This window comes from Haemorhous mexicanus, chromosome 1, assembly GCF_027477595.1.
Source record: "Haemorhous mexicanus isolate bHaeMex1 chromosome 1, bHaeMex1.pri, whole genome shotgun sequence".
In the NCBI taxonomy this organism is placed as follows: Eukaryota; Metazoa; Chordata; class Aves; order Passeriformes; family Fringillidae; genus Haemorhous; species Haemorhous mexicanus.
In genome coordinates, this window is record NC_082341.1 from 49,235,163 (window position 1) to 49,296,633 (window position 61,471).

Genomic DNA, 61,471 nt, shown 5'->3' on the forward strand with positions numbered 1-61,471 from the left:
AAGAAAATAAAGATAGTGCAGAAGGTAATCTCACCCTTGAGGAGTTGCAGCTGTACTAATCACCAAAGATCAGGAACAGGCCTGCCCTTAACAGGCCACAGCTGTGTCTAATAAGGATGGGTGCTATACAAGAGTGGGTTAGCTGGGTGAGGAAAGAGCTAGAGTTTCTTGGCTATGCTAAGAAGAAGAAGGAGTCAGTGCTGTGAGGAGCTACCCATGAGAAATCACCAAGAAGGCATGGAACTTTTGTATTAAGATAAGAACAACTGGATAAAAATTAGTTTCCTTCATCTTTAAATTTCTTTTCTGATCTCTCTCTCTGTACAGCTAAAGCTGCTTTCCCCCCTCACTTTACCATCATTGATTTTTCTTCTGTTTCAGTTAATATTTCAGTCCTTTCAGCTTGAATTCTGCATTCCTTGCACTACCTAAAATGCTATGATTCATGCTGTCCAAATCTTGGGGCCTTTCTTCCATGCTTCCTCCTCTTCCTAAACTCATTTGATTTACCTCCTGTTTCCTCAGCCATTAGCAATCCCTCCCTCAGCTCTTCTTCCATTCTCTCCTGGCCCCTTCTCCTCTCTGACTACTTGGACCTCTTCCCTCTCTAAGTGTTTTTCATCCCCCTGCTGCAACGTCTACTGTTAGCTGCCCCAGCAGTGACAGAGCTGTTACTTCCAACACGCTTCTCTCCTGCCAGCAGCACAGGACTCTTTTTTTCTACTCCTTCTCTTAGAATGGGTCATGATGACACCTGCCCTCCACTTTGTTCCACTGTCACCTCATTGCTGCAGCTCTTAAACCTAGTCAGTTGATTTTGCATTGCTCCAGGAAAGCAGACATTTTATCATGCCAGATTAGCTTAAATCACACTGGGTGTATACAGAAAGACACTATTCAAGTATGCAAACTAAAAGTAGAAAATTCCCAAAAGATACGTAAGTCCAGAAGGCCAATAAAGCAGCTTAAGATGACCTGAAATCTTACTTATTCCTTCACCTTGGCAGCACAGTGCTCCAAGTTTGGTATGCAGCTGATTAGGAAGATGGATGCAGGCAGCTGACATAATTGTCCCTGCATTTGGCTGGTTTTACAGTTCAGGCTCCACGTCATCAACCAAGGAGCACTCATAGTATCCACACAAAGTTAAATTTGATGCTGCTTAATTAAAAAACTATTTGTCTGTCCTTCCACCAGCACAAACTTCAAATCTCTTTTTGCATATATTCACATCAAAAAGATCTGTTGGTTACACAGTTTCAGTCTGCCCTCTGCTGCAGGCTCAGCAGGCAGCTCTGTGATGCTGCTCATCTTCTGAGATGTAAACAGCACAGGCTGGATCTGTCTTACAACTCAGATATTGTGTGTGTGTATACACAAATGTATATTCAACTCAGAAAAGTTTAAACTAGAAAAAAGTAGGAGTGCCATCAGGTGTTGTTTTGGGGAAGAGTTAAAAACCTTTAGTAGGAAATAGCAGAGAAACAAGATCTGGGTAGGCCCACCCTCAGGCAGACAGCACTGAGTGAACTCCCCAGGTGTAAGGTAGTTGGCACTTATACCTCAGCCTCCCACCTCACACACCACTCCACACTCTTACTGTCACACACTGAAAAACAGGCAGACCAATGGCAAATCTGTTAGATGAAATAACCTGTAAATGTTGTACCAGCCAAAACACAGGGCAGTTATCTACCTCAGGCAGCTTCTCTGTTCCAGTGGAAGCCATCATTAGCAAAACCACACTCTACTAAACACTCTACTCACATGCCACGAGCAAGTCCTCCTGCTGTCTGCTTTGGCACCAGGGTCATAGGTCCATAGAGGATCCCACTGCTGACATTGAAGCCAGAGAGGTCTCCCACTGCTAGCAACATGCCTGAGGTGGGACAGGAGAAGCTGGAGCTCAGTAATGGCAGAGGAAGCCACTTGCCCTCATATTGCCTGTAAAACAGCCCAGTGCTTTCTGCCCGAATCACACAATGCTGCTTGTCCCCAACAATTTCAAAGACATCCTTCCAGTGAGCCTGGGTCAGGCTGTGTCATGGGACAAAGATTACTTGAGATCAAGGGTTACTTCAGGTCAGAGGGCAGAAGCTACTTGATGCCAAAGACTACTTTCTAAGGCAGATTTCCAGAATGAGACTAGTCCAGCCTCTGTCACAAGACAGAAGTTAACTGATGTCACAGGACATGGATTCCTCAAGGAGAAAGGTTACTAGAGCTCATACACTGCATGAGGACAGAATAGAGAGGTTGTGCTGGGTCAAAAGTTCTTCAGAACAAAGATTACTCAAGGTACAAGGTTCTGCAAGGTCACAGGGCCAAAGTTAATTTATTTCAAATGTTACTCCACTGGGACAGAGGTTACATGAGGTCAAACCTTGCGTCCAGTCAAAGGTTAATTGAGGTGACAGATTCCTCAAGGTCAAGGGTTAACTGAGGACACAAGACAGAGGATCCTCAAGATCAAAGGTTAATGGACTTTTAAGTCTAAGGACAGATGTCCCTCAATGGCAAAAGTTCCTCACAGTCACCAGACAAGTTACCCTAGGATAAAGGTTACTTTAGGTCACAGAACAGGTTACTCTAAGTGAAAGGTCATTTGAGGTCAAATATGGCTTTGGTATAAATCTCACCAGTGCCCACAATGACTCCATAGCCAAGTCTCAGCACATTTTTGTCACCTGGATGCTGTCAGCTGTTGCGTGCATGCGTCCCAGGAGCACAGTCGGAGACCAGCTGCGTTGCCAGGCCCATACCCATGTGCATGCTCACCACCTCAGCCTCCAAGGAAAGGGACTGCAGGCAAGCGGCCCACTGGGAATGGCCCTTCCACTGCTCTGCCTTCCCAACAACACACCTCACCTGGGTGGAACAGGCTACATTCACACCAGCAAACACTCCAGCAGCTTACCAGCACCAAGAACAGCACTCCAGCACCCAGGAGTGCTTGAACTTGGAAGTACAAATGCAAATGGGTGTTGCCATGGAGAACTGCTGAATGGATTAAAGGTAGAAGGACTGAAGGGACCAAAAGCACTAATCTGAGGTGAAGGTTTGGTGCTGATTTTACAATGGCAGTTGCCTTTCTTTTCATGCTTCTTCACAACCTGGATAATAAAATTGGTGGCCAGCCTCTCACAAGGATTTATAAACATTAAAAAAAAAAAAAAAAAGGAAGCACAATATAACAACTGAGATAAAGTTGTTAGCACCCGGTACTATTACACTCATTTAGGGGAATTAGATGCAAGATTAAAGTCATAACTTGAGATTAGCAGTAACTCTATGCTTGCCAGTAAATTACCAGAATTCCAAATTTAAATCCAAATCAGAAAAATCTCAACTTGAGTATAAAGTTTTTGACTGTCAGAACACACAAGCATGAGGGAAAGTACTTAGAGCAGAACAATTGAAAAAACTAGTTAATTTTTCTTAATCTAGCAGTACTTAGCTATCATGATGAACAAAAAGTCACTTTTTAAAAAAAAAAAAGAAACATTGACCATTTCAAATATACCTTTTAAAAGTCATGGTAATCCTAAAAAGTCAGCACATTGGGTAATGTTATTCAAAAGCAGCAAGAACCTCAAATCTTTCCCCATAAACAATACAAAAAAAGCAATTTTGAGTTTTGCTCTGCTGTAACAGCTCATCTTTTCAGGCACTGAAACTTTCCAAATAGTTTCTTTTAAACTATACATAGTGAACTAGTGAAAATTCAGGTCGTTTCACACAATAGTATACAACCAAAATTCAACCCACAATTGCTCAGCTTAGTCTATTTTAATGTTCTGCCAGAAAACAGCTTCTAAGATGTAAGTCATTTCAAAACTGAACACATTTTAACAACAAGCAAGCGCATCTCGCACGTAATGCGGGGGGGGGGGGGGGGGGGGGGGGGGGGGGGGGGGGGAAGTGTTTTCCAAATGATTTTCTTGTGATTTTCAGCTACCTGACAATGGGTGACCTTGTTACAGTATGTCAAAGTTCAAATATTGCCTCAAGGTACTTGGAAATAGCAAAGGACTTCAGTCTAATTCAAAATAAATCTCACAAATCAGCTCTAAAAGCACACAAAACAATGGGATGAAAGTAAAAGAATCACCATTAGCTGGCAGTGTCACATTAGTGGTCAGGAAAGAAGACACTTTTTTCATATGGGCTGAAACCATGTTAATAAAGATTGTGGAAAGACCTGCTAGCCTTGCAATAGTTTGGTATTTCACTGATGATCTGCTATTAGCTTGCTTCCTAAAACTTGCTTTTCTTACTAATAGCATTGAAAGCTTTTATGCAAGATGAAATAAATGCTTAGCTTCAAAGTCGCTGAAAGGACAGGGTTATAAACTTCTCCCTCCACACAGCAATTGAAACAAGCATGACATTACAAAGCCTTTAAAACAAAAAAAAAAAAAAAAAAATTAATTGACTTCTTGGGAGTGCCCATGGGGACTGTTTATTTGCTGCTATTAGCTGCCCTAACAAACCATTTTCTTGCAACTCATGCTTTAATGCCCATGATGCTGGGGGTCTCATCTAACCCAGCCTGAACACAAGTTCACAAAAACAAATTAGGAATACAAGTTTCTGAAGGCACAGAACCATTAAATCAATCTTAATCATCTCCTCCTCATATAAACAGAGAAACACTCCATTAGCTTTGGAAATAAACACAACTACCAGGATCTGAACATGGCTGTTATTACCAAGCAGCTGTAGCTGATACGTCTCCGCCACAGCACAAACGTTCTTGGAAGCCCATAACTTGTTTCCATACTTTCCAAAATAACACTTGTCTGAACCCAAAGGAGTTGAGAGAAACACCATGAAATCAGGTTTTCTAACTGATTTTTTTTTTTTAATAAACTATAGAAGAACAAGGTAACATTTCAACCAAAGTCATGACAACTGCATGCTTAAAAGCAGATACATAACATGTCTGGATTTTTCTGTTCTCTTTAGGAAAAAAAAAAGAGAAAAACTGAACATTATGCATAGATTTCTACACATATTCAAATAATAGACTATAGCAAGCAGAAACACAACTGGAAAAAATGTTTTGACAGTAATCCCAAATCTATGAAATTTTAAAAAGGAAATTTCAGTTCTAAGAATCTTTATGCTGGAACAAATGACTTTTTTTATACAGCATTAAAATAAGTTTTATCAATTGAGGCAGTAGAAACAAACTTACACAATAGCTCAAATGCATCTAATTTGTGATCTGAAAAACTTACAGGCCATGGCATACTAAAAATTAGGAATCTAAAATGTTGCATTAGACTTGCACTTGCACATTGACACAGTGAAATTAGTGGAAAACTACTGGTTTTCTTGTTGGAATAAAATCAGGTTCTGATTGCTGTTTCCAAACAGTTATCTTCCTAGCTTTTTCTCATTGTCCTCGCTTACCTCATCATCAGGGAAAAAAACAAAACTGAGAGGTTTCTGTGCCACCCATTCAGCAATGTTTCTGAAGAAATGCAAAGCACCTGTCTTTGTGCAGCAATTTCCTCTACAGTGTTGGATTCCCTTACTCCATCATGTTCCCCACATCACTGAGTTTCGACAGATTAACAAATTTGTTTAGAATTAGGTACTCAATAAGTTCTATAAGGGGTGCTCATTTCTATCTTTTGATCCACACTTTCTGCAGGGGTTAGTGAGTATTAAAGACAAGGAGTCTTCACACAGTAATTAGGATGATCACACAGCAAGAGGAACTTGAGACAGAAAGAAAGGAGCTCATATGAATACAAATGCTCCTCTCTTTATGAGGAAGAATATTCATGATCCAGTGAGGTTTCCACCCAGATGCTACAATAACTGGCATCTCTAAACACCCTACACTAAAATATACCTCGATATCTTAATCAGGCACTTTAATAGAAAAACAAAGGAGTAACTTTTTGTATCACAGGTACTGTTTTAGTTATTCTGTAAGGCCAGAACATGTTCTATGAAGCATTCAGAAAATTAACTGTCCCACAGAACCAACCATCAAGGGCTAAATGAAAGGAGAGTCCCTCATTAGACAAGCCTGTTAGAAAAAGAAAAGGCTGAAAAATGGTTAGCAAATATTTGGTAGAAGCCATTAACCCCAAACTTAGATTCTTCACTATCTTATGTAAAATGCAGTGCAAGGTTACTTATCGCTTGAGATGATGGATCCAAAAGTAAACATTCAATGTGCTTTAATTCACAAGATTTTCTTCCCCACCCCCCCCGCCCTCCAAAAAAAAAAGTTTTCCACTGATAACAAGCTCCCTGAGGGAATACATCTATTTTTTCAAGGGAAAAAAAGCAATCATTTAAAAAGCAAACTGCAAAGCTCCAGCAATCAATAGTTGCCCTATTTTGAGCGATAACACATTTTTCACCACCATTTCTTTGGAAAACACAAGTTAGAACAACTAATCACTGGTCCGGTAAGAGGACTCTGACTTCCCTTCTTTTATACAGTATCCTGCAGATGACAGTAACCATTCTTAAAAAATGGTAATAAATGTATTTCAGTCCAGTACACTTCAAAGTTATAGGAAAACTCTACCTGTAAGACTTATCTACCAACACTTAAAGGGTTAATTATAGATTCTGTCACAAAAATACAGAATCATAGAAAAGAGGTGGAAATTCACTTGTAAGGCTAAACCCTTGAGAACTTCTTTGTTATGAAAGTCAAGGGACAAATGAAACAATCTACAGACACACAAAACACATTTTAATGGTAATGAGAATGCCAAGTGTTTAAACCGTTCTTAAGTAATTTATTTCTTTTTACTGATGATTTACAAGGCCTCGATTATTAGACAAAATAGCATATTTTAACTAAACTAAAAAAAATACAAACCAATAGAGTATAGAAGGAAATGCTATATGGTTCTGTAGAATATATCACACCCAGTGCAGACACTGCTTTGTTTTTCTCATCTGAACCTATTTGTTACTGAAGAGGATTTTTGCAAACAAATATTTTGATCAAACCAAAATGTACTGTACTGCTTCCAACCACTGAATTAGGCTCGAATTCTGGCATTAGTCTATGGTCTAAACCACTGCAGTAGATCTTTCAAAGTGTTTAGTGTCATAAAAACTGATCTAGACATTTTGGAGCAGTCAACAAGAAACAGGAGAAACAGTTCAGTATGGTACACTAATGGAAGCTAGAAGTTTTAGTACACTTATTGCCAATTTCTCCCAAATTTTAACAAGCAGAGCTTCTTTGCAGAGACATTATTGCTGATAATAAGGCTGTTGAGGAAAAGGGTATCCAGGTTGTTGAGGTGGTGGATATGGCGGCTGTCCAGGAGCTTGGTACACAGGTGAGGGTGCATATGGCAGATTATACTGACCATACATGTATGGATTATAGCCCATTGGCATTGGCATCTGGCAATACCTGTGGGGGGGGGGAAGAGCATACCTGAGTTGAAAAACATTGGTGATGGTAATTTGCAAAAACAACTCATTAATAGATACAAGCACACATGCAATCTCCATAAATGCTTTCCTTTCATTTTGCTTCGAATGCAGCAGGGAATGTGGTAACTTTCCAGGAGCGAACATGAAAACTATTACAGTGTGTGGAACAGAAATGCAGACAGAACGTGGAGTAAAGGCAACTTGCTGGAACTAGAACTGATCTAAATTAATTCTCAAATGTTTAATAACGTTGTGCATATTTCAACATTTGCTGAGCCTGCTACCAAAGGAGAGGACAGCTGCCTTCAATTCCTTGTGATGACACCAGGAAGATGGAAAAAAGCATCAGAAGAAAGCACTACTCAACTGGAATTCTCTCTGTATTTTTCAGTATCTTGGTATCATACTAAAGACTTGAAAAATGAGATATGCCAACAGTTTTGAGATAACCACCACCAAATGATTATGCAAGTGTTGGCAATAATCAACAAACCATGGTTAAGGAAATGCAGCCCTATTTTCCTTCTCCTTTAAAGAAGATGAACTGTAAACACTTAAAACGTACATTCCCACAAAAAGTACAAGCAAATGATTCCTACAAGAGTTACGTGATTAAAACTAACAAAAAAAGCAAACAAACCTAACTCAAACAAACAAAAAAAGCCCTAACCAATCAAAAAACCAACCAACCAAAAAACTAACAATTAAAATAACCCCTTCCCTCAAACAAACCTTCAACTTCAACAATAACTAATGTTAAAATGTTACACACCAGATAAAGTGCTTTTAAGTAACAGGATAAATAATCAGCTTAAGTGTTCTTGCAACTTACCCTGGGTAACCGGGATAAGTTGGGTAAGGTGGTCCCTGTGCCTGTGAAGGTGCAGTGCTTGCTGCAGGTGCACTGGCTCCTGGAGTAGGAGCTGGAGCAGCAGCAGGAGCTGCAGCTGTTCCAGAGGGTCCTAATGCAGAAGGGGAACTGCTTGCTGCAGAAATCACTGGTGGTGGTGGCCGTGCTGGTGGCTGTGGTTTAGTTCCCTAACAAGAGAAAGTGAATTAAGCTGGAGCTTATTTATCATAGTCTTGGAATCAAAAGCTGTGGTTATATGATTAATTTTTATCTTCATTTTAAATAGACATTTTCTATTTTGTCTATACAGATAATGCAAAGATTCTAAATGGCACTAAGCTTTTAATTTCAAATCTAGAAATTATGAACATGAATAGAACATACTTCTCTGCAAAGCCTTAAGATTTTGCCATCTATTTCACTTCAACACATTTCTGACCACACCAGTATACTAAGGAGTGATATACACAAATTACAGATCAGTTTAGAGTTCTCAAGCACAGACCCAGTATTTTCAACCCACTGATTCTGCAGCATGTATTTACCACCACGGTTCTTGGGGCTGGAGTGGGAGTGGGCGATGCTGCCGGCTTACTTCCCGCTGCTGGCGTGGTCTGATATGTGGGCAGCGGAATGGACGGAGCGCTGGGCTCCCTAGCAATGCTTTGCTGCAAATCTCTATTAAAAACAAAAGAGCAAACATCCAGCTTAGTTTAAGAATGGTTTGTTATACACTTCAGCCAGTTAAGCCAAAAAAATGCAGTAGAGTATGTCCAATATTTAAAACATGATCACTGAGCTAGCTCAAACTAAATCTGGAGTCCAAATCACTTCCACGGAAACCATCCTCTAGCCAACTCTCTGATTAACTGTTACATTTATTTTCTAATAATGTCTTTATGTTCTAACTCAGTACTGGGTATAGATCACAACATTAGCCAAAACAGTAAAAGAGCACAGCAAGACTCAGCAGAATGTTCTATCAACACTAACCCTACAGCCTTAACACTGAACATAAACACAGCAGAGGTGTGAGATATTCAGGCCTCTCCCTTAGCTAGGCAGCCGAACAGCTTCCAAACTACATGAATGTTGGAAGCCAAATAAAGGCAGAAGGGATTGTAACTCAGAATTTGCTTACAAGCACAGAGCCCAAATGAAAAATAACAATTCTACAAAGGATCAAGTTTGGAAAAGTAAAAATTGAGGGTTGAGCAACCCATTTTTAAAATCGCAAGTACACAGAACAACTGCATTTTCACCAAGCAAGATTTTAGTAACAAGTCCTCTTATAAAAGGCTACACATTTTGCTAAAGAACACTATTTAATGGCAAACCTTTTCAACTATGCTTTCCTCTTAAGAGAAGAGCCTAAAAATCACATCTGAAACATACTATGCTAGTTCTGATCTCATATAGGGAACAATGACATCAAACAATCTTCCTCACATGAGGGACAAAATGTGCTTCTCTCCCCAGCATTGTAAGCAATCCACATATCTAAGCAATGATAAAGTATGAGACTAGAGCAGACTGCAAAGCAGAAGTAGAATACCAATGCTTTTCCCCCATCACACTGAAAACATGGAAGCAAATCTTATGATGAAGCATTTAATTTCTGAAACTAAACTGAAAGAAGGAGCAGGGTGTGGAAATCAGAAGTGCTCAAAGGAAAGAATAAAATAAAATAACTAACAAATGCATGCCAAAAAGAATAGAGTGAAATCATAACATGAAACAGATTTGTGTTGAACTGCACATAGGAAAAATAGAACAGACTTCAAAGTAGATTTTTCCATTTATTTCTCCTATCACTTCCCTAGGAGAGATGAGAGTAGGACTAGGATTCAAGTAAAGTGATAGGAAGAATAGGTGTGCTAAGCCTTTTTCATTTCATCATAATAAACATGTCCCCAAAGATAAATTTATGATAAATACTTTAACAATTATGCAATGCTTAAACAAAACACTGAAATCTTACTTGAGCAGTTCATCTCTTTCAGTCTTGCGAGCAAAGATAATGTCACTGCACTTGTTCTGGAACTTCAGCAGGATTTCTGTCAGCTCATTGTAAAACTAGTAAAGAAAAATAAAAACACCATATGCTCAATCAACACTTTCATACTCCATGCTGGCATACCTCTACATTCTGAGCCAGCTATTGGTGTTCTACTATTACAGTACCCAGAACCTGTCGTCCCAGTAAGGTTTGCTTTTACATTCTATTTTACTTTTCAAAACCAAAATTTGTCAGCTGCTGTTGCCCGTCACTATAATAATATAGAATTTTGTGGGGTTTTGTGTGTGTGTGTATAAATATAAAAATACTTTGGGATAACTAAAAAAAATACTAAAATCAGGGCAAAACTAGATCACTTCTGGTGATGAACTATTTATTTTTGTAAAGGATAAATGTTTATTTTTAATTTTGTTGCTCTCAGTTCCATGCATTTCATTTGTATAGATATCGCAGAGGTTGGGTTTTTTCTGTCTAATGAGCTAGTACATAAGCCATAAGACACAATCCCAGATCAAAAAAAAAAAAAAAAGCTAAATACAGCTCTCATTATTTCTCATGTATGCAGTAACATTATTTAAAACACCAATTTTATAAGGTGATTAAACACCATGGGAGAACAGACAAAAGAATTTCTCAGATAAAATGGCTCATCTGGGTGCTTCAGCATCATTTACTCAGCTGTAATTAACATCTTGTCCTGTTGCTCAGAAAAGCTTACTTTTCAGATAGGAACAAAGAAGCATTTTACAGCTCTTGAAGCAATCAAAATTCAAGAAACTCACTATCCTTGCTTCAGTAGTAAAATCCTCAAAAATGCACTTGTCAGCTACCATGTCTACAAAGTTTATTATGATTTCTGATTCACATCTCATTGTATACATTAAAAAAGTCATTTCAATCCCTTAAGCATTACCATACCTTTGTGCCTTCTTTTAAATTCGCAACAAGTTCCACAAAGTTATCATTTGCTACAGCTAAGTTCTTCAAGACTTCTTCTCTTAAATTAGATTCGTTGTTTGATTGTTTCATCTTTGAAAAATCCTGATGCGCATTCTTGAAAGAAGAGAATAAACAATGTAAATAATGCAAGTTAGTTCCATGTAAGATTCTATATGTTTTGTTTTCTTTCTCCTCTTGGTCATCGCTTCTGTTTTCCCCAATATCTGCTGCTCCTCATCTCCCATCCACACTGGACTTTCATACTTGCCACCTGCCAAGTGCAGTGACTATTATAATGTATATTTCAGACCTGTACATATGTTAACTCACTGGCAGTAGGTATTACCATTTAATTACCTGTTCTGTGGTGGGCTGCCTTTAGTAATTCTCAAGCTCATCCTGCAGACTGACTTTCCAAGGCTACACTAATTAGGCTCTCTCCTGTACTAACTTCCATTGATATTCATAAAATCATACTGAAAGTCAGTATTTTTAAGAAGCATTACTTCAAATTTGTTTGACACTGGCAAACTATTAAAAGGACAGGGAAAAGGAAAACTTTCAGAAGGATCACCTATTTAAATCTCATTTCTTTTAGGAAAATAAACAAACAAATTTAAAAGACTCTTTCAACTGCCAGAAGCCAACAAACTTGAACTCCAAGACATTCAAATATTAAAGTAATACACACCAGGATTTTTTAACTATGTTGTGATAAAAAATATCCAAATATAAAATCCTTGCTAAATATGCTGTATATTAAAAACAAAAAATTCCCCCTATTGGAAAAAGTGTCCATTACTACTCAAGATGCCATGATCTTTTCTCCAAGTACTAAGACCTCCTCTTTTGCCAGATGTTTCAGGTATCCGTCTCTGATAAATTAAGACTGAATTTATAAATAAACTTTGAGAAATGCTATTAAGTTTTACTTCAAAGAGCTCTGCACATACTGGAAGTCAAGCTTATATTGTAAAGAGCAATTAGGAATAAACCAAGCTAGACTTCAGAGACCCAAAATGCCTTCTAGCAGATATTAAGGACACATCTCCTGTTATCCCAGGAAAAATTAAAATGGAGTGAGGGGATAAAACAAAAATGCAAAAACTTTTTAACACACCACTTCAGCTTCTTTCAAGGACAAAACCATCTGCAGAATTGTGCCAAGAAAAGGTCCAGAAGAATTTACACCGGAGCTGTATGGAGAGCCTGCTAAACATTCCCATTTCTTTCTTGTGAACAAAAAGACATCTCTGTATTTTTCAGTGATCGAGGCATAAAGGAGTATCAACTAACATACGACAGAATAAAAAGCAAAAGAGACTAGAAAGCAAACTGAGACTAGACAGGTAGAAGTATCATTGCTCTTAGTTTAGGAGAAAGGAAAACATGCAAAGTGTTGTACCTGAATGTTTTTGAGAAGTTCTTCCTGCTTTTTTAGGGACTCCTGCACTTTCTGTGTGTAACTTCCATAAATTTTGTCCAACTCAGTCACAGAGATAGCCTCCTCATTTATAGCACCATCCTGTGCAAGTGCAGTCAGGAATTTGTTTGTCATGTCAAAATTTACAGATTTCAGGTCATTTTCCAGTTGTTCTCTCTCCTTCTTAACTTCATCCAGACTGGCCAGCAAAGTTCTTAAGACATTAACAACCTAGACAATATAAATGTCCTAAGTAAGACGGTTTTGAGGAACTACTGGGGAAGTATAACCTATTAATAACTTGTTTCCATCTTGCATTCCTCACTGATACTGGCAATATTTCTGCATGCATACTTGTTTAAGAATATGTTTAAGGTGAAAAACCAGAACAAAATACGACCAAACAAAAGATCTTCAAGCATTTCTCTATCTATATTCTTATTCTACAGGTTTGCTTTTGCTGCATTACTGCAAAATGTTTGGGTTTTTTTTAAGTTGATCAGATAACTTCCAATAGGATATTCTAAGATGGCAGCAAAAACCACCGATTTCAAATCATTACTATGAGAAAAATAGTAATATTGCTGGAGATGAGCCATTAACTTCTTGGAAAGCAAATTGGTGTAATTGCCTAATACTTAAAATAAACTTTAAAATACTGAGCCATGTCTTATGTTGTCCCAAGAACCTGAGCACTATATCCCACTTCCCTACATAACAAAAATATTCATTGCTCCTTTTATAATAGTCAACCAGTCTTGCTGTCCATGTTGATTGACTTTGTTCACATTAAATGTAACAAACTATGCTCACGAAGATTTTAAACATGAAGATATATTTCTTTTCCAAATGTTAGTTACCTCATGTATCAACTGAGACAGAAACAAATTAAATTACCAATTCATGTAAGTTTACTTTGTTAAGACAAATAGCAAGCACTTCTATTTAAAATAGAGACAAATTCCACTGTTTTACCTCATTTCCCTGTAGTGTTTTTGCTGGGTTGGCAGAAGGTATGGCTGCATTGAGTTCTGCCTCTGGCTTACACAGAAGTGCAATCGTATCCCGGTGAGTCTGATAGCGCTCCTTCACCTGTCCATCTGCTTGCATAGCTTTATTCAAAATATTATGGTAATTGGCTCCCTCTGGGGGCAGGAGGAAAAAAAGAGAGCTTATATAATTTCAAAATTTGTTCCATCCAATCTTTACCTGAGCACTTTTTGTGCTTTTCAGCAAGCCATCATACATTTTTATAAGCCTGCACAATATGTAAGAATTTTATATAAACTTAGACTTCCAAATTATGTTTTAAAAAGTGCATAAACTAGGCCCCTATATTAATTCTCCCATGAAGCACACAATGGTATATGAATAAACACTGCCTTGAGCTACACTGCAGATTTAAACCTCTGTAACTTTGCAAGACCAAGTCAGTGGTATCAGTCCCTTCTTAACTTCAAAAGATAACACATATTAGGCTTGCAGAAATCGTGATACAGTGATGGTTTTAAGCAGTTTGACCTAACTGCTGGGGAAAAAAAATCCCACCAAACTAAAGAGACAAGACACTGATGGAAAAAAATAAGTTGACAAAGAAAAATACATTAAAGTATTTAAGAGGCAATTGAAACTAGATCCTTAAGAAGGCAGGCATTTTTCATTTAATCTGTTTTCTGAAACTTTAGCATGCACATGTATGAAGCAAAGTGACTCAAAGTCCCCAGGCAGTGCAAAGGAGAGCTGCTTTATTGCAAAAACCAGGCCTTTTTAAGCAATTAGACAGTTATCAGTTTATACACTTTTAAGGCACAACAAGCCCAAGTCAATCAACCCCCATATACCACGATGTGAATACGTGGCAGTCATGCAGCACATCTCTCATGTCTCTCTACCCCTATTCCAGCTGAGTCACTCTCCCAGAGTTCCCTTCTACCTAGCCTAAGTAGCCTGAGCCATGATTTTACAAGGGCAGCAAGACCATTATTTCATAAGACTTTACCTATATGCAACATGCACATACACATCAAGAGTGCAAAAGCAGCAGCAAATTTCGTGCTGTCACATTTTCTTTCAGCTCCAAGTAACAGTGCAGACTGAAATTGGCATATTTTGGCATAACCTGCCTCAAACTGAAATCAGTGTATTTATAGATAATATTAGAGCCCTGAAAACTACTTTCGTTTACACTAGGGACATCTTTAAAACCCAAAGCATGAAACATGGACTTCACCTGCCCTCAGAGGCTTATAGAGTTCATTGGATGGTGTTCTTTGCCAGCGTTCTTTGAATTTTGTTCGCAGGTCATTGTCTGTAGCTTCTTCTTCATCTAATAATCTCAGAGACTGCAAGAGTAAAATGTTACATGCATTATGAACTGTTTTAAACATAAAATAGCTTCAAAATATGCAACTAGCGTAGAAAACAAAAACTGGCTATACATTCTTCTAAAATATAATTTGACAAGTAAAAAACAGGCATGAAAGGGACAAATTACTCAGATTTCTTTAGAATGTTTTCCCAATGCTTCCCCCTCTCCACCCAGATTTTTAAAAAGAAAATATTTGAATGGAAACATGGACATGTGACAGCACAGTTTTTTTATGGGCTGAACACTTAAACAGCATATTTTAAAGTGTTATTAAAGTTACAAGTATTTTAATAATTGTGCACTTTTTCTATTGTCATTTAATGTGAAGCATTCCATGGAGATGTATTTTAAGAAGGTTTTAGTGTAGTGAATTTTGGGCTTACTTCATCTAGAATTTCTTTGTTCCTTTGCAGCAGTTCAGGCAGATCTTTAATCAGCTGATCAACAGTCTGAATTCCCCCCTGCTCAATCACAGACTTAGACTTGTTCAAAATAGACTGAGGAACAGTATCACCAGACATGTCTTCAATAGCAGCAGGAAGATTGAGGGAAGCCAACACACTGAAAAAGTAAACAAGTTAAATAAACAACTTTTATCCTGAAAATAACACTGCTATCTAAACAAACACACAATCACACAGTCAATTATAATGGAAATGGAGTGTAATGTACACCTAGGCTGAAATTTCAAACATACACCTCACTAAAAATACATTTCAAAGCTCTTAAAAAGCTAAAGAAATCCTAGCTTTTTAGCACTTATAAAACATTTTAGGTAGTGACTGGTAGACAAAAGAAACAATTGCTTTAAGTTACATTGCTATCTCTCAGCTTGGTACAACTTTTTTATAATTATTTGTTTTAAAGAACTTTTTTTTAATGACCATTGGGATATGAAAATCCTTGTAGATTAATGGTACTGGTTCTGAGCAAGTATTGGACTCCTAAAAAAAAAGGAAAGATGGCAGAAAAATAAATACTTCTTGTTTTTAATAAGCTTTCAGATTTAACACCTACAGAAAAGTAGTTCTAAGTCCCCCTGTTATGGTTTAAATTTGCCAACCTACCATACAGTAATGAAAAAACACTGCTATAATCTGGATATCTGCAGGCTGCAAGGCACGCAAAGCTTATAAGCCATGTACAGCCTCACTTGAGAAAGAAGTACAAGCTGTGTACAACCTCACTTCTTAACAAGAAGCCATATTTACCCATTCGCCAGATTTGTGGCTTCTCTCATCTGGGCTATTGACCTGTTTACCAGATCTGCCTTCCTCTGGTTATAAACACTCACAGACTGTTGCACTTGCAACGGAACCATCTTCTCAAACAGGTCTGCAATTAGAGTAGTATAAATTACACAAGCTGCATTATAAAACTAAAAGCACAAACACCTTCACAGCTTTTTTGTACATATTGTACTACAGAGACTGACCTAAACAGTTTAAGATACCTTCCTCCTACTCCCCAAATAGTCTTAAAAACAAAAATCTATTTTTAAAGGCTTTATATTTCAGTTTTTAAGGCTGAATTGAGTTTGAAATAATTTAAAGACAATATATTTACACCAATTGTAGGGTTACAAATTAGATCTGCCTTAAGGCTTCATTTCTAATTTCATTTCATTAAAGGAAAAATATAAGAAAGTTAAGAGAATTTTTTTGTAACTCATCTGTAGAGCAAACAAACTAAAATTTTTCAACTTCATAGGAGACCAGCAAAAAGGTTAGTTAATATTGCATAACCTGGTACTGTCCCCTACAGAACTTTTCCTTCTGAAATCAAAAAGATTGGTTTAATATAGAAAATACAATTGCTTAGAAAAATCTTACAAAGATCTTTAAGAGAATTGTACATTTCAGGTAAGAATTTTCAACCTATGCTTTATTACACTTATCATCAAGAACAACAACAAACTGAAGAAGAAAAACAGCAGTTTCAAAAACACAGCTGTACCCTTAACAGAATGCAAAAAGTACATGTTTATTTTTGCATGGCTTTGTTGACGTGTTTCACAAGGTGACAATTACCCTGTGCACTCCACACACTTTGCTTACCAGTGAATTTCTGACTGAGTGGAACAACAACTGGAGTAGACTTCACAAGACTGGCTTTTCCAATGGGCTCCAAATCTTTCAGGTCAGGAACGCGGTCATGGTAGATGAAATCATTGTCTTTCTTGGCAGCTGCAAGTGCACGGTTGATTTTGTCAACCAGATCTTTAACGTTTATATATTCATCGTAGCGAGATGCCACCGTTTTCACCAAATCTGCTGCATGCTAGAAAAAAAATTTAAATACTGTAAAAATAATAAATTTTCTTTCTCCCTTTCATATATTCTTAAGAAAACAGATGAGCATACAAAAAAGAAGTTTCAAGCTCTATCATGCACAAGGTTCATAAATGCATAACGGTAACTTTCAAGATGTCAACATGATCATCTTATGTAAGTCGGTCAAATTTCCTGCATATCACTAGACACACAGTGCACATGGATCTTCACTATCAGCTGAAGCAGCATTTCACATATTTATTTTCCAAAAATAAACTTCCAAGGACTTGAAGGAAGAAGTTCATTTTAGCAATTTTTTTTCTCTACTGCTTTTAAAATATGAGAGGACCTTATTAACTACAACATCTGAGTCCCTCTGGAAATCCTGTATATGGGGAAAAAACTATAAAGACTAAAAAGAGAACTGTTTGTACAATTTCTTAAAATTACTCCGATTTAGAGCAGGATATCAGCAAAAGAACTAGGTCTAGATCAGGTAGAATTTTAACCTTCGGGGGATTTTTAATAACATTACATAGGAAAATTTATCAACAAATCAGTCATATTAGCTGTACTTAGATATGAAGCTTATGTAAACACAAAGATAAAGATTTAATATGTCAAGCAGCATCAAATTGCCCAAAAATCATTAAAACACATCTTCACAAAAGTTAGAGAGGTGCCTTTCATCTTTCCAGCTGATAATAATTCAATTCATGTGATAAGCATGCTCAACAATTTCTGAGTACATTTCATTCTTAGTTATTTGAATTTCAGAACTCCAACCCAGCTTTCCAGGATTAGAAGTGTTTCCATATTTTTCAAGGAAGAAAGTTACTCACCTGTAACCTCCCAATTTCTTCACCAAATTTCTTCTGTTGTTTTGCCAGGATAGACTGATGATATTCTGCATTGGCCTGCATAATGCAGTGCTTTGCAGCCAGAACAGGAAACACCTCCTGGAAATAAAAATACTGACCAGGGGAAAGTCCAACCACAATAACCACCACAGACAACATGGGATGCAGGAAGAAAAAGGAAGAAGAAAAGGAAATTAGAGTCACCCAATTAATGGTTTAGGTAGGTTAAAACATTAGAGATAAATGTCAGAGATCATGTGGCTTTGCATGGATTGAATATTTTTTTTAATCTGCTGTTGCAAAATTGTTGGTGTTCATTATTTTAAATGAACTATGATTTAAACCCAAGCCATGAAGCCACATTTACTTCAAAGATAAGAAATGCATGCATGTAGTAGAAAGGACAGTTGCAAGAACACACCCAAACACCCCCAAACAAAGCCAAGACAGTGTTCTTAAGAAATGGAGGCGGGTGGAAAGATAGGTCTTCTAGGGGTTTTCTGGTTTGATTGGTTTTTAATAAAACAAAGTAATTACACTTAAAACAGCAGCAGGCCTATCAAGAAAGCAACTACAATTATGAAAGAATAAATAAAGAAGACCAGTGACTACTGACATGGAAAGCAACTTAAAAGTCATTTTTAGACTTTATGTAAGTGCACTTATCTTTGCAGGAGTACCAACCAAGACATGAAGAAAACATTATGCTGCAGCGCACAGTACAGACATGCTCTTAGATCAAGGATTTGGCCTTACTGCTTTATTTCTTAAATCAAGGAGCACTGGAAAACCAGAGTGATGTTTTAAAGACCTCAGTATACTAAGACCTGCTTCTTCACATTTCTGCAAATTTGCTGCTCCCGCAGAGATGAAAAAATAACATTAAAAAAAAAGGGTAAATTTGGAAGACAAAGCTGTCTGGAAGGCCTTGCAACCGGAGTTCAACTCATCCAATCAACTTTCACGGCACACTCCTAAACATGTAACTGTTCTCAGAGCTGATGTTAACCAGCAAACCTTATCTTCTTTCCAATAATCTCTTGACAGGTTTCTTTGCAACTGGAACAAGGAGCAGATCTACAGCTTAGATCTGCTGTACACAGCAACAAATGATAAAGCAATGGCTTTATTATATCTCACTACCTGTCAAAAATCATCATGAACATAACACCTATGTGAGAAACATTCAAGGAACATGAGAAAGCTCTTTTTACCTCTTCCAAAACCAACAGATTCAAATCACCAGTCAAGATTAAATTGGAATATTTTACAACTATCAAGATTGCTTTGAGGCAGTGCAAGAGAAGGCAGGCAGAAGACACACACTAACTTCCAGTCATGTTTTTCACTAACAGGTCAGTGAACAGTACCTCTGTATTCATTCTGAACTCAACATGAGAGCAAATTTCACATGGAAACAAAGACTAAGAAGCCAATTAAGCCCAAATAGAAAGTGTTAGTTTGAAAACAGATTTAGTAAGGCATTAAGTTCTAAGAATGTATCCCTAAATAACACCATAACCATTTCAAGTTTACTTTAATGAAATGCATTACAAATAAAAGCACTTCATGTAATAAGATCTTACTTATTTAAAAAAACCCACACTCTTTTGCCCCCTTGATTTTTCACTGTTTTTCAAATTACAGGTTCATTTTCCTTGAAAGCAGCTTGAGAATATACATTTGAAGTGTCTTTCTTTGAGTACATTGTAAACAATAACAGTTACTCACAATAACAACATATCCCACATTATTTCCATGAGTTACTAACCTTGGGCAAAGTATCTTTATATTGACACTGTTTGTAAGCATCACCATAGTAATCTGCAGCTTGATTTGCTAGTTTAGCTATGATACCATCTTTCATTTTATCTGTGGGGAGAAGGAGAAAAGGCAAAGAACCATTAAGATAATCATCAATTTTTACAACTAAACAGGTGATTGTTTAATCTTTAAACAGCAATAATTGCCTTTTAAGTGTACAGCTTTACATTACATCTCAAAGGTGGGATCCCATTCTTCCCTCTTGACATCCAGCAGCAGTTTCCAGAATTTCTACTTCAATTATGACACCCAAGGTTCAGTCACTTATACAAGAAATCTTTTGGCAGCTACAAGCATTTATGCAGGATTAAGAGTGATGCTTTACCTCAAATGGCAAGCTGCCAATAAAAGCCACAACAGTCCCACTCATAACTCTGGCAGCTTGCTCCCAGGCCCTTCCCTTGCCAGCACAAGCACTTGTCCAACCATAGTCAAAGAATTTAGCTGAAATCTAGTTAACAAAATAGGTTTTATTTTCAGCAGGATGTGTACCTAACCCAGTTCCGTGTCAGGACTCTGAAAAACTGCAGTAGGGAAGGGACTGGTCATTTCCATTGCAGTCCACACCACTGTTAGTTTACAGCAAATATAGTAACACCACTCCTAGACATAAATAACCACAGCTCCTCATATCCACTACTTCCTATTAGTGCATTATCTGCAGTGGCATCCCCTGCCTCACATCCTCATCCTGCTCTGGAAGCCAAAGCTGCTAGAATAGGAACATTCTGCAACTCCCTATCACCTTTTATAAAGGAGATATGCACTATTGGTAGTGCAGGCTGGAGATTATATACTTTTACAAAAAAGATAAAGATAAACCTCTGGACTGCACTAGCAATTCAGCCTTCCAAGAAAAGGCAGGCAATCAATGCAAACACTGGCTGTCCAGTCTAAATAGCTGCCTTTAGAAACAAGCATCCAGTGACTCTTAGGTACTGACATACTGATAAGCATGACTGTGGACTATGGGGAGATTAGGAATTCTGCAGAGTATGTTTATCTCCCAAAATTCGACCAAAAGAATTCCCAAGCGGTCTGCTCATACCAGCATATTCACACATCTATCTAAAAGATTTCAAGCTGTGATATACTATATTCAGCTTCTATAAAGTAAACATGTTTAGGGTATGCCAGGAAGATCTTTTCACTGCAGAACAGGATTTAGAGGACAAGCTGGGAGAAAGTAGCTTATGAGATAGATATATTACCTTTCTTCTTTGCTAGAATGTTTCTGTCTGGTGCAGTACAAACCACACAAAAAACCTAAATAGCTTTCCTTTCTAGCCTCACCAAATGTGCAGTAGTTTCATCTTCCTTCCTATGGCTGGACCATTAAGAAAAAAAAAAATACTGGTATACTAACTGCATTTCCATTAACAAAGAAAATGTTAGAGGAGACTCATCTGTCCATGCAGGCAACTCAAAATATATCTTTCACCATTAGAAGCTTTTTTTTTTTTACTCAGGTATCTTTAAAATATTGAAAATATTGCAGCTACAATGTAAGACTTGATTCAGAACAGCAAACATGTTCAGACTTCAAGACAATTAAAGAAAACATTAGGAAAGGCTCAGAATTAAAATAATTGGCTTGCAGTTATGTAATGAAGTTAGATATGACTGACCAATGTGGCTTTTGCCAAACACTTATACCTTCTTTTAACTTCTAAATAAACTCAGTTCTATCAGAAATACCATTGTAGCTGGTAAACTGATAAATGGACTATCTCACATGAGAGAAAGCCCAGAAAATTCCAAGTAAGGTAAATAGCCAATGCAGAAAGAAGCCTAATTTCTGTTTTGAGATCTGACTTTGAAGGATTAGCACTTGAAAAAATAAGTTTTTGAAGGTAATCATGCTGTCAAACATGATTCTTCACAAAATATCTTTCCCCCCAGAGAAAAGAACCTAAATCCAGCAAAATCTACAACCTTCATAATCAGATGATTATTAACCTTACTATCTTTAAAACACTGTCAGACTTGTGGTCTTAGGAGTAAACACAAAAATCTTCAGGTCATGTGCACACCTGGGATTTGGATTAGCCTTGTTTTGTTTTTTTCATGCTTTGGAAAAGAAGAAATTGAGTCAATGACAATCTATTTGTCACGCAAAATGAGGAAAGCACCTCTGTTCCTGAAGGGAACATTTCGGGCATTTGTTGTACTAATTTATTTCAAAGCAACGTCCAAACAGCCATAGACTAAAATACTACTACCAGCATGATAAAGAACAAACATAATTTATCAGCTGGTTGAAGGACAACAGTTTCTTGTTGAGCTTCTCCTAAAAGCAGAAAGGCTACAAGAGTTTTCAGGTATCTTCCCTGTGAAGATAAGAAACACCGCAGCTCAGATAACCCACGTCTTCCTGCAAAGTATTTCAAATCATGTCAGCAGAGAGAGCCATTTATGGGCAATCACATTTGACCTCTATGTCCTTAGTTCTACTTTTAAGTATCTGTAACTTCTAGATGAACAACTTTTTCTGAACAAAGAGAGAAGAGCAGAAGAGTAAGAAATTTTTGTATCAAAGATAGTACCATTCCACAGAAAATTTCTTTGAAGCCTAAGCTCTCTAATAGTCGTATTAAGATAGCTAGACTTAGAATGTGTATTTCATAATCAACCCTTAATATCTAGGGAAATGATTTTTTTTCTACCTGCAGAATTTCCCTTTCCAAGATCAACTGGGTATTCTAAGAGAATTGGTCAAAGAGTTTTTCTGTTAAAAGCAGGAGCAACCACACAGAATTTGTTTCCCTTCAACTCTTAGAAAATCTCATTGGTTTCTAGCACAGTCATTTCTTCCTAAATTCTTGTGAAATCACACCCTAGACAGAGGAGTAGGGGAGTACTTGCAAAGCCCCTTATGCACCATTTTTAGAACTCTCAGTTATTTATGAGAGTCTTTTGTCTTCAAGGGGGAAAGGGAAAAAATATAATCCAGTAATATAATTTGTAAAGATGAAGAACATAAAAAGAAGATAGGAGAACTGCACTGTCAGATGAACCTTAGACAAATTCTTAAGGGACATCTGTATTTTGTGTTTAATGACCTGCAAGTAGCATGGGAAGGATCAGAAAAGGCAAACATAAAAACCTCTGAAACACCCTTGACAGGCTCTTAATAACTTAAAACACTTTTAAGTTTTTGGGGATAAGTTGTAACATGCCCTTAAATACACAAGACAAAAACTAAAATATACCTCTTGTTGCTTTCAAAAAAAAGACTTCTTGGGCTTGAGCCAGCATAATAAGACTGAGAGTCCCAACTGTGTCTGGAGAGATGTCCACTGTAGGTTCTCGATTCAAGGCTGACAAAACTGTGTCTTTAATGTGTTGAAAAGCACCACTAGCAAACTAAGTAAAACAAAATAATATATTATCACCCATTCTTTTCATATACATTTTCCCACTAACAAATATAATACATATATTTTTTTTTTCAAAAAGTTTCTTTGGGGTATGGCCTCCCATTTATTGTTTAGCCACTAAAAACAACTCCTTGTGACTTCTTGATCTTGTAGCCACTTCCCATGAGACCGTTATCATGACAGACTATAAATAATGGTATATTGGTTACACCTAACAGCCTAGGATTTTAACCCATTCCAGAAAGACGTAAGATTGTTACTGTAATACTTGTGAAAACAAAAATTTATACTAGCTAAAATTATTAAATCTTAAGCCGAATGTTTAGTTGCCAACTCACTTGAATGAACGAATATGCAGAACTCTATAGAATTATATCCTCCAAAACTGATAAACAAATATGACACAAGACCAGGTACACAGCCAATCCATTTTTGCAATTAAGAGCAAGAAAATATGTACATATATATTTTTATAAATGTGTATATAGTTTTAAAATTGAGAGATACATGTCTTATGTTTTAACAATACAAATTCTGAATTCGTAAGCAGAAGCAGGGAGCCTCTGTACCTGATAGTGCTTAGCTGCAGCTTTTAGTCCTTCATCGTTATCCAGATTCTGTTCTGCTGCAATCTGGCTTGCCAATGCTCCACAGTTGAACAAAACACAGGTCTTCTCATATCCCAAATGTGCCAGAGCTGCAGGCAAGACAGACAGTTAACCAGAGTGTTAAGAAAATAAACTTCAGTTCTCTAGCATCCTACACATGAGGCCAGCACTACTCTTATCAGTAAAGGTATCAACAGTTTCGAGTAAAAACAAACAAAACCCCAATCTTACTCAACTTTTCAAGATGAAGTCATCCTCAATCTGAAGACTTTACAAAGTTTAATTTAGTACTACCACAAAATATTTCCATGTGAGCAACTACAGAAAGCAACACAAAACATAAAAGCAGTAGCATGAAAATTTATACAAAATAATTTCAAAGTCTTTCTAACTAGAGTGCAGCTTTTTGGCTCTTGAAGCATTACCAAGTGGTCATCTGAAATATGAACTTCCACACATTAATCACTTTGTAATAACTGACCAATTACAAAGACATGCCCTGTTTTCTATCTACTTAAATGTAGGGAAATTTTCACTTTTAAAGGTATTGTTTCAGGCTGAAAATGCTGAAAAATATCTTCTTTATGCATGTACTGAAACAGTTAAGGATTTACTCAATTAAAACTTGATCTCACTAGACAACAGTGTAGACTGTCCAGAAGTGACTCCTGCAGTACTTCATAGGCCCAGAGGATGGAGCCCACACTTCTGAAACTCAAAATACCTGAACAGGAACCATTTTGAATATTAATTGCTTTCAAAAGGTTAGTTGCCCTACACAAGTACTTGAAAAAAAAAATACTGTAGATATAAGTTCCTACCAGTGTCAAAAAGTCTCTAGACAGTCCCTTAGAGAATACAGGAGTGATAACTAGTGAATTTTCAATTTCACAAACCCAGGCACAGTTATCGATAAAACATGAAGGTACTCAACATGTACATTTGTTTAACTTCACTGACATCCTGCCTCCTTAAACAGCTACATATTTATCTAACACCTCTCTGAAGCTCCTATGTTAGTGCTCACTAACCTGCACCAAGTTTTCAGCAAGTAAGGCTAAATCTGAGGTGCCTTTTTTCCCACTTGTTTCCAAGTGAGTTACACTGTCACAGTCACTATTTTACATAGATCATCTCCCTTCTCTAAGTTTATTTTCCAGAATTTTTCTAAGAATAAAGTCTTGAACTCAGACAAAAGTTGTTTAGACTTGAAAAAGACTAAAACTCAAGACAGGACAGAAAACATGGCTTGAAAGTTTCTGAGGTGCAGAATTACTTTATACACTGAACCACACCACAAGTGCGATTTACTATAGCAGTACAGATTTTCCACAGACACATCTCTTTACAGCACTACCTATTAACTTAAGTCAATATATTTCAGATTATGTGTCACACTGTGAACTCAGTCACTTTTCAAGCGGTCACAGTATCTGTCAGCTACCACTGTGATACAGACTTGGGATTCAGGGGAAGGTGGGAAGAAACAGTTCATCATCACAGCAAGAGCCAGAACTCTCAAGTTGCATCCCTGCATCTTGTTGCCACGGATATCTCAGGAGTTTTATCCTGAATTTCTATCTGGAAACTCCTCTTACAAGTCAAGAGAAATTTTGTTTCCTTGATTACTGACTGCTTCACTTTACACTGAGAAACCTCACCACCAATTCTGATCTCCTTTTGTTAATTTCTTTCCACCAAGATCTGCTTTAAAGTTTCAAAATGACCTTTATCCCATTGTTTGTTGACTGAGCATTACTCACATCTCAGTTAAAAACTTCTTTGATATTTGACACAGACTGATGCATAAATTTTTGGCCATCTACCTCAGAGATTATTTAGACTAGCATATAATTAACCCGTAGACAGGAAAGCTTCCTCAAGCTGCAGTAACATCACATTTATTCAAATTGTTATGGTAATCATCAATGTTATGGTTATTGATTTTTTTTCTCACAATTATTACAGATCCCTAGTGATTTACAGACTATGTTTACATCATAACTAAACATTCTGAACTTCACAAAGAAATAGATTTAATTGTCATTAAATATTAGGTCCAAAGAAGAAAGAACAAGCCAAATTCTGAGGAAAAAAAACAAAGCATCTTCAGGAAGGTTTCCAATTATCCAGGACTTCTTAGAAGAGTTGGAACAGAAAGCAAGGATCACCTGAGTATGCATAGGTGTATGGTTACAGATATAGTTTACACATCAGCTGTGTAAACTGCCAGCATGTGTATTCAGAACATAGAAAACTGCAAAGACTTCCAGTAGTTGTTAACAGGGAGCTGTATAAAGCAGGCAAAATCTTTAATAAAAATAAAACCAGAGTAAAGTTCAAACATCTTTTTCAAACTTTGTCTGGAACTTCAAAATTACAATGGTCATCTTGCAATGCTGATCATGTTGAACACTTAGGTATAAATAAAAATACTAAAGAATGATGACACACAACTGAACTGGTCCTCACTAACTCAAAGGATTTAGTCTTACTTCTATATTGGCAAGTGTCCTAAATCCATTTCATGACCCTGAATTTGTGTGCAGGATTGTCTCTCTATGACTAAACAAATCAGACTCCAACTCGTTATGTTCATGAGAAAAAAATACAATCTTTTTCTTCTGAAGTGTTTAAATCTGTATGAAAATACTTCAAAAAGAAGTGATAGAAGAGTAATTTTGGAGTACAGGTAACTAATTATATTCTCTTGAAAACATGGTATCAGGACTAGGTTACTGAAGCCAGCTACCATCACTCTTCTTCTGGAATGGACTCACTCGCTCCTAAGCACCCTTCATCTTACTCATGTAGAACAGGAAGAGCTGCATTTCTCAAAATCTACTGGATCTTAATGTTAACATTAACAATTTTGATTCATTTCAACCAGAGTTGTTCCCAGAAAACATCTGAGAAGCAGACAGGACAACTACTAGCAGACTGCACATCTATTTGTGCCTCTGGAAATCTAATATAAAAATCTCAATTTTGTAAAAATTCTTTGCATGGTGCTTACTTGTTCATTACCAATGTTGAAGTGATTAATTTGTTACCAATATAGTTGAATTCACTTGAAAGCTATGTTGAGAATGCTGGAAAGACATTAATTCGACTACATAAAAATATTCTCAAACTTTAGTATCATTAATACTTGTTTTTTTTAGTACATTCACATACCCAATTTGGCAGATCCTCCAAAAAGCGATCCTTTATCAAAAGCATCTTTCCATGTAAATGTTACACAGATCTGGAAATTGTGAAAAACAAAGATCTTTACCTCTAAAATCAAATATAATCTTAAAATACCCCAAATCTATCTATTTAGCCTTCATATTCTAATTGCATAAAATCTTTCATTTACTTCTTGAAACACTACAAACATTCTGGAAGTTTCAGGAAATCATCAAGAAGTACTCAAAACAAAATTATGCTACATTTTTTCCTTCCTGTTAGTTTGCTCAAAACATTTCAAGTAGACAAATATTGTCAGAATCATTCTTCAGCTCTGTTCATATTCTGAGCAACAGATAAATTTGTTTCTGAACAAGATGCTCCTCTCCCAGTAAGCCTGATGGGTTGCTATAATCACAGTTTAAGGAAACCACCCAACCAGGCAGTTTCCAGTGTGCCAAATTACCTATGTATTTGGATCTATTCTGCAATACCAAAATCCACTCATTATTACAAGTGAATTCAATAGCAGCATTATCGCAAAATGCCCTCAGGAAAGAGAATGGAGGTAGAAACAGTGTGGTTTATTTATACGTCCAGCATATACTTCAGAGGCAATGCAAATACTTCATTGAATCTGCTTTCATGTTCCACAGTTCAATTCCTTATTCACTGATCAAATAATTGTAGGCAACTGGTATCAAATCAGAAAAGATGGCAAATTTCCTCAGTTTAAAGTGCTTGGGGAGAATCACTTCAGAAAGAGCAACAGTACTATACTTGAGAGTGTATTTTCCTCTAGCAGCAGTGCTAGTGCAGGATATTCCGGTCCCCAGATGCACTGCTGTTTCCACTGACTACTTCTCCCTTTAGGTGGAACAGTTTACAGACATGCAGATCTCGCTGTCTAAGTTTTCCAGTTTTCCTTGTCTCAGTGTTTGCAGATTACCATAGCAAAGGATTTACTCACTGAAAACCAATGTGCAGTTCATGGCTGCAAGCAAATGCAGCTACATGCAAAACTCACATAGAAAGAGTTTAACATTACTTATTATCTGTAAGACTGAAAGAAATTAGGAAATTTCTCCTTTTAATCATAATATTACCATATAAGTATGATTTGTTGATAAAGAAATATAAATTCTGCCGTATTTGTAAACACATTGAAAGAAAACCCACACCTTTCTCCAACAAAATACAGGAGCCTACAAATCTATTCCAGTCTCCACCTGAAGAAGTCTTCAATACGGAGAAGTTCAGCTGAATTTCTCTCTAGAGACATGATTCTAAAATAATATGGCAGGAAAAAAAACCCAAACCTTAATGAACACCATACCTATATAAAAACTATGTCATGCAGAGGCAGGAATAAAGTGATAAGCTCTTAAATGGATTATTCTGTTGTGAAGGAAAGATCTCTCCTGATTCAGAAAACAAAGATCATATTCCATCCTCTTCTATAGTTTTTCCCATAGAAATTATGAATTTTAAATCCTTTAGAACATAGCATGAAATAGACTTCTTAGAAAGCAGAGTGTTGAAGAGGAATCAGCACAGCCCAACCTTTTCTGCCCTAGACCAGTGATCACCTAGCCAAAGCCAACATATTTCTCAATCTGTAAAACAAAGTCAATTACGTCCACCAGAGGTGAAGTTTCAGCATAGACTGTATGTGAGCACCGACTAGAAAATAAAGATTAGGAAAATAAGGCTCAGAGAGATTAGCTGTCTTGTTCAATAAAAGTACTCATCAGAGGATTAGGTACAGGCTTGGAAGTCACACATCATAGGTGCCATGATTCAGTAACTGGTTTGGTAGTCTTCTTACCTGATTTTCAGAGAATGGAAACTTTGGTTCAATTGAACACAGCTGATCATAGTATCTACAAAAAGAAAAAAAAATGAAAAGAAACACACAGCTATTAGATAAATGAAATTAATAGTTTTGGTTTATTAAACTGGCATATAAACTAGGGAGAAGGGCACAAAAATCCTACACACAAGTAAGTTAAGAAGCTCCTTTGTAGAAATGGAGAATTTGCAGGATGGACAATTTCTGTCTAAAGAAATTCTTTCATTAGAGGAACAAGTTCAGCAGGAGGTAGTTTTTCACAGATAACATGGGAACCCTGTCTCAGTCAGAAGTAAAACAGTATCATGGACAAAGCTAATCCAGATATCACTACCTGAGGAATAGTGGATTAGAAAAGAGCACCATGCAAAGGAGTCCCTGTATACATACAGGCAGACAATGACTACATTAAGTCATGCTGCAAAAGTAATTTAAGTACAGAATTTAACATAATATTAACATGCTAGACTGTACTCTCCTGATCTTACCATTATAACCTAATTTCAATGTATTTGAAATGGATGCCATTTGCCTTGCACAGGACTAGTTGGAGAGACCAATCACTGATAAAATTCTTTAGTTGTAAACTTAATTTTCATTGGAATATATTCTAGTAGTCACAGTGAATTAAACCCACAATTTCTACATGCCAATATTTCATGTAGTCACAGTGGAAGATGTTTAGGGAAGAATGCCAGAAAGACAATATACTGAATATAGCACAGTCCCTAACCCGATCTACCCAGGCAACAGTAAGGAATTCCAAGTTTTCCTGAGTGGTGACCTACACCCATACCATTTGTTAAACATGACAAGCTAGATGCAGAACGTGAAACCCTAAACTGCTAAGAACATATGTGAAGCCTGTTTCCTATACTCTTCCTGTAGCACTGGCCATACAGCTATATGCTCAACATTATATTGTTAATTGTCAAATCATTTTATAAAGAATTTATATTCCCAATATACAAAACCCCTTGTAGTAATGGTTTTCACAGTCTATGAAACAGGACTAACATTGTTCCCAGCTCCTTTCACTGTTAAATACTGATCACAACAGATACAGGCATGAGATGCATGTACAAGACCTGTGTTGTACAGACAATAAAGATTTGTTTAAAAATTCAAGAAAAATTTTCAAAACTCATATACAATAAAAATAATGTTAGTGTATTCTTCAGTTAATTGTATCTGCCAATGTATATCAGACAACAGGTTTCTGACCTCAAATGAGCCACTGCAATTTAAGACACAATATACCAAGCCATGTAAAAACTATAATAATCGGCAACAGCAACAGGAATTCCACCAACAAATGAATTGAAAGAAATTGCTTGTAAGGCTAAAAAAAGTCTGCAAATATTTACTGTGATGGCAATTTTATCAAGATTAAACAACTTACCAGCTTTGTGAAAGGTATATTTAAAAATAATAACTAGCCCTGAAGATTATTGCAACAATATATTTAGATATACTTCCTCCATTGTCCTGGTCTGGTCTCAACACACTTGCTTTAACATAGTATCACAAAGAAAAGGAGACTTTGTCTCCTCTTGACTCAGTTTAATTTGTTACCCAAAAGCAGCCACTAAAGCCAAGCTGTCCTCCCACATTCCACGATTACAGTCCTCGTCTGCCATGAGGATGGAGTAAAGAAGCAAAGCTTGTCAAATGTCCTTGTAAAGCCTGGTGTGCCCAAGCCTTGGCTCCCTGAAAACAGGCTCTTCTTTGTGTCAACATTACCACAGACAAAATAAGCCGGAGAGGTGTATACTCCTCCTGAAAAGGGCTTTTTTTTGGTTGGTTTCAAACAAGCTCAGAATTTATGTCACTGTTTTCTTTACTATTTTAAGTATGTGATGTTATTTCTTCTTATTAGAGAACTTGAAAATCTACTCAAGATTTAAGAGTTCTTTAAAACTCTGCAGACAAAAAAAAAAAAAAAATCCCAGAACACAACCAGGTAAAGTTTTTTAGTTTTATAAATATAAATGGTATAAATATAACAGCATGCATGAAATTAAACACATAAAAATGGTAAATGAAGATGGCAACCACAGAACAGCACAAAACCATCAGTACAAAACCAGAAAGTAACTACAGGAGGAAAAGCCACAATGGATGCACAACTCAGTTACACACAAAAGATAACAGTAAATACAAAGGTGTAATTTAAAACTAAATTTACAGTAATTTACACTAACAAGATAGGAGAACACAGGGCACAACACAGGAGTGGTGTGTTTGGCTGTGCCAGTGAGGAACTACAACTGCAGCAGTGTAAGGGGGGGGGGCACACGTCAGCAACACAGATCTAGTACTCAAAACACAGCAATCTCTCATCAAAACTGGCATTATACACTCCTAAATGCTAGTAAGAAAAGGTCATCAAATGAGTAGGAAGTCAAGGTTTAAATCAGAATTTAACTAACATTTATGTACTGCATTAAACTCAAATACTGTGCCTCCTCCAAAGAATCATAAAGAAAAATCTCCATCAAAAGAACATCAAAAAGACCAAAGATCTGTCTGTGCTCTTCAAGATAAGAACCAGTCCTGAACTCACAGCTGGAAACAACAACTGCAACTTTCAGCCCTAAGAGAATTTGAGCATTCAAAATAAAGCCATGCATTCCTCCCACCCCCCCTTCTTTTTCCCCAATTTTCTTTTTTAAAAAAAACTGCAGGAGTTGTTAGCAAAATTAAGCCAATTTAACTTGTACCAATATTCCATGTCTCCAGAAAAAGAAAATAAAATCCAGGCTATCTTTAATATTGGAGGAAGCAAGGAACCCTTTCAAGCTATAATTACACTCAGAACTAAAAAAAAAGAAAAACACCACTAAATCAAATCTGCTATGACAGAATTCAAGGGGAAACATCTGTACCAAGCTCACCTACATCACCTTCAGAGCACTCAGATTCTCACAAAACAAAGCAAGCTTGGAAGCACGCTGAAGTCTTTCCCAGTTACCCAGTGAAAAGGGGCACCATCTATCTCAAATGCTTCTCCAAGAGAAGCATTTGCATTCAGCAACTGAACAACAGCACACCACACACTTTCAAGCTTTACTGGTCAATGCTTGTCTAGGAAATGTGGCTGCAACAGGGCTCATTTCTCCCATAAAAGAAAAAAAAAGCTTGTAGTGACTACTTAGCAAAACAAGGCTTCTAGAAATTAGAAAACCATGGGCAAATCCTAGATTAGTTGGCAGAAGACTAAGCCCTCATTCCTTAACAGTTAAATTGTCTACAATGCTCTACTAGGTATTAAGGTCTATAAAAAGCCACAAGGAAGTAAAACTATGCAAATTGTATGCAATGTTCTAATTAGTTCTTCTAACCTTACTTCACCAACAAAGTTTTAAACTCTAACTTCAATGAAATTAAACATTAAGACTGAGTATTGCTCTTAAATACCAACAGGAAAACACTGGAAGTTGGAGAGGCAAGGAGATTTTCAGAGGAAACACAAGGCATTTAGGGACTTGTGTATCTCAGCTGGATACTTCAAACTTCTGGATGTGCAGACAGTTTAAAATAACTGTGCCTTACAGAATCATTAAGAGAATATATGTCAGAATGCTCTTACAGAGTAAAAGCAAAATTATTTTCTAGCAACTGTAAAGAATATAAATGGTCAGACATGGACCAAACACGCATAACTTGTTAGAAATAAGGGAAAATATACATCTGCTTGTTTTATCTTCACTAACTTACAGTTAATTCAGACCTTCATCTTATCTCACTTCCACTATAAAAAGAAAAAATATTCTCAAGCAATACAATTAAAAACGCAGATGTTTTAAGAGAGGAACTTCAGCATGGGAGGGATATCCCTTCATGTTTACATCAGTTCAGAGCTACATCCAACAGCTCCAGTCTACTGCACCAGCATCTGGGGCAGCTAAATTCATCTGCTGATCACCGATCACCAGCAGACAGAACAGACCACTGCACATGGAATTGACTCTCAGCTAGTAATTATGCAATTGCAAGTGCTTTCCCTTGATTATTCAGAGGGAAAACCTGAGGTGAAGTTACATACTATGGATAAATTAATTTAATTGGCTGGCTCTGAAAGAGGGAGGTCCTCCTCATCCTCTTGGCTTTCCAAAACACTACTTTTATTTATTTTTGCACCATCTCTGATGTTTAACTGACCCTCCACTAAACTCATTCAAGTTGCTCAGAATGCCATACATACATTCTGTCTTCCACAAAAGGTGTAAGGATCAGAATTGAAAAGCTGGCTGCCTTCTTTTGCTGCTGCAGAACAACTGTTTGGGTGAAGTGGCACAATGTGGCTGGGACAAACAGGGATTTCAGACTGAGACTAACAAAAAATGTGACTGGCACCATCAGAAAAGGAAGCTCAATTCCAGCATGCTCAATTGAAGCTCAATTCCAAGGGAACATAATATGCTTTTCAATTGGGATAGCAAAGTCCCTCTTTCAGTTAACAGATGCTCACAATTTCCCTGACCTTCAAAGGCATAAACTCAAGTCCCTTCAAAAGCATACACAGCAGTAGAAAGAAATAGAACAGGGAGCTGCAAAGCTACTGTAAAACACAATCAGTGGAGTCAGAGCTTTTACAGCCCAAATACCCAGTGAAGGGTTGATAATCATCAGTAACTTATTTCACAAAACTTGCCTTCTTTTTGGCAAGGCACTTGTTAAGTGGGTTTTGAAGGTCTCCAGAGACAGACTCCACATCCTCCCTGTACAACCTGTTCCCGTACTCTGTCACCTTCAACATAAACAATTTCTTCCTCATGTTGAAGTACAACTTCTTGTGCCTTAACTTATGGCCACTGCTCCTCATCCTGTCATTGGGCACCACTGAGAAGGGACCAGAACTATCCTCTCAAAACTCGCCTTTGAGGTGTTTCTCTGCACCCATTTGATCATTTCCAGTCTTCTCCAGATTAAACAGGCCCAGCTCCTTGTAAGAGAGATATTCCAGACCCCTAATCATCTTTGTGGCCCTTCTCTGGACCCTCTCGAGTAGCTCCTTCTCTTTCTTCTCAACACTGCAATCCCTAAGTACTTTAGAGAGATAGGACAATGGAGCTGTTAGTTGTAATGCAGCCTTATGCACTTCACCAGGCAGAAGGCACAAATGAATCTTTTGCACATCTAACCTACAGTAACTCCAGCACCACAGAAACTCTATTAAACTTTCTGACAACAAACTAACTGTGTTAACCAGAAAAAAAGAAAGGATGTGACTTCACAAATACATTTAGAAGCTGCTAAATATAGAAAACAAAAGGAAATCACGCTGGTAACAAATACAGAAACAAATCCACACACAGAACTGAACAGGAAGTGAAAAGAAAGCTGTAATAGCACAAGGAAACACTGAAGAGAAAGAAACACCAACCCTATATGGAAAACAAAACGGTCTGTCATAGGCCCAAGTTTGAAGAGGGGAAATTTACATTCGAAGAAGCTTCCTACTGTGAGGGAGGTGAGGCACTGGCAGAGGGATTTCCCCAGGGAGGTTGTGGATGCCCCAGCCCTGACACTGTTCAAGGCCAAGCTGGATGTAAGGCCTTGAGCAACCTGGTCTAGGCGGAGGTCTCCCTACCCATGGCGGCTGCGGGGGTTGGGACTGGATGATCTTTAAACTCTCTTTCAAACCCTTAACGTTCTCTGGTTTTACAATTTCCACGTACATCTAAGAGCTACTGGCACGACACTGGGAAGGGAATATTGATGGGGACAAGGCCTTCCCCTCCCTGTGCTGCCATCATGTGACACCCCGCGACACCCGAGCGGCGCGGCGAGGGCCGGGGACGCCGGGATGCTGCAGGACACCCGGGCGCCTGCATCCCACAGGCCGCCGGAGCCGGCCCGGCAGCCCCCACCCACACCTGGCTCCGGCTCCGCCATGCCCAGGGCCCGGCGCTGCCGCCGGGGCCCCGCGGGGAATCAGGGCTCGGGGAGATGGAGGAACCGGGAGATAACGGGGGTGGGGGGGCCCTACCTGAGGAGGGTCTCCAGCGAACTCTCATGCTTGTCGAGCGGGCGCCCGAGCGCGCTCTTACGGAGCCTGCTGAGCTCCTCGGCGGCCCGACAGTGCTCGGCCTGCGCCTCGGCGCCCGGGTAGCTCTGCTGAATGAACTTGCACAGCGGCTTGGCCAGGTCCACCTCCGAGGCCTTCTTTAGCTGCACCGAGATGAAGTTCGTCATGGCCGACGCCGGGCAGGCAGAGCCGCCACCGACACCGCCGCTCCTCGCCGCACCCTCGGGCTCCCCTTCCCGGTCCGGCGGCGCCGCGTTTCCGGGAGCGCCGCGCACGCGCGCGCCCTGCCCTGCCTCCCACGCCGCTCTCCCGGCGCCGCCTCTGGAGCGAAGGGCTCCTGAGGGAAGCCTCTACTGAGGGAAGTGTCCGGCCGCGGTCTACGCCAAGCGAGGGGGCGGGTGGTGACCCGCGAAAGGCGGGCTCATCCGTCATCAAAACTTTATGCTGTTTACACATATTAAGAAACAAAGGCATCAGCATTTACTGGTTCTAAATTGAATAACTTTCTTAATTAATTAGTAATCAAGTTCCTATTTGCTGGTTATATCTGTCGCTTGTGGTGCTAATTAATCTGCAGGCGCAGTTGTTCCCTCAGTTTGAGTCTGGGGTCTGCTGAGTTCTGGCGTCCTCATTCGTGGTGGCTCTTGTCCAGACAGAGCATTTTGCGATTATGTTGTTCTCAAAACAAAAGGTTAGCCAAGCATGCAAGCAGACAGAACGACCGGATTGTTAGGGTTGGAAGGGAGATCATCTAGTCCAGCACTCCTGCCAAGGCAGGGTCACCTAGAGCAGGTGACATAGGAACATGTCCATGTCGGTTTGGAATGTCTCCAGACATTCGCCCTGGGCAGCCTGTTCAGTACTCGGCCACCCTGAGTGTGAAGTTCTTCCTCCTGTTTATGTGAAACTTCTTGTGTTTTAGTTTATGGCAATTGCTCCTCACGCTGTTGCTGGGTGTCGCCGAAAAGAGTTTGGCACCATTTGATGCTCACTATACAATTACTTAATCATACCTGCCCAGCTACAGCTAGTGATTAACAATTTCAAAAAAGGTACAAAATTTAATTCAAACCTGAAGGGACTCAAAACTCGATGGGCTCAGTATCATCCCCTCCTCTAAGACTATTTAAGACTATGAGATGCAGGGTTTGGTAACCCTGGGACAGCTGCCTGAGGGGAGAAGGGCACAGTGCTCCCTCCCCAGATAAACCCTTGGCTGTCAGAGGCCCAGCAAACCAGTGGGAACCCAGGAAGGCAGTGACCTCAAGCATGTGAGATGTGACTGTGGAGCTTGGCTGTGGCAAGGGAAAATCTCACCAACTGGGAACACAAACCTTGACATGGCAGTGACAATAATGGCCTTGAAAAAGTGGTGCAGCAGACAGGCATGTAATGCCTCATAGGGTCCTGTTCTCAACCCACCCTCAGGGTTGCTGTCTTAAATTAAAGTGAAACAGGGCTTCTCTGTAGCAAAAGAAATGTCTCTATTGGCAGCAAAAGGAACAGATTCTGTGTTGTGTAATAATCATGGATCAGCTGTTCACATCACACCTGCTTTCTGCTGACTCAGCCCAGCATGGCTCAGAGGAGTGAAACAGGCACTCAGCCTGCCAGGCTGGCTGGTCTGGGGACCAAAAGGGAATATTCAGCCCTTGTGCTCATCTCCTCCTTTCTTCTGCCCCTTGTTCCAGGTAGCTAAGTCTCCAAGCCTGATATTTTCATAAGCCACCAGGTGATGACACCATAAAAGGAATGGTAAAAGTGCTTTTAAAATTACATATTTGTTCTCATGTTGTAGCAGGCCACGAGTTTTGCTGTAAAGCAGGCAATCACTCCATTCTGAAAGTGTTCTGTACTAAGGTTGAGCTGTCTTTGTCATGAATATCTAAAGTGGTAGTGCATAAGAGGAAAAGGGTCAAGCCTGGGAAATCAGTCTTAACCACTCCTGTCACCACTGGGAGGGGCAGCTTGTCCAGTATTAAACGTTCCTGTATGCAATCCAAAGATGCTGTGGCAACAGCAGCCAGGCCTTCCCAGGGACAGGCATGGGGAAGGAGATTATGGAGTTGTCCTTACTCTGCAGCATCCAGTCACCTTCAGTGACGCCCAAGTGGATGCCCTTGGAGCTCTGCCAGATTGCTGTAGTCACAAAATGTGACTATATGTTATATAGTCTATAGTTTATATTTATAGTCATACAACTCTATGTTAACAGTTTCTAGCACCCCTGGACCAATTAAACCCCCCTGCTCAATGAAAACCAAGTTATAATTTACTTAATTTTACATTAGAAAAAGGTATTTTTACCCTACAGTGAATGCAAAAAGTAGACAGTCATACTCCTATCTGGGTGCATGAGTTCCTCAGTGCTTGTTTTCCCTCAAAGCTTTGTTGCCCACATACACTTGCAAGTATTTTGATCTCTTAGTTTGAGTTAGCCTTGCACTGGCCATACTTTCCTGTTCAGGGAAAACCTCCTCCCCTCATAAGCTCGCATTCTGATACATCTTAAGACATACTCTTAACTTTGGACAGTTACCATTATCAAGACCTTCTGGAGTACAGTTAGCCTACACATCATTCATTACAAGATACTTGACTGCCTATATATGGAAGATGGAAGCCATCAATACCTTCCAGCATAACACTCAAACACAGAAAGGGTGTGAACAGGGAAGGGCAAAAACTGCAGCTATGAGAGCATAGTTCTACTTTAGAGCCCCAGTGACCTTTAGATGGCTGTTGCTTAATGAAGGGAATTACTGGTATTTTGCATTCCCGAACGTCCATCAACATAGCAGAGGAATTTTTCACTTAGAACAAGTTTCCAGAACTTCAAACAAGTGATTTGTTTCTTTTCCACAGATCTCTTAATAAATCAGTACTCCTGAAAGCTTTATTCTGATTATTACAATTACGATGTTATAAGTAGTAATGACTTGTCTCCATGTTACCTATGTCTAGCTAAGTACTATTTCCCAATTTAAAGATGAGGAAGCCACAGTCACTAGTTATCAGTAGAGGGGGCATAATCTACATCCTCTGACTCAGAGTCCTGTGCTTTAAACAACAAACCATACTTTCTTCTTCAACAGATTTATGATAGTATCTAAGGGAACCACTTAAACACTGGTTCCTCTAAAATGTTTAAGGTCATGCAGCATAAACACATTATAACTACATTTAAGCCTTACCGTGGTCACTGATGCATTTCAATTTAGTGTGGTCATTAGATGTCCCCAGCTTTACTCTTTTTCTTAAATAACCATTTTTATTCTGTAGAGTTTGATCATGCTGCTTTACTCAACCACCTTTCAGGAAGTTGTACAGAGTGATGGGATCACCTCTGAGTATCCTTTTCTCCAGGCCAAACAACCCCAGCTCCCTCAGTCATTCCTCACAGGGCTTGTGTTCCAAGCCCTTCAGCAGCCTTGTCGCTCTTCTCTGGACACGCTCCAGCCCCTTCATGTCCTTTCTAAACTTAGGGGCCCAGAACTGGACAAGCACTCAAGGTGTGGCCTCACCAGTGCCAAGTACAGGGGAAGAATGACCTCCCTGCTCCTGCTGGCCACACTATTCCTAATACAGGCCAGGATGCCATTGGCTTTCTTGGCCACCGGGCACACTGCTGGCTCATGTTCAGCCAACTGTTGACCAGTACCCCACGTCTTTTTCCACCTGGGTGCTGTCCAGCTACACCATCCCCAGCCTATAGCACTGCAGGGGGTTATTGTCGCCAAAATGCAGGACTTGGCACTTGGACTTACTTAACTCCATCCCACTGGATTCTGCCCATCCATCCAACCATTCCAGGTCTCTCTGCAGAGCCCTTCTCCCTTCCAACAGATCGACACATGCCCCCAACTTGGTGTCATCTGCAAATTTACTAAGGAAGGACTCAATTCCCTCATCCATGTAATCAGTGAAGATACTGAAGAGAACTGGCCCCAGCACAGACACCTGAGGGACACCACTGGTGACTGGCTGTTGTCATCTTATTCAGGGGTTCCATACTGTTGTCTCCTTATCACAAAAGTTTCATATCTTCTTGGTGCTTTTGCATGGGCAGCTCCTCAGAGCACTAACTCCTTCTTCTTCACAAAGTAGCCAGCTGACTCAAGTTGCCCTCTCAACAAGCCAACCCACTCTTTAATAACACTCTTCTTCTCATTGGTTACAGCTGTGGCCTGTTAAAGTCAGGCCTGCCTAATCTTTGATAATTGGCCCAGCTGCAACTCCTTAGGGGTAAGATTACTTTCTACACTATCTTTATTTTCTTATATTCTATCCCACTACAACTGGCTGCCAGCTGGATACAGCACCCTTCACCACCACTCTCTGGGCCTGGCCATCCAGCCAATTCTTAACCCAGCAAAGCGTGCTCCCGTCCAAGCCTGTGGGCTGTCAGCTTTTCTGGGAGTATGCTGTGGGAGAGTGTCAAAGGCCTTGCTGAAGTCCATCAACAGCCTTTCCTGCATCTACCAGGCAGGTCACTTGGTCATAAAAGGAAATCAGGCTGGTCAAACATGACCTACCCCGCCTAAACCCATGCTGGCTGGGTCTGATACACTGTCCATCCTGTAAGTGCTGTGTGATGGCACTTAATATAAATTGCTCCATTATCTTGCCTGGTACTGAGCTCAGGCTAAGTGGTCTATAATTACTAGGATCCTCCTTTCTACCTTTTTTGCAAATGGGTGTGATATTGGCCAGCTTCCAGTCATCTGGAACCTCACCAGTGAGCCAGGACTCTTGGTAAATGATGGAGACCAGCTTCGCAAGTTCATCAGCCAGCTCCCTCATCACCCTGGGATGGATCCCATCTGGTGCCATAGATTTATGAACATCCAAGTGGCTCAGCAGTTCTCTGACTGCCTCCTTCTGAATTATGGGGGGACCACTCTGCTCCCTGATACCATCAACCAACCCAAGGGGACAGTTTTCCTGAAGACAAGTAGTCTTCCCACTAAAAACTGAGGCAAAAAAGGCATTAAGCACCTCTGCCTTATCATCTGCAGTTACCAAGTTCCCTCCTGCATCTAATAAAGAACAAAGATTGATTTTACTCTTCCTTTTATTGTAATATATCTGTAAAAACATTTTTATTATCCTTTACTGAAGCTGACATTCTAAGTTCAAACTGAGCTTTGCCTTCCCTAATTTTTCTTCTACATGCTCTAGTAACCCCATTAAATATTTCCCAAGAGACCTGACCCTCCTTCCAAAGATGAAATATCCTCTTTTTATTCTTAAGTTCCTCCAGAACCTCCTTGCCCATCCAGGCTGGGCGTTTGCCTTGTTGCCTCGTCTTTTGGCACACCGGGACAGTCTGTTCCTGTGCCCTCAAGAAATCTCTGTTTTGAAGCACTTCCACTTTACCTGAACTCCTTTGCTTTTAAGGACTGCTTCCCAAGGAACTCTTTGAACTAGCCTGTTAAATAGGCCAAAGTCCACCCTCCGAAAGTCCAGTATGAAGGTCTTATTAATGTTCCTCCTGACTTCACCAAATATTGAGAATTCTATAATTTCATTATCACTATGCCCCAAGTCACCTCCAACTACCACATCTCCCACCAGTCCATCTCTATTTACAAACAACAGATCTAACATAGTCCCTCCCCTGGTGGGCTCACTCACCAGCTGCAACAAAAACCTGTCACCCAACTTGCCTTTCAACCACAAGATAAAGACAGTGACTGTCTGATTTTTGCTTGAGGAGACGGTGTTGGCTGAATGGTCTAGAAGGAGAAGAGCATCACATGCTTAGTGCCTCAGAAAATAACATAGTAGATGTTTATAGAAAGATATTTGCCAGACCTGGAAACTGTTGACCTAGGTAAATAATTTTACCTGCTGTGTTGCTCAGCATGAGCTGGTGATGTGCACTTGCAGCACAGAAAGCCAACCTCATCCTGGACTGCATCAAAAGCAGCCTCAAGTCAGCAGGACAAAGGGGGGCATTCTGACCCTCTACTGTTCTTTGGTGAGACCCCACATGGAGTTCTGCATGCATCTCTGAGGCTCCGAAAATAAGAGAGGTATGTACCTGTCCAGAGCAAGTCCAGAGGAGACCACAAAGAGTGCTGGAGCACTTCTCCTATGAAGACAGGCTGAGAGAGTTGGTTTATTCATCCTGGAGAAGAAAATGCTTCACAGAGACCTTAGAGCACTCTTGGTACCTAAAGGGGGCTACAAGAGAGATGGAGAAGGAAATTCAACAAGGTCATACAGTGCCAGTACAAGGGGTAATGACTTTAAACTGATAAAGAGTAGGTTTAGATTAAATATTAGGGAAAAATTCTTTACTCTATGGGTGGTGAGACACTAGAACAGGTTGCTCAGAGAAGCTGTGGATGCCCCATCCCTGGCAGTGTTCAAGGTCAGGTTGAATGCGGCTTTGAGCAGCCTGGTCTTGTGGAACATGTCCCAGCCCATGACAGGGGTCTAGAACTAGATCAGTTTTAAGGTCCCTTCCAACTCAACTGTTCTGTGATTCCATGATTATTGTAGATGAACTAGAGCCAAGCAAACAGGGAATCCAACCAGCATTAGTGCAATATTTTCCATAAATGCTTACAAGAATATTAGCTATTAGGTCAACTACAGCACAGCCTAGAATTTTCCTGAAGTCTCAGCAGGCTTCAGAAATATGCCATAATACTGATCACATAATGATAGAGCCTGTGCTTGTTAATCATATACCACAGAAACATGAACAAACAGGTCTTCACTTTCTCACATCATGGTTTGTAGTAGTGGGTATATTAAGCACCATGGCATTGCTAGAATGTTTTCATATATCCTATTAAAAATGTTATTATTTTTACTGCTTAGACTATTCATATCACTGTAGTTCTAGAAGAACTTGTGTTCTAAAACTAGAGTTCTTGTGGAAGACAATAGCAGCTTCTAGTTCAGTAGGAAACAGCGGAGATGTTAAAAAAGAGATGTTAAAAAAGAGATGTTTCCCAAAACCTGAAGATCAGAATTAGTTCAAGATCTGTGAATACAAATATGTTTTTTTCACAATGTATTGCATAAAACTGCTTTTAATTAGCTATGTTACCATTGTACTGTATGTTAGGGTGCAGTCATGCTCAACCTCCAGATACGCAAGAGACAATGATTATAGAGGTAATTGTCCTGAAAGAAAGCAAACCATAAATGTGCACTGATAGATTTTCTGATACAAGTCAGTTGAGTAGAAGGCCCCAAAATGGCCACTTCTACTCTGAATGAGAGTGTTTGTGAGGATATAAGTTTATACTCTGTTTCCCATCTATTGGTAATGGGACAAGTATGTGTAAGAAGAAGTGGATGTAATACAGAATATCAGTGTAATTTAATCCTGTGCAGATTATACTGATTACAGCCATTTACTGAAACATTGTGTATAAGTTTCTGAAAAATCCAAAGTCATACCTGAGTGTTTAACTTATATTTTGGCATGAAAAATCTGAAATCAACAGATTTAATTGCAAGGTTTATGGTGGGGTGTTAAAAAAAACCTTCCAGGTTGGCTAGGGCTTTGAGGAACTGGTTCTAGTGAACAGTGTCCCTGCTCATGTCAGGGGTCTTGGAACAAGATGATCTTTAAGGTCCCTTCCAACCCTAACCATTCTAGGATTCTATAATTCTGAGTTTGTTGAAATGAAGAAAAGGTTTGCCCTACTTTTGTTCAGTGTTGAACCACTGATATTACTTACTAAATCATTAATTCTATTTTACATATATAAATTATGGATTTTTAAACAATTGTTACCCTTAGGAATGGAAAACAAAGGACCTCCCATATTGCATTGAAAACAGAAAAATCAAACGTCTGCTTTTTGTGATAATGGACTAAATTTTCCCTTACTCTGCACTTATTCTTGCTATGAACCATTCCTTGAGGTGTCATAGGATTTCAGAAGCCCCAACAAGAGATGGGTAGTGTTCTAATGTTATCACATCTTTAATTAAATGTTTGAAGAAGAAATTATTAATGACCTTGAAACAGAAGAGTTTTGCAATATAGCCTTCCCCTAACGATGCTGTGTTTTATTTCTTCTAATTTTAAAATAAGAAATGACTGAACCTAGGTATGTGATTCTTTACTCATTCTGGAAGAGAGAATTTTTATTTTACAAAGTAGTCATACAAGCTTTGATTAAGCTAGCCTCTAAGAGCTGAAAGTCACAGAGTTTTCACTTAAATTCTGTATTAGTAAATAATGCAAACATCCATAGTGAAAAATAGCAAAATAGATGAAAGATACTTGGATAACTTTGAATCTCTTAATTATTGCATCTTAGGGTATATCTAAAGCAACAGCATCTGTTTATTCACTTTAAAACATTGGTTTTTTATTTAAAGCATTGTATTTCATATTTTAGAAAGAATTTTGTTCAACTATGTCATCCATACTTTTTGAACCAAAGGACAGAGTAGCCTTCAAAGAGGCAAAAATTAGTATGTGTTCTTTGTTGGTATTTTACAATATATAATTAATTTTTTATTAGTTTGTCTGCAAATTCAATGCAAGAAAAAACCTTTTCCTGTTTATTACACTACAATTACAAGGCTTGTCTTGAAAACTGCTTGCATAATTTGAAGACTGCTAGGTATACTACATTGAAGATATGGAAGAAATTAAATTTGGTTTAATTTTGGAAGATCCTTTCTACATCCTCACTGATGTAGCAGATACTTCAACTGTATTTTCTATTCTGAAATCACTTATAAAATATTCAAATATAAACAATTTTACTTAGTTTGCAAGATGTCTGGATGGAGGTAGGGAATTAGGTAGTCAGTCATTATGCAGAATAATGCTTGCTAGTACAGAGACATCACTTCTTGCTACATGGAACAAGCAGGACAACAAAAAAGGACAACTCCCAACAGAAGTACGTCTACTTGGAAAATTTCTGAAAAAACAATGCTGAAATTCAGTTCTGTCATTTAACTGATGCCTTATATAGCAAGTGAGAGGTTCACACCACTATGTCATCTTTTCTATTGATAGTGAAGTTTTTATTTTCAGCATCTTAGATGGGGAAGAGCCTGTAAGTTTCTGTTCAATTATCTAGAACTCCTTTACTACCCAAAAGAGTGGGTTTTGAGAAGACAGTAAAATAAACATTTTCCCTCCTATGGGCTGTGTGCTTGTGCTCCAACAGAGACAATCATGTGTGGCGTGGAAAGCATCTGTCCTTTGGCTGGAGGTGTGTGCCTGTACTCCTGTACCTGTGGCAGTGGCTGCCCAAAGAGGCAACTCAGCTCTTCACTCACTGCCAGGTTATTTGCCACCTACTCACTAATCCAGATTTGGAATGTGCTCTTCCCACTCAGTAAAGGGCGTGAGAGGTTTTGAACCAAGGTGAATGGAAAGCCAGACATGCTTTTGAGCACGCTTGTGTGGGCCGATCCTCCGTATATCTGCATTTGTGCATATTGCTGCTGTCACTGTGCACATGGAATCTATCCTGTGAAAGCACCTTACAGTCAGGAGAAGGAATTTGCCATTCTGCTCTGGACAGAGCAGACTCACTCTGCTGGAAGGTACTAGGAGATGACAACAGGGGTCAAGGCCTAATTTTAGGTTCAAGGGGGATGACGAGCAGGTAAGGAAGAAAGCAAGGAGGTGATTTAAAAGCTGCCAATTCAAAGTTTCTCCTTCTAATGTGAGAATTGAATGAATTGTTCCCCAGGAGCATGGTCCAGGATGCACAGCTGTGGTCCTTATTCTCTGGAAACCACACACTCCAGTGCTAAACACTCTGAGACCTTACAAAAAATTGGAAGATCAAACAAAGAATGGAAGACCCTGAGCTCAATGTTGTTCCATGCTCCATACAGGGAAGAGTTTATGACTTTTCCCATTTTAAAACACCTCCTTAACACACATACTGATGGGTTTACAAAGAGGCACCTCCAATAACTTCTGAAAGCTGTGAAGATCTTCACGTCCTGCTGTTAAACCTGTCCATAATATGAGGTTTTTATCTTACACATGCCAAATATAATGAATAGGAGCAAAGTTCCTCTGTTAAATAATGTAACAAATGCCAGTACAGGCAGCTCTTTTGAAAAGTTTGGTTTGATCACAAAAATCTGGGGATAAGGAAACGGCAATAGGATTTGCTGACCACACTGCCAGGGGATTCCTCCAAAAAATGATTTCTTCACACTGTTCAAAGGAGAAGTTAAAGACAAACTTGTATTAGTGCAATCTGAAAAAAAATAAGATGCAAAAACTGTTGTTTAGTCTTCTATTTTATTGTTCTCCTGGCTGTATAAAAATGTATGTGGTGCAAGCAGGCAACAAAATGCAGCATTAACGGTGTGATTTTGAACAAAAATGGAAGGAAAGAATGAGTTGATAATGAAAATTTTTACAATACATGCCTATTTCTAATTTTTTTTCCATCAGGGGAGATGGAAAACTGTGACTCACATTGTTTCTCATTGTTGTAGGACATCCAGAGGACCTCCCATTATCTGACTCAGACACTAAGGAGGAGAGTTTGAGAGAAACTGGATGAGCCAGTTTGTGGTATGACACCGCACTTCAGTCAACACCTTTGCAAAAGTTCCATAAATTAGGGCAGATTTCAGTGCACCATTTGTCATATATAATTCATCCTGGCATAAAGTAGCTGGACAGGGCTTGACTAATGCTAATATGTAAACCTTGCACTAAGGAATATATAATGCAAATTATATTTTAGAAGCTGATGAGTTTATCCCTAATACTTACTTCATGGATTCCCTCTGCAGGTCCAGAAAGTTCTTAGCGTCACAAAATGTCATGGTTTGATGCTGGCACAATGCCAGTGCCCCCATGAAAATACATTCTCCCTGGTGTCTACTGTGAGATGCAATCAGAAATAGAGCAAAGCAGGCTCCAGCTTAGGAATAAAGGAAAAAAAAAACTTTATTAACCTACAATATATAAAAGAAACACACAGAACTCAGGAGAAAACCTTCCAAACATTCCTCCTCCCCCCACCAAATTTCCAATACATCACAGTAAGACAAAACCTTGGATTCTCAATTCAGTTACCACCTCTCAGATCACTAACTCTCAGTCCATCACCACCCTTCAGATTATCAATTCTCAGTTCATCAAGAAGAGAGGAGTCCCTCTTGCACCATGGGCTTTCCCAGGAAACACAGTTGAAACCTCATGTGTTTCCATGTCACGCGTGGCACCGCCTGGAGAACATTTGCCATCGTGACATCTTCCTTCCATGTACAGTGCTCTCACCACTACGCATGGACCAGAGCTGCTTCTAGGGTTTTCCTTTTAAGGGTGCTTTGTCCAGTTCCAAAAAGAACACAGTCTCTCAATTTTGGGACACCTCTCCCCCCCAAATTTCACCCTCTGGGGCCGAGGGGTCTCAAGAACAGAGATCTTCTCCTTCACTGAAGATTGAAGGAGGAGATCTCCTTCAATCTTCACCACCCTCCTCACCCATCATCTTTGTTCATACACTCCTTCACATCACATCACTGCACTTTCTTGGCTCCGAGCCATTGCCTCCCTCTAAATGCAGTCTCTGTGTCACAGGAAAAATGGTTCTGTCCATGGCTATGCAAGAAAAGTCCAGCCAAAGGCCACTCCATCATCTCCTCCCACCTAGGATTCTTTTCAACTTCTCTTGGACATCTTTCACTTGCACAAACTTGCATCACACCTGCCCATTTCCTGCTATTCCATCTCTATCTCTCTCCTCATTCAGCTCCAGGAGGATCAGCATTTGTAAGGTTTCCATCATCCAAGAAAAGGGTTAAAATATCAGGCTCTTCCTGTCCAGAACTCCCACGCTGGCCCTGCTGGGCACCTTCTCGATGCACACCCCCCTTTCTCCTTCTCAGCCAGGCCATGCTATCAAATTTCAAGGTGGCACCAGCACAGGCACAGGCTCTCTCTCACTTGGGGGGTGGGCTGCCCGATATCTCTCAGTGCTCCTCCACCCTTCCATCCTGCAGGGGCCTTCACCTCCCTTCTCTGTCCAGCCCTGGCCTACCTCACTCAGGCCTTGTGGCTTCCCCTCGCTCAGCCAGCCTGCAGCTGGGCAAGGGAGGTCTGACCTCTTTAAACCCAAGAGAGCTTCCCCCTGGGAGTTCACAGCTTTTAACCCTCTGTGTTCTCAGAGGTGTATCCATGTCCTCAGTAGCCACACCAAGTGCCAATATTCAAATCTGAGCACCTATTGGTTTGACCACAGCATCCTAAAAAAACTCACTTCCTCTCAAACCAGGACACATACACAGACTGAAATTTTTGTAATGAGTTCCTTAAGTGGTATTTCCTTCTGTAGAATCCAACATTCAGCTGATTTGAACATGCAATTTTCATTCAGGCTGATGTATAAACTACAGTGTTGCATTCCTTTCAAACTGGTGTGTTGGTAGGTCTAGGTGCTTAGCACTGTTTCCTCTCCTTTCAGATACGGAAGTGGTGACATACACAAATAAAATAATTCAAGGAATATGAGATAGGTTGCTCCTACTTCCAATATTATGTTTAAAAGAATGCTTAATTACTATCCATTCTCTTGCAAGCATTGACAGGTTTATCAGCAGTCACTTTCACAATCAGCTGGCATTACCTCCAACCTACTTAGCTAGGAATTCGACTATGACTAGGCAGAAATGACATTAAATTGCCCTTGGAATCACTGTAGGATAGCAAGTGAATTTCAAAAAGTTAAAATCAAAGGCTAACCACTATTCTACTGGTACAATCCTTTATGCTTCTGTAACTCTGATAACACCAGATGTACATGTGTCTGTCTACTTTCAGGCTTCTGGTTTTGTGTATCCTTTCTGTACCCCTGTGCCTACATGCACTTATAGCATCTGCTTCCTCCACTTTTCACAGGCTTCAAAGAATTTACTTTGGATTGATTAGCAGGATGTGAGTCATCATAGCAGGTCAGTTCATTTTCCCATGGTGTGTTTTGTTCCACCTCATGCATGTCACTTCTTCCATTTTGATCATACCAGTATTACCTGCTTGGCATGGTAATACTTTTATCTGTGCCTGTTTGCAGGGATGAAGCAGCTAAAGAATTTTTGCTCTACCATGCAGATGACTCAATGTGACTTTTCATTCAATGTACCTAGTGTTTATATGCTAATGCTTTAAATGTTACATTTTATTGGCCAGAAATGTATGCAGTGATTCAATGGTAGCTCTCTCCTCCTGTGTAAAACTCATATATAAGGTCTAAATACATGCACATCACATATATATGTTTTACACTCATATGAGTGTAAAACTCATATATAAGGTCTAAATACATGCACATCAAAGTAAATGCCAAAAAACAGCTCAGTAAGAGATGAGAAATTTTACTTGAGATGTATTATTTGTTAAGAGCAAAGATAAAAATTAAAGATGAAAACTTAAGGGTCTCCAGAATTTTTTTTCAGGACTGCTATAGTTGTACCCATTCATGTCCACTCTTGGGCTGTGACCAATTTACTGACCCTATATTTCATCACTTGACAAACAAAAGGTTGCTTCAGCTCATTTCCTCTCATGTGTTCTCCCTTGCTCACATGGAACAATAAACCATATTTGAGAATGGCATATGAACCAGATTATATGCATGGAAATGTAGGAATTAAGAATGGCAATTCTATAGGAAATGGAAAAAAGAATGGAGGACTGTAGGCAATTATTGGAAGCTAAGGTGATGACACAATACTTGTGAAAAAACAGCACGCTTAGGGTGTCCTGAGTAGGATGAGTGTAAAATTTTTAAGGCTTTTGGATGTTCAATGAGGGACGTAAGGAGCATGGTTTTACTTGCCATAATGCCAAATAAATAGCCCTAGATGCATGCAAGGGTCTTTGCAAAGATTTAGGAACACTTTAAGTTAGACAATAATTGAAGCAATTATATACTAATAGACCTATCATAAATATACCAGAGAAGTTATTTGCCAGAAGAGCTCTCATGCTAGGCCCAGCAAGAGAACCAGGGGTTTCTCTTGCAGTAGAATTTTTTACCATATGGTGGACATTAGCTGTCCCTGACTTTCCTCTTCTACTTTTCTTCACATTGTACCTGCACCAGAAGAGGTCTTTCAAAAAAAAAAAAAAAATATTGAAAGACTGGTAATATTTGCTAAAGAGCTTTCTGTGTTTGAGCAGTCCGGGCTGTGGCCAGGATGTTCTTCAGTACCTGTCATGCAGAGAGCTGAAAAATCCTATGGGAAACACAGCAATTATGGTAAAAATTAGGGCAACTCTTAGGGTAGCTGGAATTTTTCCAGGAACCAAACTGGCCTGTAGAACATGGGAATGGAGATAAATATCTATACCTTCCATTTGCTTTCTGCTCTATACTACACCTGAAGGGAACTAAGCTGTCTGACACTGCCTCACTTTTGGAGTGTTCTCAATTTTACTGTTCTGCTGAGGAAGAATACAGGTGCATGAAATAGTGCACAAACAAACAAACAAAAAATCAGTCTGAAGCACCATATAACTGTAACGAGCTAACAGATGAAAATAGGTGAAAATGTACAAGGTCACTTATTTAATGTGCAGTGCAGAGATTCCTGAGGTAGCCCCAGCAGAAGTACTTCTCAGAGCAAAAGCCTGTAGAAGCACTACTGCAAGCAAGTTAGCTCTGCATCACAGCACAGAGGCAGCTCTCACACAACTGTGACTGTACAGCACACAACATTGTCACCATTGGGGGTAAAAATGCACTTTTCTCCTTTCTAACTTAAAAACTCACTTTTAGGAAGGAATGAAAAAGTTTTAAAAACAATTGCCATGTGAATCACATTTCTACCATTACCCTCAGCTTTGTCTAAATAAATAGTGGATACTGATAAAAATGATAGGGAGCTCATTTTCTTCTAGCCACAAGATAATGCTAAAAGTAAAAGTATTCATGCCATGGTTTTGACTTACTTCTAGAGAGGAGTGGTGTATCACTTGAACCTACTACCAGCGGCAAATGCCATGCTGATAAAATAATTCTCTCATTGTTTTAACTAAAGGTACATGTGCTTATAGTGGTTGGATGGAACCACTGTCAATATGCTTTTGCTTTGTGTGATTGGTCAAAAAAGTTATGAAGTAAGTTGTAACATTAAGTTCTTTGTCTGCTGCTTGGGATATGAGCTGATGGCATCTTCCCATTGTCATAGCCATGTAATGAGACTGATGCTGAAAACTAAAACAGCTCAAGGCACGTTCCACAGCAGTCCCGTCCCGTTCGTGGTTTGTACATAGCCCCCGGCCGGCGGCACTACACAATGTGAGAAATGTCAAAAGTTTTCTAAAAGTCTTTTCAGTTAGCAAAATCTGATTGATTAAAGTGTTTGCTTGAAGAAGTAAGGGGGATTATTGGAAAGCACTTTCACCATATATGCTTCAAAAAAATAAGGTTGGGAGAAGAAAACATTTTCTGTTTAAATATGCCTCTCTCTTTTTTCTTCCAAATATACATATAACTGGATGCTAGTTTTCAAAATGTCACCATTCCCCAGGATTGCATTCATAAATATGAGGAGTTGTAGCGATTGCCAAGATATGATTCATTCCTATTTTTGGGCATACTTCAGAAGTTCATACTTGAGCAACTCACTGCCCTCAAGGGATGTTGTGCTTAGGTAAGAACTGACATTAAGCCTCATCGCAACAGGATTTTCTGGATTTCTGAATCTCAATGCAAGTCTGCTGCTAAAGTTTTGAAACTAGTCCTTAGACTTCCAATGGTTCTACAGCAAAGCCACAGAGATAAATAAAAGTGAACTGTGGGTGGAAAATTAGATTTTATGTTGAAATTTTAGATGTTGTCATTCAGGTCCATCTCAAATCCACAGTTTGCATGGACTGGTTCTACTGCTCTTCCACCTCTTTTGCCATGTAGCTTTGTGACAGAAGTGGGATAGAAGTTCTACATTCAAATGTTTGAAGCATTTTAAGCAAAAGAATATTTCCATTTTCATACACATAAAGAAACATGTATTTTACACTTCATAAAACAAGAGAGTATATACAGAGCTAAGAAACTAGTCTATTTTAATTACAAGCAAGAAGTCAGAGACCACAAAAATACAATTAAATCCAAAGTATGAGGATCCTTGAGTGCACTCACCCAGCAGAGGCCTGACTGCCTGTGCTGGAAGCCAGCACTGATGTGGTATAGCTGCACAAGCTTGGATGACATGGCTGTGAAAAGCTGGTGGGTGAGAAGAAGCTGTGATAAGCCCCTTTGGAGGCCTCCTTGCTTCACCTCAGAGCAGTGCTTAAGCTCCATCTGTTGCTCTCAGCAGAGGTACATGGTGTGTCCAAGTCAGACACACCTGTCTCGACCTGGAGCCTGCCTTGTGACCAGTGTGACCTAGCTGCTGGCTGACCCTGGCACTGCCAGGGGACAGCTTTGCTCACCTTGCTGCAGCACAGGGGTCAGTGGGACCCCTACTCCAGCTTGCCCAGCTGGTGGCTTTCCTTCCCTTACAGAGCAGCCTGCTCTGGCTGCAGTGATCCCTGTGCTGTTCACAGGATTCAACATGCAAGAGTATCCATCTGCCTGATATCAAGATCTGTGAATAAAAGTTACATTGTCAAGACCTAAGAACCAAGAACATTGTTTTCCTAAAAAGACCCACAAGCTACTAAATTGGTCACTAAATTGATATTATTGTAGCAGAGGTTGCAGATCCTTCCAAAAGGATCAGGCTGTTGGTTGGCCTTTAAACTAGCTTAAAATGAGCCAAAATGTATAATGTAAGCACGTACCTAAACTGAACAAACTAAAAGTCTGGCTATAGATGACTTTAAGCTAGTCACCCTCACATATACATTCTTTATTCGCTATGAGTGTCTGGCATGACAACTATTGGAGTCAACACAGGGGATAGTTCAGACATCCACTGCAAAGATAGGTGTGTACCATACTGGGGGTGGTAGGGCTTTCCCTCTGCTGTCTCTAGGACCACTGACATGCTTGCGCACTTATGCACAGGGTGTACATTCTGGAAAATCCATAGCAGAGGGTACGTTTCTGTGCAGAAATACTCATAGGCCGACATTTTGATTTCAATGGGAATTTACTTCTAAATAGGCTGGTTATTGTCTTTAAATGCGGGCAATGAATACAAGAATGTCTCTGCTGTGACTCATGAAATATTGAAAAAAAAGGGAATTCATAATTGAGACATCACAGACATCATCATTACTCAGTCAAAAGCAGATTTTAAAAAGTCCACTGTTGCTGCTACAAATTTGCATGATATTACTTGGGATTTTATATTTTAAAAAATTTATAGTGTTTCCTATAGTGTGACGTATTTTTCTTGACTCATCTTTAGTTAAATAGTCCCCCAGACCTATGCAGTGTGGATAACTGAGCTCTCTCAGTGGAAAAATAGAGCCTCTAAAAGGGGAACAAAACCCCTATTCATAATCTGACTCTAAGAAATTTTATCCCTTCAAAGTGCCTGTGTTTCCAATCTGTACATTCACTTCTCTAACCATTTCCCTTCTAGAATGTAAAAATCATAAAGAACCTATTTTTTAAATAAAATATCAATAAATTGGAACCAGCATTGGCTTATGGAAGTTCTAACTCCAATTTAATGGATTTGGGCAAATGAACATAAAATTATTTATATGGGTGTGTAGAAAGGCATCTGCTAACAGCAAGTACTTTAAAATCATAGCGTCATTTAGGATGTAAAAGAATTTTAAGTTCATCAAATCTAATCACTAACCCAGCACTGTCAAGTTCACTACTAAAATTAGTGGCTGTAGGATTTATTTGGAAGTACACTGAAAATCTACATAAGTTCAATAAATGCCAAAGAAAAGTTTGGAGGCTGTTCTGAATAATTCTGAAGAAAGGGTGGGTTTTAAATTAAATTTATGCATATATGTTTATATAACAATTTCTCTATTAAGTTTTAACAATTACACTATGTTTTAGTTTTAAGAAAATTTTCAATTACTTCAGGTAATTATTACTTATTTCCACACGCTTTCTTTAAGAGATCCCATCCATACACATCACATCAGTACCTCATTCTCTTTCTGCAAATAAACAAAAATACCACCCAAAATAACAAGCTAAATCCCTGATTCTGATCAGAGTCATAGGACCAGAATCCAGCCTTAGTTTTCAAAAATTGTGTGATTTTGAGCTTCTTGGATTCATGTGGGTTTTTTTACTTCTTTTCCAGTTGGATGACCTTTAGATGTGCTTAAAAGCTGTATTTTCTTGACCGTGCAATCTATATATTGATCAATAATATATCATGAATTCAACTACTTGTAAAAAGTCCAATTCAGAACCCATATACACAAAAGCAATCTTCCTTTCTTCCCCCTTAATCTGCCTCATTTTTCCCACTATTTTACTCGACTTACATTGCCATTATCTTCAGAGCTGTATTTATAGCTATTTGTCTCATTCAAATATTCATTCTGAAGTGTATAATTTAAATTTTATAGCATTTATAATAATTATATGAATAATATATAATATAGAAACATATAATATATATAAATATATAATTATAATGGTATAATAATTTATATTATATATATAATATAATTTTAATTTTATAATTTTTTTTCTCCCACCTAGCTTGGGAGATTTGTACAGGCTATCACTTTAGCCATGGGAAAACAGGGAGAATTGGTGAACTCTGAGCTTTCTTAGAAGCATCCCTCACATGTCCATGTGTCAGGCGGTGCAGACACCAAAAAGCCATGACTCATCATCTCACAGCAGACACAAAGAGCTGGCTGCAGCAGCCCCACCACGGGCTGCTGCAGGGTTTGTGGCTGCTGCTTTAGCCCATTACGCTGCAGATGCACACCTTCTCCCAGGTCAGGAGCTGGGCTGGGGGAGGGAGGGAAGGAGAGAGGAGAATGCTTGAAGCTTTCTTTCTGAAACTCCAAGTACTCCTCCTGAGCAGAATGGGTGATAGTTCTAAGCTGAAAATGAATTTGATAAAAACACACCCTCACACAACACAGATCGATAATAGTGGGTATTTGGTCAAAGCTGTCGATGGCCGTGCTAAGTACAATCTGCTTTAAATAGCAGGTTCAGCAGCACCAGATACAAGAGACCCTAAACTATTCTAGAGAAGGACAGTAATTTACTCTTTTCAGGGCAAAATTTAAAATCATTCATCAATCTTTTTCCCCCTAGAACACAGATGAATACTTACATTTCTTTCATATGTTTACTCATTTACAGAATTTCCCCCCCTAAAATACCAGTTGATATTTGCATCCATACAAACCAGTAGGTTTCTATGTGAGAAGGGCGGAAAGCTGAGAAAAAAAAAAAAAGATAAAATATCTGTAACAACTGCAAGCTTGTCTTCTTTCTTTTGCTGCACATCATTATCAGTAATAGATATCGTAGGTATGCCTTCGGTCGGGAATACTTGGTCGGGAATCTCCTTAGAGGAGAGTTTACCACGAGAGGGAGCTCTCAAGCAGCCAGACAACTTCAGCAAACTCCAGTGGAAAAACACGCCAGAATCAGGCAACAGCCAAAAAAATTCTGTCAGTCTAATCCCTACCTGTAAATGCGTACGATTCTTTATGGAAAATAAGTAATTTTCATCTATATGTATGGAAATGCATCTATATGTATGGAAATGCATCTGTATACGTTGAACCACATGTATGGTCAGAAAATTTTGTCCCCGTTTGAGGAAGAACCTTTCCATTTTTTGCCTGAGAAAACCTTCCTTGAATCAATACTGCTATGTAGGAGTTCCATGAGTAGTTAATTACTGCTGAGTCTGTCCTATTTATCGAAAGACTTGCATTACAGAAACAAAAACGAGCCCAACCAGAGGCCAACAAATCAAATATATGTGTTTTTCTCTTCCCCTTCACATTCCCATGCAGTGAGAAGTGGGTTGCTTCACCCCAAGTCAAACAAATCTAATGCATTGGCAAATAAAAACAAGACGCATACATTGGCTATCCAAAAAAGAGACCGAAGGCAATTGGATTCAGACTGTAATTCGGAAATTGTTCACTGGTCCAGACCTAAGGCGACTGCAATTACAGTCCTTCTGCTGTGGATCTCAGCAGCAAAAAGCATGGGAGAATTAGGCTGGTTAGAATGTTGTGTTGCAAAACAGGCAAACCTCACTTCTACTGCCCTGAGTGACCTCTTATCAGACAAAGAAATTACCAGGCAAGCCACCATTTAAAACAGGGCGGCCATAGACTACCTGCTCCTTCTGAACAACCATTGCTGTGAAAAATTTTAAGGTGTCTGCTGCCTCAACTTGTCATCAAAAGCAGAGAATGTCCATGCCATGATCGACAAAATAAAAACCATGGTGAACAACATCAAGAGAGAAACAGACGACTGGCAGAGTGGACTGTTCAAAGGCTGGGGACTCTCAGGCTGGTTGGGATCTATTCTGAAAACTGTGGTTTTAGTACTGTTTATTTTAGTTATTGTTGTTGTAGTTGTTAGTATAGTTCTTGGGCTGATCAAGAGCATAGTTTACAAGTTAATTTCAAGCTCATCTTCCCCTCCTGAAGTCTACCATTTGGAAGCCCTCAGTGTTCCAAAGGATGACAGAGAAACCTCCATGGAAAACACTGACCCTCCTGAAGAGAAGGAACCAATTTACCAACCATGGTTTGGCAAGCATTCTGCGCCCCAAACACAGTCCTATTCATTTTAAACAAAACAAGGGGGAGATGTAGCAGTGTGATGTCATAGTTTGTCTCAGGTATCTTGTCCTTTCCCAGGTGTCAATCACTTCCCCCTCTCCCCGCCCAGACCCCTGCTGGGTGCTGTCTGTCAATCCTGGCATTCCAGAGGGGCATGGAGTTGATTAGCAGAGTTCAAAAGATGCCCTGCAACCCTGGGGGTCCATTGGCCCACCCAGGTGTCCCTTGCACGTGAGACCTGTCCACTATGTACCTGGTTCCTTACCCCTCCCCTCCCCCTCTCTCTTGGGGGTTAAAAGAGCCAGCGACCACGCAGTTAGGTATTCTGTTAGTAGTTGATATTGGATTCAGAAGCCTGCCATCCGAATAGACTCTGGATTGAAACTCTGGCAGAATCCACCCCTTCCTTCACCTCGCCTCAAAGCATCTGCCCAGAGGTAAAGCTGAGGGGTTTGTGCATATCTGACCTTGTCTCCAGTGCCAGCTGCAGCACGCAGTTTAGCCAGAGGTGTCTCTGAGGTGAAACCACCACAGTGCCGCCTTTCAGTCAAGCAGCAAAGGCTAGACAAGCCCAGACAAGCCCCATCCAGACATATATTGGTATTTATTTCAATGGGTGGCAGCTTGCATCTGCACAATGCAAAATTTCAGGAGCCAGCCGGCCAATCCGGGCAACAGGCCCCTAAACACCAATGCTGGCCCTTTTCCCTCCTAAACAAAACTCACCAGCCCAGGTTCCTGGTGGCAGATTGCAAGAGACGCTTGGCACTGTGAAAGCAGACCAAATTGGCTATGGTGCCAGATGGGTCTTGGAGGCCCCCTGCGCAATGCAGAATTTCAGGAGCCAGCCGGCCAATCCAGGCCACAGGTACCTGAACACCAACACTGGCCATTTTCCCTGGCAAACAACTCACCAGCCCAGGTTCCAGATGACAGATTACAGGAGGCGCTTGGCACTGTCAAACCTGCCCAAGTTAGCACTGGGGCCAGCTTGGGTCTGGGAGGCATCCTGCAAAATGTGAATTTCAGCAGCCAGCCAGCCACTCTGGGCCACAGGCCCCTGAACACCAACCCCGGCCCTTTTCACTGGGAAACGAAACTCACCTGCCCAGGTTCCTGATGGAAGATTCTAGGAGCCACTTGGCACTGCCAAAATAGCCCAAGTTGGCACTGGTGCCATTTTGGGTTCGGGAGGCATCCTGCGCAATGTGGAATTTCAGGAGACAGCCGGCCGTTCCGGGTCACAGGCCCCTGAACACCAACGCCAGCTCTTTTCCCTTGGAAACAAAACTCACTAACCCAGGTTCCTGATGGCAGATTTCAGGAGGCGCTTGGCTCTCTCAAACCAGCTTGAGATGGCAGTGGATCCAGCTAGGAGGCATCCTTCAAAATGCAGAATTTCAGCAGGCAGCCGGCCACACAGGGCCACAGGCCCCTGAACACAAACACTGGCCCTTTTCTCTGGCAAACAAAACTCACCCTATTCCTTGGGAAACCAAACTCACCAGCCCAGGTTTCTGATGGCAGATTTCAAGAGGTGCTTGGCGCTGTGAAAGCAGCCCAAATCGGCAGTGGTGCCAGCTTGGATCTGGGAAGCATCCTGAGCAATGCAGAATTTCAGGAGCAGCGAGACACTCAGGGCCCTGGCCCCTGAACACCAACCTAGACAATTTCCCTTGGAAATAAACCTCACCCTCCCAGGTTCCTGATGGAAGATTGCAGGAGCCACTTGGAACTGTGAAAGCAGCCCAAGTTGGTACTGGGGCCAGCTGGGGTCGGGGAAGCATCCTGCGCAATGAGGAGTTTTAGGAGCCAGCCGGCCACTCCGGGCCACAGGTCTCTGAACACCAACACCAGTCCTTCTCCCTGGGAGCCAAAACTCACCAGCCCAGGTTCCTGATGGCAGATTGCAGGAGCCACTTGGCACTGTCAAAGCAGCCTGATTTGGCACTGGTGCCAGCTTGGGTCTGGGAGGCATCCTGCGCAATGCAAAATTTCAAGAGCCAGGCAACGACTCTGGGCCACAGGCCCCTGAACAATAATGCCGGCCATTTCCCTGGGAAACCAAACTCACCAGCCCAGGTTCCTGGTGGCAGTTTGCAGGAAGCGCTTGGCCCTGTCAAACTAGCCCAAGCTGGCACTGGTGGCAGCATGGGTCTGTGAGGCATCCTGTGCAATGCGGAATTTCTGCGGACAACCAGCCAATCCCTCCACAAGCCCCAGAACACAAAAGCTGGCCTATTTCCTTGGCAAACAAATGTTTCCTGACCAGGATCTGGATGGCAGATTTCAGGAGGCAGTTGGCTCTATAAAATCAGCTCGAGATCGAACTGTTGCCAGCTTGGAGGCATCCTTCAAAAAGCGGTCTTTCAGCAGGCAGCTGGCCACTCCGGGCCACAGGCCCCTGAACACTAACACCGGCCATTTTCCCTGGCAAACAAAACTCACCAGCCCAGGTACCTGGTGTCAGTGTGCAGGAGCCACTTGGCATTGCACAACCAGCCTGAGTTGGCACTGGTGGCAGCTTGGGACTGGGAGGCATCCTGCACCATGTGGAATTTCAGCAGCCAGGCGACGACTCTGGGCCACAGGCCCCGGAACATCAACACCCGCCTTTGCCTTGCCAAACAAAACTCACCAGCCGAGGATACCGGTCTCAGTGTGCAGGAGCCACTCAGTACTGCCAAACCAGCACAAGTTGGCACTGGTGCCGACTTGGGTCCAGGATGCCTCCTGCACAATGTGGAATGTCAGGCGCCAGCCGGCCACTCTGGGTCACAGACCCCTTAACACCAACGCCAGTCCTTTCCTGTGGCAAAAAAACCTCACCAGCCCAGGTTCCTGATGTCAGTTGGCAATAGCCACTTCCCACTGTCAAATCAGCCCGAGTTTGCACTGTTACCAGATGGGGTCTAGGAGCCATACTGCACAATGCGGAATTTCAGGAGCCAGCCAGCCACTCCATGACAGAGGCCATTAAACACAAACGCTGGCCATTTTCCATGGCAAACCAAACTCACCAGCCCAGGTTCTAGATGGCAGTTTTGAGGATGCACTTGGCATTGTAAAACGAGCCCGATTTGGAAGTAGTGCCAGCTTGGGTCTTGGAGGCATCCTGTGAAATGCAGAATTTCAGCAGGCAGTCGGCCATTTTGGGCCAGAGGCCCTAATGCAAACATTGGCTCTATTCCCTAGCAAACAAAACTCACCAGCCCAGGTTCCTGATGGTAGATTGCACAAGCCACTTGGCCCTGTCAAATGCACCCGAGATTGCAGTAGTGCCACTTTGGGTCTGGGAGGCATCCTCCGCAATGCAAACTTTCAGCAGCCAGCCGCCCATTCCGGGACACAGGCCGCTGAACAACAACTCTGGCCCATTTCCCTGGCAAACAAAACTCACCAGCCCAGGTTCCTGATGGCAGTTGGACGAAGCCACTTGGCACTATCAAACAACCCCGAGTCGGCACTGGTGCCAGCTTAGGTCAGGGAGGCATCCTGTGCAACGCAGAATTTCAGCAGCCAGTCGGCCACTCCGGGCCACAGGCACCTGAACAACAACACTGGCCCTCTTCACTTGCAAAAAAACCCACCAGCCCTGGTTCCTGATTGCAGTTTTCAGGAGCCACTTGGCACTGCCAAACCAGCCTGAGTTGGTACTGGTGGCAGCTTGGGCCTGAGAGGCATCCTGCGCAATGCAAAATTTCAGCAGCCAGCTGACCACTCCGGACCACAGACACCTGAACACTAACGCCGGCTTTTTCCCCTGGCAAACAAAACTCACCAGCCCAGGTTCCTCATGGCAGATTGCAGGAGCCACTTCACTCTCTCATACCGGCCCAAGTTGGCAGTGGTGCCAGATTGGGTCTGGGAGGCATCCTGCACAATGCAGAATGTCAGCAGCCAGCTGGCCATGTGAGGCCACAGGCCTCTGAACAGCAACACCAGCCCTTTGCTTTTGCAAAGAAAACTCACCAGCCCAGGTTCCTAACTGCAGTTTGCAAGAGCCACATGGCACTGCCAAAATAGCCTGAGTGAGCACTGGTGCCATCTTGGGTCTGGGAGGCATCCTGTGCAATGCAGAATTTCAGCAGCCAGCCAGCCACTCCGGGCCACAGGCCCCTGAACACCAACCCTGGCCCTTTTCACTGGGAAATGAAACTCACCTGCCCAGGTTCCTGATGGAAGATTCTAGGAGCCACTTGGCACTGCCAAAATAGCCCAAGTTGGCACTGGTGCCATTTTGGGTTCGGGAGGCATCCTGCGCAATGTGGAATTTCAGCAGCCATCCGGCCACTCCGTACCACAGACCTCTGAACACCATCACTGGCCCTTTTCACTGCCAAACAAAACCCACCAGCCCAGGTTCCTGATTGCAGTTTGCAGGACCAACTTGGCACTGTCAAACCAGGCCAAGTTGGCAGTGGTGCCAGGCTTGGTGTTAGGGGCATCCTGCGCAATGCAGAAGTTCAGGAGCCAGCTGCCCACTCTGGGCCACAGGCCCTTAAGCACCAACACTGGCCCTTTGCCCTGGGAAACAAAACTCACCAGCCCAGGTCCTGATGGCAGATTGCAGGCGCCACTTAGCACTGTCAAACCAGCCCAAATTCCAAGTGGTGCCAGCTTGGGTCTGGGAGGGATCCTGCGCTATGCGGAATGTCAACAGCCAGCCGGCCACTCCAGACCACAGGCCCCAGAACTAGTCCTTTTCTCTGAGAAAAAAACCTCAATGCTGGACCTTTTCTCTGAGAAAAAAACCTCACCAGTCTAGGTTCCATATGGCAGATTTAAGGAGTCCCTTGGCATTGTGAAACTAGCCTGATTTGGCACTGGTGCCAGACAGGGTCTGGGGGGCATCCTGCGCAATACCAGATTTCAGCAGGCAGTCTGCCATTTCGGGCCATAGGCCCCTGAACACCAACGCCAGAGCAAACAAAACTCACCCGCTCACGTTTCTGATGGCATATTGCAGGAGCCACTTGGCACTGTCAAACCAGCCCAAGTTGGCACTGGTGCCAGATTGGGTTCAGGAGGCATCCTGCGCAATGTGGAATTTCAGGAGATAGCTGGCTGCTCCGGGCCACAGGTCCCTGAACACCAACGCCAGCTCTTTTCCCTTGGAAACAAAACTCACCTGCCCAGGTTCCTGATGGCAGAATGCAGGAGCCACTTGGCACTGCCACACTAGCCTGAGTTCACACTGGTTCCAGATTGGGTCTGGGAGGCATCCTGTGCAATTTCAGGAGCCAGCCGGCTTTTCTTGAAGTGAAAAATTAGGTATAGTGGGAGCAATGTAAGCTAAATGGTTATACTCCAAAGCGTTTTAACCACGTAATTTCAACTTCTTTATAACAAATATTCATGTTTTCTTGATTGTTTTCCACTCATACATGCAGTTTCATCTATTAAAACAGATTACAGCATGTAATTTCATTAGTCATTTCAAACTGGAAAACTCACAATGGCTTTGGTCTTATTCTACTGTCCAGATCAGAAATCCTTTTTGTTCAAAACAGGCAGGTGAAAGCAGAAGCTAGGACATACCATATATCAATTTCAGAGGGTTTGATAAAATAACTAGAGATTAATTTTAAGCAGTCTAGAGTCCAACATTTTTTTCTTTTATGAAGAAATAATTTACACTGAAAAATATTTCCTACTATCCCTATAGAGGCAAAATCATCCTGGAAAATACCCTAGTGGCATTAACACATAGCCTAGCCCAAAGTTGCTACTTTTTGTAGAAACAAAGTTCAATAAAAGGTAT

General features: G+C 40.3%; 1 protein-coding gene across 2 annotated transcripts; it reads right to left on the reverse strand.

The window, feature by feature from the left end:
• Positions 1 to 6,752: 6,752 nt before the first annotated feature.
• Positions 6,753 to 35,298, reverse strand: PDCD6IP (programmed cell death 6 interacting protein). Of its 2 annotated transcripts, none has more exons than XM_059849270.1 (18): positions 34,992 to 35,298; positions 28,973 to 29,027; positions 27,151 to 27,220; positions 23,935 to 24,062; positions 23,198 to 23,351; positions 19,933 to 20,033; positions 18,144 to 18,260; positions 17,086 to 17,308; positions 16,240 to 16,363; positions 15,412 to 15,589; positions 14,891 to 15,002; positions 13,636 to 13,805; positions 12,643 to 12,891; positions 11,217 to 11,351; positions 10,260 to 10,354; positions 8,824 to 8,956; positions 8,261 to 8,466; positions 6,753 to 7,405 (listed from the first exon to the last, which is right to left on the reverse strand). In XM_059849270.1, the coding sequence occupies exons 1-18, from the start codon at positions 35,195 to 35,197 to the stop codon at positions 7,240 to 7,242; spliced, it is 2,622 nt and encodes an 873-aa protein (XP_059705253.1). In that variant the 5' UTR covers positions 35,198 to 35,298; the 3' UTR covers positions 6,753 to 7,239. The 2 variants fall into 2 exon arrangements, with proteins under 2 accessions (XP_059705253.1, XP_059705243.1); XM_059849260.1 differs by having other exon boundaries at positions 18,144 to 18,275.
• Positions 35,299 to 61,471: the final 26,173 nt, after the last annotated feature.

What these genes read in the sequence shown, in the direction of transcription:
- PDCD6IP (XM_059849260.1), bottom strand. Translation starts at nt 35,197, where the DNA reads ATGACGAACTTCATCTCGGTGCAGCTAAAGAAGGCCTCGGAGGTGGAC. An exon ending in ATAAAGATACTTTGCCCAAG is followed by an intron (nt 18,276 to 19,932) that starts GTTAGTAACTCA and finishes TCCCCTGGTCAG; the next exon opens with TATTTTTATTTCCAGGAGGT. An exon ending in GAAAGAGATGAACTGCTCAA is followed by an intron (nt 8,957 to 10,259) that starts GTAAGATTTCAG and finishes TGTTTTTAATAG; the next exon opens with AGATTTGCAGCAAAGCATTG.